Genomic DNA, 68,777 nt, shown 5'->3' with positions numbered 1-68,777 from the left:
TCCCATTTTGAAATGGGCATTTTCACTCTTACATTAACCTAAAAACTCCAAAAGCATTTCGACTTGTCAATGTTATGACAGAATATCTCATCTGGATCTACACGAAGTCTATCTAACGTAACATTTGAGAAATCGCGAGATCTCGTTCGGCTACAAATTGGGCTCAATACGACACAGTGTGCAGAAAATAAAGCAGAAACGTGGTTCAATATGCAGCATGTGACAGTGTTTTTATACAAACAGTCTTCAGCACTTTCATCCAGTGATTCCTGCGAGCGTCTGCATATTGCTTTATCAAAAGACTGTGTTCTGTTTACAAAATACCATACATTGTAGGATTATTAGATACATTTTGTCCATTCGTGGTACAAAGCTACGGTAAGTCATGTTGAAGAACAGTCTAAATCCGTTGATGAACAAGACAAGATGGAGAGCCATCTGATGAAATGAAACACTAGGTATTAGAAGAACTAAAAACAGGGAACTGATATATTGTCATGCCATAAATGTGAATGTATGATGAAGACGTGTTTCGAACGGTTCTCTTTTCTATCCATCTGGCCACGATTTCTCCAGAAGAATTAGCGTGAGATTCTCATTGGATACTGGGATGGACAAATAACGTTGGAGAACAAAATACTTTTGCTTTTCCCAGCTGTTCTTCTCTACACCGGTGTGTGTGAGTTTTGCCGTTACTCACTCGGTGCTCTTCTGAGTAAGATCTAACCTCAGACTTCTACATGTGTGTGACATCACTTCTTTTATTTTTCTTATGTGTTTCAGAGCAGAAGTATTTGGTTATCGATTGCCGTCTCAGCAACGGTGGGACAAAACACACACGTCGGTGTGTTCGGTCATTGATCTGATGTTGAATTCCAGGACATGCTCACGATTTCACATTGACTGAAAAACACAAATCAAACACGAGCACTTTGTTAATGTGCATCTGACAGGGAAAGACAGTTATTCTTTATTGTCTTAACGTTTAAGCTTCAAATGTAAGCTCCGTTCTCCACTGTTCTTTATTTCGGAAGAGGTGCACAATTTTTGCTATATTTGTATGACCCTCTGTACATATTGTTTACATGTTCGCTCTATATATATTAAGGCAGTTTGTTTTAGTCTATTCTGTAAGCTTATAGATGAAAGTCAACTCAATTTGTCAAGTCTTCTAACTTTACACACCCTAAATATCAGAGATGGACCATGCTGATAGATTTAATTTATCTTTCTTTCCGATTAATATAATGACTCTTACTATTGAACATCAAACCAGTGATGTTTCTTAACATTTCACAAAGCCCCAATTCATAACATTTTTCTGTTCTCTTTTGATTAATAGGATATAATCAGACCTTATTAAAGTCTGTCTCTAAGCCATCTGACGTTATTGTGCAAAATTGCTTTTATGAACCGATACTGATTATTGGCCGATATATAGGCTCATATCTACTAAACATATACAGTATGTGATTTAATATATGATACCCAGCTAGCAACACTGAGGAACACTTGGCTAAAGTCAATATGAAATCAAATTATAACCTTTGTATTTATTTTATAAACACACAATTCTTGTCTTAGGCCCTGTCTACCTAAACTACGGTTTCAGTGTTGTCGTGTAGAGATTCTAGGCTTCTGATTGGCCGACACGGCTTTAGGTTAGGGTTATATTGCCATCTGTTGGTTTTGCGTTTTCGTGTGGATGCCGAAAAAACGGTTTATAAAAATATGTAAAATGTGTGGACCAGGCCTTAGTGTGAAACTAGGCCACATGAGCTATTGGATAAGGTTATTGATTTAGAAAACAGTATTGACTCCGGATCCATAAAACCTGTAGTACACTTTGTCTCATTAAAATATCCTGAATTTCATCATGACATTATATGACATTTTCTTCAGTGTTTGTTAGCATAATCTCTTATGTCAATATCTGTATTTGAGTCTGTATTACTCTATAAAACACTTCCAGTTTGAATTCCTTTCTATCAAAATAACGTTTTATGTTCATTAGGGTTTTTAAATAATGTGAGATCTCTAGATGTTCATGAACTATTTCTATGTTGTCGATTTGATCATATAGTCTTTCATAGATTTAATATGCGTGTCCCCGTAAGGAATGGGGAGGGATGTCACGGTTTGCTTACTTGACAGATTCACAGCGCATGCTACAATAATGACAGCTCCTCCCACCAGTGAGACCACCGACAGCAGCTTGGCCACGCGGCCCAGACGTCTCGCTCCATCGATGTTCCCCTGCTCCAGACTGTTACGGGACTAGACGCAAAAAACACGACAGTGAGATCTGACATCTTTCACCCGGACATTTCGACGTAGACTACATAACATGTACATACCATAATGGAATAAACAAATCCCACGATGTTGATTGGCCAGACGGGGCAAAAGCACGCGATGATGGCGAGGATGAGGTAGTCTTTGGGTTTGGAGCGGTCCAAGGGGGGATTGGTGGCGATACTGGAGTGGCGTGAGATAGACGGGCGTGGGGAGAAGGCCGTGTAGGCGATGGAGCTGGACCTACTGCTCATCCGCGTGCGGCCCATTGGAGGATGGTGCGCATGGGGCAGGGAATGATGCCGGCGAGGAGGAGAGGACACGATGGGTCTGGAGGTAAAACTAGCAGCAGGGCAAGAATAAATCCCATTACCTGTCAAAAGAAAGAAAGATTTAGCCTTTTTCAGTTGACTTTTCCTTTAATAATTTATTTATTACATTTATTAAAAGAGTGAGCATTGCTCCCCACCTCACCAAGCGAATCTGATCTGACATCCAGCATGACAAGCTCTTGAAACAAACTTTAATTAAATAGCCACCAATATAATTCATTCACTAATCTCTGTCAGGCTTTTCGGCCCCTCCTGCCAGGAATCCCCTCCAGCAATTTTCATTAGGACGCGACTTTAATTTAATCAAGTGTATTTACGACGCACCCAGCGACTGTAAAAAGGCATATAAAAATTACTCCATCTTGATCTCAACCGCAAATAAACCCACCGGAGTATTTTCATGCCACAATAAACAACAGAAGCGGAGGAGAGCTGTTGTTCAGGCACTGGCCCCGTTCCTGCAGTCACCAGAGACCCTGCATTATTCACACTCATTACACTTCTCATTTCTCAGAGAAAACCACTTCTGAATAGCACATATTCAATCCCGGGTTTTAATCTGTCGTTCATTCTGTCTGAAAATATGAAAGATGTCTTTATTCCTTTCCTTTCAACAATTTGGATAAGATTGTTATAAAATTTCCAGTGCTTTCTGGGTCAGAAATGCCCCAGAAATGTCAGATGTAAGGGCTAAAAGTGTCCCTTCTGCTTTGTTATCTAATACTTGAATATTTCATAATATTCTATTCTAGGTCTGTGTAGTAATGGGTTTAAAGCCTCTGTAGCTGCCAAATCTATTTACGGTCGTTGAACTAATGTAAATTATTTTTGGTAATAATTTACTATAAAGTTATTAGTTAACATTATTTAATGCGCTAGCTAACATCACGTATGTTCAATGTAGGTTTTATGAATGTATTTATTGAAATGAACCAACACAAACATTTGTATTGGACTGACATTAAGTACATTCATGTATTTCTCATTGTTAGCTTGTGTTAGGTAATGCATTTACTAATGCTAACAAATACAAACTGACTGTAAAGTGTGACAAAAGCTTTTAATTGATAAAACTAAAATAAACTTTGACAATATTAAGACAGTATTAAGTCTCAAAAGTATTTTTTTGCGGGGTTGGCTTTTAGTATGACTGTGTTAGCTTTGAGGATATCTTTCAGCTAGTGTGTTTGACATCATTCATATTTTAAAGACATGAACATTCTAAACGTACAATCGCTTACTTCCTCAACTACGAATCAACTTATTGTTTCAGTAGATGTTGTCAAGCTGCACATTTCAAGCCGCTTCGGTGGTTTTAAATGTGAACAAAACACTTAGAACCAACTCCAAACCATGAAACAATAATAAAACAATATTTACAGCTTAATGATATTTACTGGGGGGCCGGGACCCCACATATCTTTCTGGGCTCCAAAAATATTCAGATAATTTAAATAATAATCTTACTAAATACTTATTTGTATTATCTATTAAATAATGATCTGTCCATTTAATCACAGAAAATGTACAGATTCTGCATGCAATGAAGTATGATTATATATATGCCCACCCCCAGTTTACTTCTGTACTTAAACTACTTTAAATAAATTGACGTCGTGCCCTTATAAATGGATAAATGTCGCCACTGTAACCCTTTTACGCTTCACATTCTCATCTGCACATTTTTATCTCTAGCTCTCTTCATTATCTTCCTCTCGGTTTCATTTCCTGCCGTTTTTAAAGTCATTACACTGATTACTGTATGCAAATGACTCTTGTGTTATTTGGCATAGCGGGACTTGAGACTCCTCAGTGTTGGAAACAATCCCATTCGAATCAATGTATTCTCCCAGCACAAAAACAGATAATATCGGATAATCAATAAAGTACCATTTTCTCTTTTCTCCTTGACCTCGCCCGAGCAGTGTGCCTCCTCGCCGGTCTTCTGGGGAAAAGTGAGGGGCCGCAGACACGGGAAAGAGTCCGATCCAGCTCCGGACGAGAGCATCCCGGGGGCCCCCGGCTGAAAGGTGACGGGGCCCGGGGTCTGGCTGTTCATCACTTCCCCATCTTCGGGACAAACCAGAGGGCTCAGCGATGCCTGATGGTAGTCTGTTTCCATAGAGACAACGGACGGTTCAAAGGTGACTGGTGTTGATTTTCAGACGTCTCCTGCGTGGCTAAAACAGAGAAGTAAACAAGATTTATGCTTTAAATCTCATCAGCATCCTCACATCGCCAGCCGGGGCCAGAAACATCTGCATCATCCGACTGCCAATCACATTCTTCACAATTCAGCATCACAGAGTTCTTTATCTCGCGGCCTTTCGGTGAAACGGTGATGCCGAATCATTTTTTTCGTACGTTTAATCCAATTGTTTGTTTATTATCATACATGTTTGTTTTAACCTACGTAAGGGTGATGAAACTGACCTCGATTAGTCAGACGGGCGGCTTATGTACAGGAGGGAATGAATTCACATTGCTTTCCACATATTCGTTCAAGGATGCGAGCAAAAAGGACTCTCCGCGGGTTATATGTGAACATATGGTGACATCGATCACCCTACACACTACTCGATGCAAAATAACAGAAATTCTAATGGTTTTCAATACAGAAGCCACCAGCTGTTTAAAACCATTACTAACATCATTTATGTGCAGGGACCCGTTTCAGAAAGCAGGGTAAGTGCAAACTCAGTGTTAGTTAACCCCAGAAAACGGGATACTCTGGGTTTTCAGTTTCAGAACGTGAGGTATATCAAACCCGTGACCGCGGGGTAAGTCAAGCCTGTTTCAGAAATCAAGGTATCTTATACTTAGAGTGAGTAACCATAGTAACCTACTCTGTGAACCTAACCTGGTCAGGAGCAGGTTTTATTCCACTAACCCGAGGTTTGTTACAATCTCCGCCCCTTTTAGAAGCGCGAGTGCTGTTGAAATTGCCTTCGCCGTTTGTTTTTTCAATCGTTTTCCTTAATCGCGCACAAATTTATAACACAGACATTAAATGTCCGTTTATTCAGTACCCGTAGACGAGGAAGCTGCATTCATTCAGAGAGAGTTACATTTACGTCGGTAGAGAATATATGGTGAAGCCACGTTTGGATGTTTTATCATATCCGGAGGATTCTTTATTTGAGCGAGACCGTTTTTCTTTACAGTCCATTAAATATATTCACAATCTGCTTCATCCTTACATCACAAACCTCACTCGTCGTGGCCGCGCTCTTACATCTGAGCAGATTCTCTGTATGGCTTTACGTTTCTTTACTAATGGAAGCTTTCTTTATAACACCGGGGATGCAGAACACGTTAGCAAGGCAACTGTATGCAGAGTAAGAAAAGTGTGCATCGCCCTCAAGCACTTTATATACATGTGTGTTAAGTTTCCTGTGAGAGCCATCAAAGAGGAGTTTCATAAGATTGCAGGTGAATGGTGAACGTCTTTCTGAATAAGCTGATCAAATAAATGTGCTCTTGCTGCCAACTCTAATAATTCAAATACCCTTTAGGATTTCCCAATGTGATTGGGTGCACATTTAAAAGGTCCCACTCGCCCCGTTCTGGCTTCGAACTGCCGTCGTTCAGAACGAGGGACGGGCGCTCTAACCACGAGCCTAACGACCGCAGTCCTTGTTACGTCTGTCGCTAGAGCATCTGTCGCTAGAGCATCTCTAGCTGGCATCCATTAGACATAGCTGGAGCAGGGGCAAGAATGGCCAGTTTTTTGTCTTCTACAGCCACAGTGCTCGGTTCTCATATACTCAAAACTTTCAAGGCCAGTTTATTAAATATATCAAACATTTCCCAGTCAGGCATCCTACTAGCAAGAGCATTTAAACTCACCGGACTGAAGGATGTTTTTATATTTTATTCTCAGCTGCTGCCTTGTTCTTTTTATTGCAGAAGGATTGCACCTACATGACAAAAAATCGTAGGTATATATGTTTATATATACATATATATATATATATATATATATATAGTGCCTCCAATTCGACTGGCGAGAAATAAACGGAGCGCTTTTTGTCACGTGGCGTTGCCATGGTGAATCATGTTATCTTCGCTCAATTGATGATGGCTTTATAAAGCCGCGGTGAACACGAGTAACCTAGAGTGAACTTACTCAGAGTGGATTGAACTGATTGAAACCAGCTGTTCTGAAACAGAAAACTCAGAGTAGCGGTTATCTGAGTAAATCAACTCAGAGTTCATATTTTAACTCAGTGTTGCTTGAACCTCCTTATTGAAACGGGTCCCAGGTCTGTTCCATTAGGATTTGATTCCTGTCAGTCACATCTATAAAACCCAACACCAGAGACCCACACAGACCATCAGAGTTTCCATTAAACAAAACAAATTCCCAGTATAACAAAATCTCACATTTCTATTGTTATAGCATGAATAACTAAAGAGAAAAACACAAGACCAAAATAAAAGAGCATTCATTCAAGCAGATGTGTCCCAGCCCAATGCATTTATATTATAAAGGATGCGCATCAATATAAACGTGATGTGTTGATATATAAAGGTGCGACAGAACAGGTATCCTCTCTACCTCTCAAGCTCACGAGACTCGCTTTCCGACAACACAAAGGACGCTTGCGTCTATATAATACACGTTTATTATGAATGACACTTACCGTCCCCGTGCGCGCTCAGTCCATCCGCACAACAGTAACGACGATAATAAACGCGATATTTGCATGAAAGAAAAGAAGCGCTGTTGTTTATGGGATGTGCGGAGATCCCGGGGAGCAGCGGACCGCCTCGCGGAGCGAATGATGAAGCGCTGCACGCGCAGAGGAGAGAAACATCGGAACGGGAGAAAGAAGCGAGTGATGCTGCAGTGCGCGCTCATATAAACACATCACACGATGCTCGATGACAAAAACTAAACAACACTGACACCGATACAAAAACAATACATCGCGTCACGGGAACGGATGTGATGGTTTAATGGGAATTCTATTGGTCTGCTGGTAATGTGTTGGTTCTATTGGTGGGATTGTGAGCTGGCTGATGGCAACCATTATATCCTGCCGCAAACAAAGGATTTTTAATGGTTTAAATACACATCTGATGATTCATTATGGTGGTGTTCTCAATAAAATTCAGGAACACGGGTCTCAAATATCGAGCATATGGGTTAAGCGAAAATGTCCTTGAAGCTTTCATTATACCTTTAGAATTCACAATAAGATTGGATTAAACTTGTCCGATTTCTATTGTAAAGACAAACCCCCGTGTTTGATTATGAAGAACCAATAGGATACACGAGGTCAAGTAAATAACGCCTGAAGCAAACAAACAAAAAGCACAACACTCGGATTTCATTGATGCATTTGTGGCTCTCAAATCTGGCAGGTTTCTTAAAAGATCATCTACCAATAAACAGATGAGAGCAGATGCGCAGCTGCAAGGTCAAAATAAGATCAAAGAAGCATTAGATCCGATCTTTTTATTTCAGATCTCAAAAACACACATGAAATAAAATCTGATGTAAAAAATACCAGTTCATACAACTACACAATGTAAAAACATGAGGCATGTTGGTGTGTCATCACGGCATTTATTAAGTGCCACATGACAAAAAGCAAATTACACACAATAAAAACATTTTAAGGTTAAATACTACAAGAGATTTGGTACTACAAGAGATATGTCTGCAGGAAAGGTAAAAGACAAAGGCAAAGTATAAACAGAAAGTTGGAATTAAAAACAATGTACATAAAGCGTGATAAAAACAAGCGCTGTACAAGCTCTCCTCGTCTGACAGCGTCGCACATCACTTCCCCAAACTGCTGAGAATATTGGCCTGTAGGAAGAGAGAGAAAGTAAGAGACAGAATTTGTGTGAGCCTCACAGGATGTTACACAGAATTACAGTCACATTCATGTCAGGAGCTGTAAGAGCTTGTGAGAGGAACCTCTGAAAACCTTGTTGATGCCAAACACGTGTTACAAAACACAGTAGATATATTAGTTTTCATACATACTCATCAGGGCTGTGCAATATATAGAAATATCGTGCACGTGCATACCGCAATATGCATATTGTGATGGTTTGCGATAAATGTAATTCTTTGAAAAGTTATGTATGGTCAAAGTTTTAGTTAGTGTAGCATCAATCTGGCACGTGGATGTTAGTCGGGATATGCATGCGTGCGCATGATGCAAGTCAATCAATCCGCGTCAAAGCGAAATTTGTTTTACTTATTTTTGTTTGTTTACAAAATGAATGATTTGTTTAATTCAACAGTAAAACATGGCTGTTCACTTTCAGAAGTTGTAGTGATATATTTTTCTTAAAATAATGTGAGATGTTGGTTATATAATTTCTTTAATATATTTTAATAGAATTTAAATTGATAAAAAAATATATACATCGTATAGAGTATCGAATATCGCATTATTTAGCATTTTTCCTCAATATCGCACAGCCCTAATACTCATACTGTCGACAGGTTTCTACACAAAAGCAACAAGCTCTTGCAGGAACATTCTCATGAGTTGTTTTCCACTCAAGAACATTAATGCAAGTAAACAACCCTAGCCATGTAAAACAGAAAAACAAACCTTTATGAAAGACGAGAAGCGTTTGGCTGTGATGCCTTCAATCTTTTTCAGGTCTTCCACCTATGAACAAGGACAGCGAATCATTTACGTTATCTATGAATCTTCTGAACCATCGTTCACAGGTAACTCCTCCATCCCGACAGCCTGTGTATGATATTTTACCTGTGTGAAGTCTCCGTTGAACTCCCTCCAGCCCATGATCAGCTTGGCTTTCTTATCTCCTATGAGCTGCAGACTCTTGAGCTCCTTCAGCGAGCCCGAGTTGAGCGTCTGCAGGATCTTCTTCCGGGACTTCTCCAGTAACTCTGAATCCAGACGCGTCTCCCAGTTTACATCATCCTGTCCTCCGTTCTCCTTCCCCTCACAGATCTACAAGAAACATCACAGCTTGTCACATATAAATACTAATAGCTCTCAGGATCATTCAAGAGCAAGTGTGTGCAAAAGAGGTTTAAAAGATTTCAAGTATCATAGCAGTCGAGGTATTTTCATCAGGTGACTGTTTACAATAAAAACTATGTACGAGTACGTGTATGACTAGAAAGCCACAAATACATTTCGTTCCATGTTTCATACAGGTTTAGAAGAACAATATAAATAGAATTTATGTCATTTTGGGAGGGGATGCACCAAATTATGGGCACGTATCTGCCATTAAATATCAGCATCAGCCTGAAATGAAAAATGACGGCGATAAATAAAGACGTGTTGATTGGTACTCATGTGCAATGTGACAGCTGGTGTAAAGTTCATTTTTGCATCTGACACAGGGTTGTGTTGTTAACTCACTAGGTTTTAGGTTAAGCCGGTGTTCTGACATTTTGTGCTATCATTAAGAGTATTTTTGTTCAACGACTGCAATAAACAACACATCGATATCCAAACAGTTATATATGCTCTAGCAGCAGTAATACGATAGAACAAAGTGCAAATGGATGTTATTATATTCAGTCCACAAACGTAATATATCAGAGAACTGTGAATATATTTCCCATTGTGTGACATTGGATTTCTTGTGAAAGAACACTACCGTCATTGCATGCAGACAGCGCGGTATTCCTCCAGTAAAACATCAGATCCTTCAGTCTTATATAATGTTATATAATGAGCACTCGCACACATGACTCATATTTCACAAGCACGCAAAACTTTTGTTATTTACAGCTGTTTTGTTAGTTTGTCGGCTAAAGGCTAATGCTTTAGCACAGTACTTTAATCCTGTCGTGTCCCTCCACATCAGAGAGCCATAATCAGTCAGCACAGCTTCTGCAGGTATTTTTCAATGTATATTATGAGGACAAAAGCTGATTGTTAATGGCAGATTGCTGCGTGAAGGCTTTCCATGACACCCATCACTGTAAACCAGCAGTTGTTTACACTGATGCTAAGCTACAGCTATTGGCCATTGAAACGAGGGATTTCTTTGATCATTTCGCAACGATTCTCAATAAGTCTGTATGGAAAACACTTGGAAAAGTTGTGAAATAGTTTTTGGGTTTTTTACGTTAAAGGTTTTATTAGACATTATTACTATGTGCTGTATCATTGCGGTCAAACAGTAAAACTCCCTTTACAAACTTCATGCTATTGTGTGAATTGTTTTTAAATTAAAAAGTTTTGCAGATATTAACATAAGGTAAAATAGAACAGAGAGAGATGTAAAAAGTAAACGACTTTTTTATTACAGACTAGCTAATTGGGGTAATAAATGGTTTTAGAGCACTTTTGGAAATGCAATGCTAGAAAAAAAACTTGACACCTTTTGATCGGTCTAGACTTACACTATATTGATATCGGGTAAATTGAGTTCTCCAAACAAATTGAAATACAGACATCGTGGGAATGTATACATGGGTTTCCATGCACTAATGTTAATGATTAATCAAGGATTTCTAATGAAAATGAAGTTCTTATGATATGAAAGAAAATGTAAACGGACCTCTGCTTGAGGACGTTTCTTCTTCTCCAGAGATTGTGAAGGTTTACACAACACTGCACACGGTAGAGGCCGAACCTGAGAAACTGCGAGTATGAGAGATAGAGAGAAAGACAATCATCATTCAGGAAAACAGAGAAAGACAATCATCATTCAGGAAAACATCGCTTCGAATGCTTAAACGCAATTTTTACACTATTGACTAATATATCCTGTCAATCAAAAAAGGACAGAAAAATGCAATGAAATTGTGCTCCGTATAAAGACAATGTTAAGCAACATCACCAGTTTGATGTTCAAAATTAATAGATATTATACGAATTAAAAAGATTCAAAGTTAAGAAATATGAATTTAAATGTTCAGAATAGGTCTCGGCACATATCATTCAGAATAATCGTCTACTGGTGTTAAGAGGAGAAATTTTGTATAGGTGGATGTCTAAGATAGACAGCTTCATCGGACCCTCGCGCCTGGACTGCAGCGATCTATGCACCCCCTCCACCAAAGAGCATCAACGACTACTTCTCTTGTCCCGCCCACTGGTTCGTGAATGACAGTACAGAAGTAACAAAAGTGGCGCTGAACCAGATATGAACATGCCGTTAAAAAGATCGCAAAATATTGTGCAGTGCCTGGTTGTGGAAGAACACTGATTCCGACATTAGGAATGCATGGTTAATAAAGCAATAAGCCCAAAGAAGCAGTGGGCTACAGTGCATTTTATAACAGCTAAGGGTGTTGTGGCACAACGCGGCGCGTCTAAGGCCACGTTTACACGATGAAAAAAAGTTTCACGTACACACAACAACGTTATCAAAACAATCCGCATTTACACAGATCCGCAAATTATATATCGGGGTATTTTATAACGAGAACTCGGTCAGTTCTGGTCCTTGATTCTGATTGGCTGAGCCGTTTTATTTTTAAAGACGTTCCAGCTCTAGATTTGCAGAGAGACAAAAATGAAACCTGTGTCACTATTGTTTTGTTAGAGATCGCTGGAAATGTCCTGGGGCCTGTACCATGAATGTAGCTGAACAAACTCAGGGTAGTTGGATTAGTTTTGGGTTGACAAAACCAAACCAACGTGATCAAGCTTTGTTGGTACCATGAAGCAGCTCATGGAGTTTCTTTGTCAACTCAAGCTTTGATCCTGAAGCTAAGATTAGTTTGCGCGCGCGTGCACATGAACGAGTGACGTCAGCATGGCTAAACCAATCGCATTATAAATGGATAAAGCGATTTCCACAACATGAACACAAAAATTAATTTCAGCCATGGAGTGATATGTTTCTGCTGTCTACGCAAGAGAGAAGTGTTTCAGAAACACTGCTGATTGCGTTAATGCGCAAGTTAAAAGACTATATAGTACACATATTTACTGTAGTGCTGTAGGGCAAACAGGATCCGCGGGGTCCTCGGTGGAACTACAAGGGGTCCGTGTCCTTGCGGGCAACTTTTTTATGTAAGGCATGGGTACAGAAATATTACAACAATGTTCATTGAAGCTCCCGCATATTGCAATTTTAACCTGCGTGCGGACAAAAAAACATCCATTCAGGCAGCAGAAGCAGTTAACCTTACATCTGCTTCATCATTTCCCTCCTGAGTACACATGAGAGGAGCTGCGTGCAAATAAAGTTCATTCTCATATATTTCTGAACTTCTGTACAAATTTGTTAAAGCTACAAACGGTTAATTTCACAGGCAAATGACACGCACCGCTTCTGCATTGTAAACTCTGACATCTTACGTGTTTCAAATCAATAAATGCACAGTGTACTGATGGTTCATGTCAAACAAGTTGCCCAAAAAATAACGCGGACTGGTTGGATGTTGGTCTCCTTTTAGTCTGATATGATAAAAACTAGGGCTGTAGTCAACCAAAGAAATGCTTAGTCGACCAAAGTCCTGTCCTGCGCAGCGATCAGTCGACTAAAAAAAAAAAAAAAAAAAAAAAAAAAAAAAAAAAAAAGACGCGATGTTTTGCATTTTGATTGAACAGTTATTAAACAATCGTCATAGAACATTTATAAAACAACAACGAAAAGACATCAATAATACATAAAACTATAATAATAATACAATTCTTTGAAAATTAAGTGATTTTTTTTAAATAGCCGAAATTAAAGTATTTAAAGTTGGGGATGAAACATAGGCTAAAAAAAATAGGCAACTGGTCGACCAATGAGAATGTCAGTCGACCAAGACGGCATCGACCGATTAGTCGACTAAACGACTAAAGTTGACAGCCCTAATAAAAACTAGGTTTTTTTTTCAGAAAGAAGACGGAGATCAGAATTATAAAATAGCGGTGTGTTCTGCAACACAGAGAAGCGGAAGAAAATATAAGAATAACACAATAAAACGGCCTGCTTTTACAACAGAATGCATAAACCTCTACCTTTAATAGACTAGTCTTTGCGCCATTAACCAGGGTCAGTCATTTCATTGAAGCCTTAATAAAAACTACGGTTTAGGACAAAGAAAAAGGTCCTAATACAGTGAAACTGAAAGTGTTTCTAGATGTTCTGCACCACAGACAAGAATGTAAAAAATGCAATGCAAATACATGTGATATTTATATTCCACTTTTGTTGTAAGTAAATTGAATTTCATGTGAGTGTAAGGGAAAGCCAGCAAATCTGTAAAATCTGATTTGACCTATATAGTAAACAATATTTGATTTTATATTTGTAATATATATTTTTATATTAGTATTTTTATTTTAATAAACCGTATAAAAATAACTAGCCATTCTAACACGCACTGTGAGTCAGTTACGTCACCTATATGTTTCTGTGCTCACAGCTGATTGGTCAAACTTCAGTCTGAGATCTTGAATCCAGAACATAATCTGCCCAGGAGCAGGTTAGCCGTGCAGCGTAAGATACCATGGCAACAAACACCGAAGAAAGCCGAGCTACTCTCATGGTACCTAAAACCCAGGGTTGGGACAAACTAAACTGAAACATAGCTGGCTAGCCACCTAAACCAGCTTCATGGTACAGGCCCCAGGTATGTCCTAAGGCTCCAACTAAGTTTACTACGCAAACTGCTATCCAACCATAGTGGGCGTTTACTTCCATGTCTTCAATGCGGCACGTTTGTCAAACTGGCCTCAAAACCCGGGTAGAAAATATCATACTACTTATTGATTTTGGTGTTTTCAAATGTAAAAACCACACAAACTTCATAACTAGACCTCAGACAACTGTATAAAAGAAAAAAATGGCCAGTTCAGGACACCTTTAATATTAATTGATATTTTATTGTATAGTAATTGTATTAAATGAAAGATTTGTTGAATTTAATTGTATGCTCATTTTCTGAGAAATAATCTACAGACACTGTATTGTTTGTGAATGTGTGCCGGAAGTAAAGGGCAGTCCATGGCTGCACGTATGCGCTGTAACGCATGTTAATATTGTCACTTTGATACAGACTATAAATAGACACTGTGAGCATCACAATGAAGTGTCCAATGTTTTGATTCAGATGTTGTGAAATGTTTCATATGGGTTAACAGCACTTTTCTCAAATGTGTACAATATAAGTATCACGAAGCATAAATGAAATAGATTGTTACCCTGCAGAGGCGTGACGACGGCCTGCTGTCTGCGAGGTTTGGCCGCTGTTGACTGTTTTCTGTGCAGAGGGGGCAAATCTGTTTTAAAGAGACCCTTCTCACTCACTTCAGTCTTCTTAAACATGTTGGCCTTGTTCTCCAGCTCCTGTTGTTTCTCCTTCAACATCTACAGAGAGAAAAAAATCAACTGCACGCTTCAGGCACGTCTTTACACAATCAAAACCAGAAAACGTCACTAGATCTGTGCTGAATAGGGTTGGGTATCAATGATAGATTTCAGTTCTGCAATCCGATTTCTAAGGTCAGCAACACATGCATTTTAAAACTGCAAACGGCAATTTCAGCATCTCTAACACCAGGGGTTAAATGGGGATTTATGATGTGCCGGGGCTCTGTGGGGGATTTTGAGGGGTGCGTATGCAAAGCTTATAATCTTATTAACAAACTGTAAGATAAAGGTTGAGAGAGCCCAATACAATTAAATTCTGATCAATTTATACTGGATGCCAGCAAAGCTACACGTGATAAGAATCAAATCTTTTTGTATAGACATGTGCCCTATTTATTAACATTTTATCATCATTTATTGACGTCCATCAAAGGTCGTACAATTTGATGTATGCCCTGTGTATTTCCAGTACTTTCTATCAAAACTTTATACAACATTCAGAATGATTGAGATGACCCATTAATGTGTTCATCGTTTCTGCAGTAAATGTGCGACTGAAAATTGGGTTACAGCGTTGCATATAGAGCCGCTTTTCCGAGATGCACGCGTATACACTGACAAAAAAGGTAAATTGTAACTTAAACTTCAGGTTTATACTGGGGCACGACGGAGTGACCAATTTAACACCTGCATCTCTTTTTGAAACATAAAACTGCACATATGTTTACATTACAGGTCAACTGATGTCAAACTGACATTTCTTTGAACCCAACAGCTCAGCTTTGTGAGATGTATACCTGAATCTCTTTACGAGACTTGGCCACAGTTTTGAGCAGACTGAGTCTCTCTCTCTCTGCTGAACCCATCATCATCTTCTCCAAGGCCAGAAGTCTTTCCAGAACAGAGGAATCTGGTGAACTGACACAAGCACATTTGCAATTATTCACTTTAATTCAAATTAGTGATCATCAACAAGACAACGCCACTCAATGCACAACATTATTTTTATTTTATTTAAACTATGACATTATGCACTCACACATAGCCAGACACATCAGCGGTGAATGCAATAAACAAAAACTCACTCCTATGTTAAGATTATGCTTTGTGTAAGTTAGTTCACAATTATCTTTATGATTATATGATTATTTTGAATTGTTTTTTATGTTTTTATTTTTATTGATATGTTTTTGTGAGAAAAACCTACATATGACTGCTAACAGTCAATATTGAGAGATTCGACTAAAAATGTCCTCCCTTTCAATGACCAGGGGGGCACAATGAGCCTCGAGGTTTTCGCAAGAGAGAAACATTTCCTATAAGCACCAGCTTCTTAATCATGGCCTACTGCACGAGACCAAGACCTGTGAAAGTGCTCACGTGTAAACCCGCTGGAGGACATCCCATCTTACCTTTGAGGTTGTGTGGCTGGAGACGTGGGCTGCTCGTCTTTCTTCCTCTCTTTAGACCTCTTATTCTGAGGCTCCCCTGAACCTCCAGCCTCCTGTTCATCTCGGACTCTCTTTCCAGGAACTACAAAAAAATCTGTTACTATCTAAAACCAAAAACAAATCCTAAATCTTCCACCTCACTGCCAATGGGCGTCTACATTCAGGCACGTGTCTCACCAATAGCAGGAGCCAATACAGTTTCCCTGACAAAGGGCCGATTGACGATCTGTTTGGACTTAGCAGCAAAGTTCAAAGCGGAGAAGGTGTCGAAGTAATAGCTGTACTCGGGCGCGATGTTCGTGATCATGACCGAATGGGCGGAGCCACCAAGAGAGTCCTGCAGTAGACGGGTGAGTTTACTGTCTCTGTAGGGCACGCGTCCCCCGACCCCAGCGTTCAGAGCATCCACCACTTTACTAAGGGTAAACAGGGACAGGTTGATGGCTCCGCTTTCTTTCAGACGAATGCCTTGGTTCCCTGTGCGGCGATTGTCCTCCGAGCCAGCCAGGTCAACCAGATACAGCTTTCCTGTCTGCTGTCTGTGCGGCGGCCCAGGCTGGGACTTCACTACCTGAGACCAAAGAGACGAGTACAGAAAATATACATGCATTTCATTTCAACCTTGATGCATCTCTTAAACCAGCAAATCAAGTTAAACCCAGGCTTTATACTGGAGAATTTATTTGAGCGCCAGCTACATAAAAGCGTTAATGGAGAATTTAAACCTTTATGAGGAGGACGGCGTGACTGCGGCTGGAGCGCTGGTTGAGTTTAGTGGAGGCTGTGGTGCGGTTCAGACTCGCGGGAATGAAATGTCTGTCAAAGTCGGAGAAAGATGACAGGTTGGTGTGCGTTAGCCCAGGAATCAGGATGTTTCTATCCTTGTCTTCACGGATGGGCAGATCCTGGGAACCAGGGGACAACAGGTCCAGCACCTACAAGATACACAATATCCGGTAGAAAAAAAAGTTATTCCGCAATAATAATGCAACGTTTGAAAACCCAGACGTGTAAGATGAACTCGACCAAAACAAGAATTCAAATACCTTTTCGTTGTAGATCTCCAAGTAGGACATCCCAACAGAGTATTGCCAGGAGTGCTTCTCTTTTTCCTGCCCTGCCACCAGATTGAAGACCTCCTTGACAGCTCTGGGAATAATTCCTGGCTGCTCTTGACCGCCGAGCATCGTGTGAGTCTTTCCTGTACGGAGGAATGGAATTTATTTTACATATAGACCAGTTTATTCAAAGAGAACAGCTGTGCATTTTTATCACGATGTGTTTCCTAAAGAATAAGTAAAAAGGCAATCACGCTACCCAACCTGGGGCCAAACTACTTAAAGCAAAAAAAATTGAACAAATTGATTTATAAAGGTCTTTAAACTAGCATAGTGTTGAATAAATTATGAGGGAACGGTCATTGTTGGGTCAACTGCTCCTTTAAAATGCAAATTAAGCAAAACACGTGGATGACAGAACAGTCCAAAGCGGAGGCATCACGGTCATACCTGCACCTGTGGGTCCGTAGGCAAACACACTAGCATTCTGACCATTGAGGATGTGGGGGAGGATAGGTTTTACTGAAGACACAAACACCTCCTGCTGACTCGACTGCTCACCATGAAATGCATCAAACCTACAAAAAAACAGCTATTAAACATAGTTCTGCTCTTTGATTATGATTGGTTAAGTCACATTTCAAAGCCACCTCATGGAATTATATCTGAAGAACTACACTGCTTGGAAGAATATTTTTTACCAAGATAATCATAACATTTATGCAGCCGTGTCTTTATGACACGTAAATGGAATAACTAGAAGCATTTTAAAGCTGTGTTGTTAAAAGGCCCCCTTCACCCCAAGAATGAAAATTGTGTCATTTACTCGCCTTCGAGTGTCTTTGTTTTGACGAACACGAAGATATTTGGAAAAATGTGTATAATCAGACAGATCTTGCCCCCCATGGTAGAAAAAAAAACTAAACTGTTTGCTGTCCTACATTCTTCAAAATTGTGTCTATTCTGTTCAACAGCGCAAAACAATTGATATAGTATTTTTTCCCACTATTGGGAGTCAATGGTGGCCAAGATCTATTTGGTAACCAAAGCATTCGTGCAAATATCTTTCTCTGCGTTCATCAGAACAAATACATTTAAAAGAGAATCCTCATTTGTAAAAGTCGCTTTGGACAAAAGCGTCATTTTTGGCGCGACGTTTCTCTTTAGGGGGCTTGGCTTACTGTGAAAAAGAAATAATATTTCAGCGTTTCTTCTTCCTCAAATCATTCCAAACTGGTATATGACTCTCTTCTGCAGACCACAAACAAGATATTTTGAAGAATGTTGATTATCAAACGACACTGAACCACATTGACTTCCATTGTATGGACACAAAACCAAGAGACATCTCAAAATATCCTCATTAGTGCTTCACCTAAGAGTCATTATCGGTATACAATTTTACAACAACATGTAGGTATCTCGATTGCGATCTTTAAATAAACAATGACCCCGAACATTCTAAAAAAAGTGATCTGAGGCGGTGGGATTAAGAAATGTAGGTCCGTTTACAACAGATGTATTATATATCAGCAGATCACTGGATGCACTGCAATGAGACCAGATGCATAAACCTAACAGCTAATGGCTGGAACACACTACAAGAAATCTGAACAGATTTATTACCAAAAGTCTTGTAGTGTTTCTACACCTACCAATTATTTAAGACCAATCAACTTAAAGAGGTTAATGGAGGACTAACTTAACTTGTAAGAGACTAGTTTTAGTAGTTTATGCAACCGGCCCCTGTGAACATACTATACACCCGTGAGAGGAAGAAAGACCTTAAACACATCTGACACAACTCACTGATACTGAAGGGTCTCGGTGGCGTTCCTCCAATTGATGATCTCCAGCTTCTGTGGGCCCAGACCCCTGACACACGGACCCTCTCCCTTCTCGTCCTGTTTGTCCATGTAGGGTCTCAGGCGAACCGCCACACGAACTCTGGAGGTCCGTTTAGAACCAGCAGCAGCTTCACTCACTGCAACCCGCTGCGCCATAGCTGAACCAACACGCAGACGATCATTCATCCATCAATTAATACAATAAAGCGAAAACGTCATACAGCAGAACACGAGACACTTTAGTCCCTTTACACGGATCTTCATCATACGTGCATGACGCTGACGTTCACTTTTCAAAACACTCACCTGTCGACTCGCGCAGCCGCTTCTCCAGTGTGAACTTTATCTAGTGGACACTAACGTGAGGTACTTTGATAATAAAACTTTAGATTAAATCCCCGCATCCCTGTGAGGTTCGCAACAATGGCGCCTGTCGTCTGAGCACGGTTACTTTCAAAAAACAATGGCCCGCCTCCTTTTACTCGTTTCAACGAATCGGAGCGGCCGCTGGGACCACGTGACCCCGCTCGTCTTCTTTGTGGGTTAACGGCTGAGAACACGAGCGTCGCACTGCCACACTTCGGCAGGACGGGTGTTATGCACCGTATAAATAAATACAGTTTTATAAAAGAAGATGAATGGGGAGGTTGATTGTGTTGGAACAGTGCAAATGTGCACCTCGGTTTATTTTTACAGTTCAGTCCCTTAAATCTAGAAAACACGTCAAATATACTGACATTTATTTATTATTTTGTGCCCCATACACTCACTGTTCGCCCACTCAAAGCCTCTCAAATGTGTGTACAGAATTTACAAACATTAAAGTGAAGCATAGCTTATAAAAGAGTTATTTTATTACACCAGGTAATATAAATATGCCCTTTTTATATACACTAGTTTTAAAACAACTTACAATGATTCATATAAGAGTGCTAAAATATTAATGCTTAATCTTTATGTGCAAATTCCACTTTGCAGGCACTACATTTGGGTATTGCACCCCAAAACGTTGTCCCCTAATGGCAATCTACACCTCAGCCTAGCCAATGTACAGCTACATGCTTGCAGTATTTTCTTTGTATATTTCTATGTTAAAGACACAAATAATAAGGGCAAAACTAAAATGAATCATAACACAGCTAACCTAAACACGAGAATGCGTAATGCAAATTACATATACACAAATAACAAAAGGGTTTTTAGAAGGCATTTTAGAGACGAAACATTGCAGCTTTTCCTAAATCTACATGAAGTCAAAGCTAAATATTATGATGACTGAACTGACAAAGCATGTTGTAAATTCATTTATAAAAGAAAAGTCACAAACAAACCAAGCTTACTGCGAGCTCTCCTTAGAGTCAAACGGAAGCATTTTAAGTATATTTAAACTATACAATTTAACATCATTTGAATACTTAAACAGCTCATATTAATTCCTTCATTTGGTTTGAGTGATATTAATATATTAATCATGAAAACTAAATCTCTATTTATAAAATATATTACAGGACATGCCAGGCGCAACTCTCCTTCATGGAGCTGTTACACGCGTTTGGCAACGTCTCTCACATTATGGTCAATACAAGGCAGTTTTTGACATCGTCTGTCATATGTTCATCACATGTGGAAGATTGACTCAAACTCATTGAGCACGAACTCTACGATCTGGTTCTGGAAGACCATGTACATGGTGATGTTTCCCGTCTCCAACTCAGGCTTGAGTAGCGTTGGGCCGAAGACAATGGCCACGTTCTGTACGGTCATCCTGTTCTCATCGCCATGTTGAATAACCCTGAAATACAAAAACGTTCTGTAAATATTCTGAAATATCAGACAAATATCGTGGCGTTTATACGTAAATGATCAACATACTTGCGCAAATGGCTGAAGAGCGCCTCCATCGTGTCATGGTTTTCTGGTGGCAAACACCTCACCAAATTTTTCATGTGTGAAAGTTTACTGTAATAATCACTGATTTCTGTATCAAAGCACAAGAACAGAGAATAAATGAGTCACTAGTAATAAAGAGCCATCAGAAATGCCATTTCCAGCCCCGTATGGGTTTATTTCACTACATGAATGCACATTATGGCCAAATGCAGCTGAAGGTTGATAGTCACGCGACTGAAAGCGTGAACTCACTGATGCCAGAGATGAATTCATTGAAGAGGTTATAGGGAAAAAGCGGCTCCTGAAGTTCTCTGAAGAACAGCTTCAGTGCTCCTGTGATCACATGAATATCCCAGTTACCCTCCTCCAGGTCCAGATCCTCTGCAGAGACACACATGATTCATACACACGATTCGTTGAGAGACATGATTCAAGTAAGGGACACAAGGTTCAGTAAGAGAAGCATGATGAATCAGTAACAATCACCAGATATAGCAAGAAACACTTCAGAGGGAAACTAGAACCATACGATTCTACGAGGGACAAGGTTCAACGTCACACACACGATTCCGTCTGATGCACATGATTAAGTCGCAGTGTCACGGAAACGTGTATGAAATCTAGTGGTGAGGTTGTGAATTGCAATCAATGGCTCAGTCCATCCCTCCCCCCTCCTTTTCAAAGCACTACGGTGGCTGCCACAGAACTAAGACGTTGTTGCGTTTTCGCTTCTTTGCCGAAGGAGATAACGTATTTAAGAAACGCGTTCTGTAGAGCAGTTTGTCCGTTCAGGGCTACTGTAGAAACAACATGGAGAATTCCTTGCAAGTGGACCCGTGGCGTATGTAGATATAAATAGCTCATTTTGAGATAATAAAAACATAACGTTTCAATATAAAAGGTCTTTATACACCTCTGAAGACATAGTTATGTATATTAGATTGCATTTCTGTCAAAGGATCCTTCTAAAAATGACACACTGGACATTTAAGAGTGAATCTATAATGTTTAGAGTGTTTGGTGTAGAAGAATCTTACAGCCGCTGATAACATAACAGCAAAACGTTTTAAAATGCAAAGAGTAAACACACAGAGATGATGACGTTTGAAATAAATGCTGAGGTTTACCGTGATCTGCTTTGAAACGCACTTTCTGAATGACTGCCAGATTTCCACTCACTCTGTAGAGTCCATCAATCCCCAGACCTGCCGATGATCCAGATGATTCATTTAAATTCAGTGACATCAAATATTTCTAAGTGTGTTCTGATGCAACAAACAGCATTCGCAGTTTCAGAGCGACGTACCTCTTTTCTCTACCATACGAATGCATTTTTCCACAAAGCTGGGCACCGTGGACTTTTCCTGCTGGCAGAGATTGTGCAAGTGACATCCAAAGACATTTTCTGTTGGAGAAAAGGCAGCGCGTCACATCAGGACCATTTCCGCAACATCAGCGGGTAATGAGGTGGATCTGTCTCACCTCTGATGTATCCCTTGTCTTTGACGGACTGCAGCGTGGGCCGCTTGAGAAGAAACTTCATCAGTTTGGTGCGGACCTTCTTCTGATCGGACTCAGATGTTGAGTTGGATAAAGACTGTCGATTTGCTGATACACGGAAAGAGATTTTTCAACTCAATGAAACTGTCTGCCAGCAGGGTAAGAAAAATAAACCTGCCTCTATAACTTCTGCCTGTTTATTGAGTACTTAATCCAAATAGATTTTTATTACCCAATTGGCAGGTATTTCTGTTTTTCAGAGAACAAAAGTATGTTTTTCTATTAAATCGACACTTAAAAATTTAAAAACAGTAAAATAAAATAAAAAAAAATCACATAAAATTGCATGTCTTTCATATTATTCTTGTAAATTTGCAGTATTTTACTGTAATTCGCTAATTTGTTTAACAGTAGGTTTCTTTATATTTGGGGATGCTTTTCCATTGGGGAGACTGTCAAGTATCAATCAAAATCCTCCAATTTATGCAAGTGTTCCAAGTCTTATAAAGCCACACAAGATCTGTTATGAAATGAGAGTGATGACAATAGTTTGTTATGAATATTTTCTGACACTTTACCATTGCCCTGCCCTCTTCTCTCTGAGAATCTCTCATCTCTGTCCAGACTGGAGGACTTCTCGCTGATCTCCTCTTCATCTTCAGAGTGTTGCTGATCCGAGTCCTGAGCCCACCACCATTAAAACAGACGGATGCTATTATTAAGATCTTATGGATAACTGTAAGAAGGTTCAGGCGAGAGATGTACAGTATGACTCACCAGCTGACGGATGGTGTCTACAATAACTTTATGCCAGTCGTTGATGATGCTCTCAGTGTCGTACTGGATGAGGAACTCAGCACCGCTCCGACTCTTAAGCTGAAAACACACACAGCACATCACACATCTACACCAGTCAATCTGTTTTTATCTCGATTTATTTGTGATCATCATACCTCTAAAACATTCTTCTTGCTGGATTTGTCTTTTGCTGCCCGGATGACTGTTGCTCCTTTTAAATCCACTTTGAATTCTGGGACTATTTGATTGGTCTTGCTCTATATAATAATAAACATCAGCGTTAGGAACAACATGAAGTTAAATTTGATAATGACCCGATGGATCTCAGACTCACCGATGCACCAGTCGGCATGGACTTTGGGTCCTTATGGAATGTCAGGACTCCTCCGTGAAGAACCGTCCAGGAATGAGCCCAGTTCTTTCTATAGGGGCATTGACATCATTTACAATTTTACATACAGTACATAGATGTGGCATTGGCCGCAGAATTGGGTTTGTCTGGATGAAAAGCCCAATAACCTTTACATTACATTTACAACCCACCAGAACAAATTATGACAGAAAATGCCATTTCAAAACCTCATGTACTTTCAATACATTCAATAAGGGACGTCTTCACGAGAGACAAAAAAAAAATCAATGACTATTCACAAACGAGGACGACAATCAATAACTTTCCATGTCTAACTATCGAGATTATAGGTACATGGAAATGGATACGGCATCAAATTTGACCTATCACGGCCAAAGCGATCAAAGTGATGTCTATGGTCTTGAAGGTCTTTACCTCACTTTTTTGCCATTTTCAGACACCTTCGTTTTGTTCAGGATTCCTGCTTTCTCCAAGTTTGAAACCTGAAAAAAAAGAATCAATAGAGTTTATGAGAAAACCAACCTTAAAATGCAGAAGATGTGTGTGCCAAGTGCTAAATAAAAACACAACAAAATCCTTGGCCAATAAAGCGAATTCTGTTTCAAAGTTTATTCAACTACTTAAACCCAATATTACACTGAACGCTGCCAATACAACAGTATTGGCACAGTAACCAGTTAAACATTGAAATAAGCTAAAACATATTCAACTGATGTCTATAGCTTCATTTAGTGTGTGTTTTGTATACTGTAGATGACAAGAAACAAATTCTGATTTCCATGACACAAGCATGTCACGTGAAGCAGAATCTCTTACATTCTGTGACATCTCAGGAGTGCCGGAGGATTCGCTGTCTGACACATTCTGACCACACGGTGAATGAAGCTTCTGTGAGATGAGACGGTCACATGCACAAATAACAATACGGATTTACATGAATGACAAGAGAAACATGAACTAGTGCTGAATTCACGAATGAACAGGAAACACGCACTGAGTTTGCAGACTGATGATAACTGATGATAATTCATCCATGTATAGGATGAATGCACATTTCAATGAATAACATATGAATAAATGTGAATGTCACCAGATAATGTGGAATGAATTATTAGCTAGACTTTAACGTTTAAAGGAACAGTTTATCATTTCTACATGTACATTGTTGAAGATCTTAAAAATAAGCAATACTAAAGGCATATATTTGCATCCATGTCAACAAAGCAGCTCTTGAACGCAGCGAGTCTCAGGTGTGAACTGAAGCCTATTTAGAAACAGCATCATTAAGGGCAGATATGAAGGACTGGTCTCAGGGGCTTTACTCTGTCTTACTGCTTGTGTATGTGTGAACTGAGTCAACTACAGGGGAAAGTCAAATAACTATGCGACGCTCACTTATGAGAACAGTATGAATGATGTTGTTGGTATTTGAGTACATACTTCCTCCTGGTATCCCAAGCTGTGTCTCCAGTTCTGCATTAACCCTGTTCCATCCAGATCACTCGAAGCCCCGTTTCCTATTGCATACGGCCCGGGACTAACAACGTGCTGAAAAAGAAAGAATACAATGAAAAACTGCTGTAATTGCACTATTCTATCAACATGACTCCAATAATCTGTGCTGATATTCACTACAACAGCATGAGTTTAAGTGCGCTTTAATATGATAAGTCCATCATCAAAAAGTTCATTACGTTTTAGACTAAATGAGGTCAGTAACCTTTAGGGTTGTTCAACGATTAATCATGATTAATCGCATCATATACTGTAGATTTTAATATAAAAAATGAATAAAATGACATTTAAATTACATATAAATATTATTATATACATCCAAATATGTTGTATGTGTATGTGTTTATAAATACAAAATAAATATGCACAATGCACCGAGATACAGTACATGATGTAAACACAAACTTTTATTCTGGATGCGATTAATCGTTAAACACCCCTAGTTACTTTGCATTTTTCACTCTGCCTACCAAATGAGTTACAAAGGACAAGAAAGAGACCTATGAAGGAAACGTTGACTATAACTATAAAGTTCTAAATCATATATTTAAAATTGTAATTTTGGTTAAAAAAACGTATTGAGTAAGAACGCTGATAAAATCGGTGACAAAATCAAAGCATTTTTCTTGTGATATTGAGTTATGAGTTGTCACGTCAGAGTTCACAGGAAATTTCAATTTGACTTCATGTAGCTTTAACACATGTAAAGATATGTAAAGTAACCTGCAATCTTACGTTTGAAACAGAGGTGGCAATAGAGAGGCAAAAGGCACAGATTGCAGCTTTTTTGAGTTAACGCCACAAATGCAACAATAACAATATTGTTTTACAGAGCGATGTTTTTGCATAACACATTAACTAAATGTGTTTCAAATTAAAGAACTCGAAAATGTAAATGTTTGTTAAGCATGCACGCTTAAAATAAACATAATAATCGTTGGCCAATGTGGACGCACGCTAATGTAGTACACAATTTAATCATTATAAAGTTATAACTCACCTCCGGTAAGTTCCACTGTGACTTGGTGCCGTCTCTCTGATAGTAGTAAGTACGTCCAAGATCGTCTATCGACTTGATCCACTGTCAACAAGACACTTCATTAAATGAAAGAAACAACCCTGGAGGAATACTCCTTAATAGCCGGCTCAAATAATAAATCGGCTCATATAATGAGTACAGTACATCACACCAACGTAAGGACACAGTAAGGTTCTCCTGGTCTGTACCTGTTCCTGCGTGTAGTCGCTCGTAAAGACCCAAACTCCGTCAGGGTCTATGTTGAGGGTCCAGCCCTGCAGGCTGCTGCGGTCCAGATTCGCTCTGGGGATTGAAACCTTTCTCACACTTATTGAGGAATATTCTGCCGAGAGCCGATGCGTCCCCTCCTCCGCTCCCGGAGATGCTGGGTAATCTTCTTCAGGAAGAGGAGGCTGCTTTGTCAAGAGAAGGAAAGAATAAAATGTGCAATATTAATGTAAGTTAAATGATGTCAAAATTATGTATTTTCATGTATTCTTGGAAATACGGTCAAAAAACATAAAATTACAGAAAAGAAGGCGTAATTTTACAGGGAACAACTGTCATTTTACTGTTTATCTCTGGCGTCCCAGCTGCCAGAGGTTTCTGTACAGTAAGTGATTTGTAGGTGATTTCTGAAATGTTGTTGGTATTTGAAATCGATACCCAAACAAGCACATGTTTGTTAAACACATTGTTTTAAAAGACACAGAACACACATCAAGTAAATACTAGGGGTGTCAAACGATTAATTCACGATAAATCGCATCCAGAAAAAAGTTTGTGTTTCCATAATGTATGTCTGTGCACTGCACACATCAAATTTGTTTTTATAAACACATACACATATATATTTAAGATTTTGTTATATATAAAAATAAATAAACATTGATGTATAATACATTTTTTTGGTAAATATAAATAAATACAACTTATTATTTCCTAAATACATAGACATGTGTATGTAATGTATGTGTGTTTATTAATACAAAATGAAAATGCACTCTACACAGACATACAGTATATTATGTAAACACAAACTTTTATTATGGATGCGATTAATTGTGATTAATCGTTTGACAGCCCTTGTAAATATTCACTAAATAGTTTGTTCCGATGTTGATTTCAATCTGCAGCAGAGTCTTAGAAATCACTTACTGCACCTTTAAGTCGTTTCAGCAGGGTGTCAATAAAAAAGCTTTCATGTTTACTTAAAAAGTGACAGTGTTAAGAGTTTTCTTTTTTATGCAATGCTCGTAAATATGAGTCTTCACATTACTAGATAACTAGAAAATGCATGACATTATATTTAGCACTGTACCTAATTTCTAATCATTTGTATGAGATCTGATAAGACTAATCAAAGGAAGTACTGTGGTATTTTATTGTATCTTCATACATGCACCCGTGTATGAATACAGCACCATCTTATACAATGAGCTCCAAATGTCTGAGAACAGAATTCAGAATCAGGGGCTGAATTCATGATCGTTCTTAAGACAAAATATAAGTTTGTTCTTAAGATAAATTATAGGACAGTCGCAAGAAGTGCAATTCTCAAACATTTCTTAAGAAGTTCTCAAATATTTTTTTCGTAAGAATAAAAGGTCATATAATTTGTCAATGATAACACTCGCCTGCTCGTGAAGTAACTGTATATATTCATCCATACAATAAACTTTATTCGTGTAACAGCCGCCTCACATTATTATATATATATTTGCATGTTATCTTAAATGTTACAATATTATATTTATTATAATACTTTTTGTGTGTTAAGACGCCATAATATTTGTGATCTGTTTGGAGTCACTTGAACTGTTTTTAATGATGAAAGCTAAAGTTAGGCAGTTAGAACTTATCATTATTATTTTGCTATAAAAATATTAACTTTAAAATGATATTTACGACAGCTTCGGTTACGAGAATTTGAATTCTTATTCATTTTATAAATCTTATTAAGTCATCATATATTCATCCAAAAACGATGGTGACCGACCAATGAACCTCATAGACTTCCATTGTATGAACACGAAACCCCTGAGACATTTCTCAAAATATCTCTAGAATAAAGTTATATACAGGTTCAGGATAACAAGAGAATGAATAAATGATAGAAACTAAATTTGGGGGTGAACTATCTCTATAAACATGACTGAGAAGTTTCATGAGAGCAATCGGTGAGCAGAAACTTCTTAGAATTTATACTAGTGGTCTCAGACTTTTGGACCCCCCACTGTATATAAATGAAACCATCACAGAACCATGTCTGGCATCATGTTTGAATCTGCAGGACGGTTTCATACCGGACAGTCTTTCAGAAAACTCATGTCGCCCGATGAGCCGAAATGCTCTGGGGGGTCCCAGGAGCTCTGTCCTGACACGGCGTTGTAGAAATAATGTCTGCCTGTATTCTCATCCAGCACCTTCTCCCAATCTGAGCTCCACCGCCGTGGAGAAGTGCCCATGGGAGAGCAGCCGGGTGACTGAGGGAAAGAATGCGGCGAGGGTGTCCTGTCTGACTCCATAGAGAAACTGAGCGGATATTCCCAGGTGCTCTGGCCCGTTGAAGGCTGGTAGTAATATTCTTGCCCGCTTCGGTCGTCAGTGTGGACCTCCCATCCCGCAGAGTCAAGGAGGGGGGTGTCGGGAGGGTCCGGGAGGTCCTGTAATGGGGAAGCGGGGAGGACGGATGTATCGATGGTACTGCGGCGCTGGCGAGGGAGGTTTACATACACAGCTGTGAGGGCGCTATCATCCTCCACCTGATGATTACAAATAAAAAGTGTGAGCACATCAGATGATGTCATGTTATAATACAATCAGAAAATGATGCAGTTTGTGTCACATGACAGGACATTTCAAGCTAAGTATGTTGACACATTGTTTCCAAACGTTCATATATATATTACAAATTGATAAACAATCTGTGTTTCTTTTTCTGTCCAGGTTAAATAATAAGAGCATAAAAGACAGAAAAGTAAAATCACATCTAGGTATCTGACATGACACGGACATAATATAACAAATGGATGAAATGAGGCGGTCAGACTGCCTTTCTACAGTGAAATTGACTCGATGTAAATGAGTAAATCTGTGATGTCACAAACGCTCACACAAAGACAACAAAGAACATCTGCTTTCACATCGTCCTTCCACAGTACTTCTTATGCAAACCTCCCCGCGCACGATGTCAAGCTCAGCTCAGATAGAACGCACCACGTGACCGCAAACACAAACAAAGCAAGACGCTCCCTAGCCTGGAATAGCATCCATCACTAATCTGCTGTCTGTAAAATATCTGTGTGTCAATTATAAAGGTGTGAACTACATTTTTAGAGCATCGTGACAGACACAGAACTTCCTGTGCGTTAGCTCAGGAAACAACCATAGATTTCTATTGTGTATTTTCTAACCCCTACCCTTAACCAAACCCTCATAGTAAACCTGCATTTTATTTTTTAAGCTTTTAAAGAAGAATCATTTTGTATGTTTACACACACACACACACGCACGCACGCACACACACAGTGTTTTCATGTTTAAGGGGAACTTTCTAAACACACAACGACTTTTAAACTTCACAAATCTGTATATTCTTTGGTTCCTCATGTGGCAAAAAAAATCCCATCACACACACGCATGTAATATGGATAACAAATGAAAGTTTTTATGATGGTTTATGTCTGTCCCTGTTTGTGGTTGTAGTAGTGCAGGCGTTTTCAAACTAGGGTCTGACGACCCTCAGTGAGCGACAAGAACGTGTCAAAGGGTCAGCAGAAAAGTCTAGAGAATCCCTAAAAAAAGGTCCAAATGAATAATATGATTAAAATAAGTATGAAATAAATTAGGTTAAAATACAAAACTTGATTAAAATAACCAAGTTCTTGGTAATTGACCAATTAAAAAGATTACAATTTATTCAAGGTTTTTAATAAACACAGAATGAACACATTTAACAGCAGGCTACATTACAATAGAGAGAGGATTTTGTTTATAATGTAACTTAATAGAAACTAATTTTAGATTTATAATATAAATTGGGGGTCTTCACGTGAGGATGATCACACTTAGGGGTCCGTGCCAAGACTGAAAACCCTTGCTTTAGTTAACGCTCTTAAATACTGAAAAATGTAATTTCACCGCCCACTTAACAGGGTGTGTGCGCTTGTGTTTTTCTGCTGTATGAATACACAGCATGACAAGAAGAACACAAAGCCCAGTGACGTACACAATGAACAACATCTGGATGTGTTCTTCAACAGACGGGCTCACCTGGATCCTCGCGAGAGGCCTGTGAGCCGACACGCCTCTCCTGAGAAACGTCTGCCAGCGAGAGACAGAACACAGACAAAAGACAACAGCAAACAAAGAGAAACATTGGACCGGAAATTAAACATGCACTCTCTCTGCTACATTATATCCTGCCGTGTCTATATTTAACAGAGCCCAAGTGTGCCATCTAACCACAAACGCCAACTGACACGAAACGATCATTAAAGCTCACACCAAGAACACTGTTTTCAGTCCGTGGAGAAGCGAGGGAGAAGTGAAGTCCCCAGCCTTAAATGTATGCCATCCTTTTGTGAGATAAAATTAGATGATCTGAATGCGCTGGCCAACAGAGACAGACCCACAACCTGTTTAAGACAAGTAGGCTAACTGGCACACAAAGCATAAGATGCTATTTAAAACCCATTAATACTATAATGCACTGATAAGATGCCGGTCATATCTCTTTTATAGACATCAACGAGATTAAATAGAGAACTTTGGCATAAATCTCATCTGCATCTCAGATATTTCTCTAGAGAAAGAGTCAGAAGAGAGTTTGTCAAACTGAGCTCAGATCTGTCAAGTCCACTATCGAAAATGAATGAAGATCTCAGTATGAACCGAAACTAAATATATATTATCTAAAAATAAATCTACTCAAATCCAGATTATTTAACTTCTGCAATCTACATTAAAATGTGGTTTTATTTCAAATGATACACGAACGAAACACAACAGAGAAACCCATCAAATCTGGCAACGTCTGAGCAATAACACTCTCTTCTGGGAAGTTCAGGTGCACATTCAAAATGAAAAATCTGTCATCGTGTAGTCACCTCTTGTCATTTTAAACCTGTAGGACTTTCCTTCTTCCGCAGAACACAAAAGAAGATATTTTGAAAAATGTTGGTAACAGAACAGCACTGGACCCCATTCACTTCTATTGTAACCAATGCAAGTGAAACGGTGGCTGTAAATAACATTCTTCAAAATATCTTCTTTTGTGTTCTGCAGAAGGAAGAAAGTCAAACAAGAGGCGAGGACACGATGACAGAGTTTTCATTTAGAATGTCAACTACTCCTTCAATGTGATCTGCACCTGCAGTTCCTATACTAGAAGGAACCGATCTTATCGATCCACGGATCTTAACGTCCACTGAAACGGAGCAGACAGTGAAGGGGAAAACTAAAATGTCATCAGCTGTGATAAAAGCGCCAAGCATCATTTTGCAGATGTTATTCAGACAGTCCTGAACTTCATCACACTTAGAGAGACTCTGAATCGAAGACGAGACGCTTCCTGGTCTTAAAGAATCACACCGTATGCAAAACTGAAATAGATCCCTTTCTTGCATGGATTTTAAAACGTTCCTAACGGTTTCACTGAGGTTTTAACCACCTTTCATTGCAAAAACAAAACACTAAACCGTATGTGAATTTCTTCATGAACTTTTACAAACAGCATTTAAGATCGCTTCGGCAGGGAGTGTCTGAACAGGAAGAGCTCACATCCTCCAACATCACAACATCTCACTTCGACAATCTAACAAAACACACTCCACTACCTACCCAGCGCCCCTCCGAGGGTCGTGGACGTACCTGTGTGTTCAGTAAGAGAGGCATGGCGCTCCGGGGTCGATGGCTGGACCGGATCTTCGCGTAAAAATCCACCATGTCTTTGTTCTAACTGGCCGTGCGGCTGCAGTCAAAGTCAAGTCATCTGACGGAGATCATGATGGTAAACAGACTGACCCCACGCTGAACACACACCCGCTCACTCATAAACACACACACACACACACCCCTGTGCGCGTACGCATCAGCACTGCTGCAGCTGATACTGCGACATGTGTGTGAGGTGCCGCTCGCTGCGGTTAAGTGGGAGGGGACACACACACATGCTACACGTGGAGGTCTAAAATAGGCTTCTGTCATGATATTAGTGCAGAGAGACTGCAGGTCATACATTAAAAAGTGGAATTTGATGAATTCATGTAACAGGTCAAATGTTATTGAATATACTTCACAGAAACACGAGGGCTCAACATTTCATAGTGTAGAAGTGAAAATTGTGAAGCAGTTCCTCTTTTTCACTCAAACGTACAGCGGCGAAAGTCACAGAATTTCCTGTCAGTCCCTCGTTCCGACTTTGACATCTCTGACAGGTCAACGTGATCAAGAAACCAGAGGAGACGTTATCGCTCGGTCACATCATCTGCTCTTAAATCTGATGAGAAATGAAAAGATCGTATTGTAGATCATATCGCCGCTTTTATCCGCAGACATTGTTTGCTAGAAAGTATGTTGAGATCTCTTATCAAACTGTAGACACACACGAGGGGCTGTTCGCTCACGAGAAAAGGCAAGATCATCTCCAAAAGTGTCTGTCCGACTTCCAATCTCAATTGTTTGGCCTAGACATGATGGAAAGTAAATGGAAACCTGTGCTTTCATCTGTGTGTCAGATATTTCTCCTCGGTCAGAAATCTCACGAATGTTTCAAAAGCAATCTCAACAATGACTACGTTTACATGTGCATCAAAAATGCGATTATTTCCAACAATCAAAGTAAGGACTTAAGGGATACTTCACCCAAAAATGTCTTTGTTTGGAAAGAATGCTTGTAACCAAACAGATCTTGACTCCCATTGACTCCCGTAACTCCTGTTTACATGGAAGTTTTATTAGTCTGATTATTTGATATAAAACACAGCACAAACAATGATCTCATATACAGTAGGTGTGTGTTACTGGCAATCGTTTTAATATATTCACGTCAAATATAAAACACCATTATGTGGATGTATTTTATGGTTATTCGGCGCGTGATGGATATAGAAATACAATGGAAAATGTCTCCCCAACATCGTATGTAAATGATGAGAGGTCAAGTTCTTAAGATGAAACGGAGGAACAAACTTTGTGTGAGGTTTGTGAATGTTTGGCAACGTTTAAAGCATCTTCAGGAAAGAAAGAATTACTCAACAGGACAGTAGCTTCCTACTTTAAAATATCATCAGCTTGTGCTTCGAAGGTCCTGAGCTTGACAGAAAAACACACGAGCCCTTTTTTGTTATTCAAATATCTAGCACGATGGCCTAGAGCTCCATGAGCGTTTCAGAGTTTGGGTGGAGACGTCATCGCCTGAGCAACAACACAAAATGGAAATGATGGAGAATTTAGGGAACATACAGAAATGTTATGAATGTATTAGCCCTTATTATTTTGTACTGTCCTGCATATTTGACATATTTAACAGATGTTCACATATAGGCCACAACAATACAGGAATTACTCATGCATGTACTGTAAAGCTGCTTTGGAGCAAATGCAATTGTAAAAACCACGACAAAATAAATGTGAATTATTAACAAAAATATTTTTCTTGAGCACCTACATAAGATACGTAAAATATTGCCGAGGAGGCCAAAGAACAATTTAACTGTATGTTGGAACAAAACGCAGGCACATACTGACGGCCGCAGAATTCACAGCAATAATGAATTCAGAAAGATGTGATTGAGACGATGTGCAGTTCATTAGCTAAACCTCATTACCCATCAACCAATGAAACGACAGAATGAACCGCTCGATTCACACACACACACACACAGACAGACGCACACACATATTTTCACAGAGGGGCCATTCACGGGACCCCGTCGCACCCCCCTCTGTTACATCACCACTCATGGCCTGGAATCTCAGATTACCTCATTGAATAGTAAATGTCTGGACCTGTTCCCGGTTACCCAAACCCCCCCACATCACGAATATTACAGTTAAAACTATACACATCTGAGCAATGAAGAACGAACAAATGCTCAAGTGATGTTGTGTTTTACGGTCAGGTCGCTATATAGAATGATCCTGAAGATGTGAAATAAGACATAGATACAAGTAATACATTAAGATGAGCTGAAATGATCTGGATCAATTTGATAAGAAATCATTTATTTTATTTTGTCAACTACAACATTGTTGACTTTGGATTTGAGCTCAGTTTGTTGAGATCTCATGTGAAACTCTAATGGAAACAAACGTGTGTTTTCAGTTCTTATTTCTCAGAAGAATCGTATCAGACACAAGCAAAGTTCCGTAAACTCAATACTGTCGGATTTCAAATATCTGTTATGTCACCAAATAACGTCAAGCTATAAATGATTCATAAAGATTGAATTATAAGCATTACATACTAGGGAGCGTGAGAAATTTCTGGAGACGAAAAATGCCGCTAATATTTTAAATGATGCACTTACACGCTGCAGCTCGTTCATTTTTAGTATTTGATGCCAATGGACAAACAATGTTTTCAACATTATATGTCGGACAGATTTGAGGTGTAAACAACTGGCCCATGTTAACAAACACACACTGCTATATGATGGTTGACAGGAAACACATACGAATTTTCAAGACAGTACATGTAAAGTACAGACACCGGTCACAGACAAGACACAAGTAATAAAAGAGCATCTTGCACAACAGTCACGAGGACAAGGGAACATTACACGATGCACAATCTCTGCCATAGTGTCTGTCCCACCTACACACCAAACTTTAGGGCCTCATGCTGTCAAAAAATGGTAATAACCACAATACTGATATTTGTCATGCACACAATTTTAGAAATACATCCGCAGAAAAAATGAAGAGACCATTTCAAAATTATTTTCAGCTTTTCTGAGTTTGCTATGTGTGTAGGTGTAAGGATCGTTTTTCTTTCATTCTGTGAACTACTAACAATATTTCTATCGATTTTCAGAAAAATATTGTTTCTATTTGCATTTATTAGCAGAAAATGAAGATGCTCTGTATTTTTTTAAACCTCAAACAAGTTCAGATTCACGTTTAAGCAATACAACAGTCATATTTATCTATTTATATGTATTTAGTAAAAATGTCTGTCTTTCACATTGCTGTTGGATGGCTTTATGTCACTCCTGAGGTTTGATTTTGTTGAAATTGTAACTGGACTGGAATGACCGCAATACATCCAGAACCGCTGATGAAATTCAACTTTAAACTTGTCTCTCCATTTTTCCGTGGCTGTATAAATGCCTGTTTCCGGACAGAGATGCTACACCAAACAAACGTACACATCCAACCAAGAGAAACCAAAACCTAGTCAAGAATACGTGAACGTTTACTGAACTTCCGGCCTGAATTCTGAATATATCGAAACAAGAACTGCAACACACATATTTTGCACTCACACAAGAACACAGAAGAAAAATGCTGCTCACACACTCACTTGTGTGTTTGTGTTTAACCCTTTGAACTGATCTTGGTTTGTCATTAAATTATCTTTATAAATCGAGTATGTAAGAACGAGGCTTTGCAAACTCCTCCCGACATTTACATCTTTCTGAATTAATAAGGAAGCGCTTTGTTAGTTGAAGCTTTTGTGAGCGAGCGGAGACTGAGAATGGGACGAGCGGGTTTGTTTATTGCGGTGGCGGGTCAAGAGGCACTTACTGAATTTGGATGAATGTAGATCTTTCAGGATGGTGTTATAGCAGTATAATAATCACAAAAGACATAATTCTTTAATAATGGCCGCAGGGGAATGCTATTGTTCTTGTGATCTTTATAGATCTACACAATCAATGAGACATTTCAGACAATCTGCTTTTAGAAGCTCATAGTTTAAACCAATGCTGAGACGTTCTTCTGAAACTAGAGACACATTTTTAACATAATGTTGCATGACCCGCGTGATCAGTAAGAAAGTTTGAACCAACCGTGTTTAAGTTAAATATTACTTATAATATCTAACAGATCTAGAACATTTCGACCAAGAGCAAAAGCTCTCTCTTCCCCTTTCCAGGTTAAGCTGGGATACCATTTTCAGCGCTGTTATTTCCTGTACTGTTTGCGCACCAAACTTTTCCTGTTCTTTGGAAAACGCAGTGAAGCACTGAACTTACAGCATCCATCATTGTGATTGAAAGATACTTCTGCTTAACAACAGACACGCTTGAGATACTTCAGTAGCACACATCTGTCGGATATCTTCCCTGGGGTGTATGATTGATCTCTAAACTTTTAATGGACACGAACAGTCACTCGGATTCAAACCTAAAATCTTCGCCTGAATTTCTGTTGTCGGATGAAGATCTGGGGTCTTCGGGTGCACAGCTCTGTGTGAGACTCGTGGACATAAGACGACCTACATATCCGTCCTGTAGAGCAGCGCTGCACATTGTCCCCTGTGAAACTGAAAGGCACCTCAGTCATGCCACTGCTGAAGCTGACATCCCTATGGAAACCAGAACTTCACTGGCAGACCACCAAAGTCTGGGGTGCTGTCCCACCAAATGGAGACCCACACACACACACACTGAAACCGGCACCTCTTAGTAAATCCACAGAAAATGAACCATGGATTTAGTACAGCAACCATAAGTATTATTTGTATTAAAACCATGACAATACAAACACTTTTACTATAATATGCCTATGATTCATTCTCTCAATGTTTTGCTCCAGTCCTTGGTTTTATCAGTAAACACAAACGTCTACGCACTGGTCGAACCGTACCTACCAAAGTATATCCATGTATGCCATTCATACTGTGGTGTGAAATTCCAGTGTATTCAAAGGAAACAATGATTCAAGCATAAAGCATCTCCAAAAAAACACGTCAATGGTACTCTGTGGTTTCCAAAACCATTAGCGCATTCAAAACGAGTTATTCACGGCGATCAGATAAATGCTCGAAAAAAAATCTAATCTCTAGATCAGATCGCGGTGTGGTTTAGATGACATCAAACACAATGAAAGTCAGTGTTATCCCTCAGGAGCGCAGCATCATACCTGACCACAGGTGCAGCGCTCCGTCTCCAAACGCGTTCATTCAAACACAAGTTAGAATCCAGACCTCTTCAAAACTGATGATTTCTTCTGATGGTCTTCAGACTCGGTGTGTTTGCGTTCGGACGCAGGATCCTCCCTACAGCGACTCGCACTCAGTAGTGCGCATCGACTCGCCTAACCTGTTGCGCTGGAGATCATGTAGCACCTCCCCTTTACATTCAAATAGCCTCCGCGCATCCAACACAACAAGATCTTATTCACATGCAGATCACTAGACGGACAGTGTGTTACTACAGCAGACCCTGTACAACACCTCCACAGCTTTCATTCAACACATGAACACTGCGCCTGCATCAGGGGGGTTTTATTGGTGTAATACACTGGTACAGGGGCGTCACTAGGCACTTTTTAGGGGGGCTTCAAAGTGTGGTAGTTGTTTTTTCTTCCAACAAAAATGAAGCAATTAACACCTATGAAAACATACTTTAGAAAACGATCATGATTTATTTTAATTTACTTTTTAAAATTTAAAACATATTATTGTGTATCTCGGCATTACATTGTGCAGCCATGCCCAGAAATGGTTAAATACACACATCATTGTCTGAAAGCAACAAATGGCACAGAGAGAGAAACATCATGTGGAGTTATTTTGTTTTGTAATATTAAATATTTTTTTTTGTATTAAGTAATAATGAATCATTAGTGTATCATGATACATTAGAGTAAGAGTAGAGTAAAGGGATTTGTGTTTTATTTTAAGTAATTGATTTATAGAAGTGGCAAATTGATAATTCATGTTGTTATTTTTAATAAATAGAAATAAATATAGAACAGATTAAACATATTTCCAATAGACAATTACATTAATACATGTTTTGTTTATATTCTTATACATACACTTATCGAATACAATGAAATAGTGGATAGCTATAAGGTTAGTAGTATACAAACCTACCCTAATAGTCAAATAATATTTTTTTAATCATACCCTTATTGGGGGCTGAGCCCCCCTAAAATGAAAATCCTAGAATCGCCCCTGGGTACATCCAATGGTGTAATACACTGGTAACCACTTAAAGGTGCAGTTCGTAAAAATTTTGCAAGTAAAATATCCAAAAATCACTTGGCCAGTGTTATATGTTTTGTTTAGATGAGTACGGAGTACAAATGTTTCCAACTAAATCGTGAGAAAATCGCCATTGTATACAGTCGCCTGTCAATGGCGTCATATCCCTTTGTTACTGCCCTTTACTGACGTAGAACGTAGTCTTGCGTCCAGCAGCCACTGGCTTGTTTCGAGTTGTCTCTTATTTATGGACCACAATTATACACAACACTTATAAAACGTCTCCGGTTACTTTTGTAACCTTGGTTCCCTGAGAAGGTTTTTTTACTGGCGTTATCTTATAAGACTTCAGGAAAAGTGGAAAAGAGGAGGAGTTTCATATGCGGTTCTCCGCAATGGCGAAGTGACCGCTCTCGAAAGGGAACTTTATTACTTCACCTCATCCGGTCTGATTCTTCACGTCATTGTTGTTTTGATATTTTAGATTTTCACAAACTGTACCTTTAAATTAATTTCGGAACAAAGACCATTCCCAGATAGCACAATCCATCTTGCACAATCCTGCATTTACATCTGCTATCCATAGTTTGCTCATCTGCAATACGTGCAATACAATCTGGAGACGTCTGAACGTCTGTAATACGTCTGCTCAAGATCTGGAGATCTGGAAACATCTGCTGTGTTAAAACATCTGCTAAACATCTTAGAAAGAGCAGCTTTACATCCATTCTTTACATCTTCTAGATGTCTATATGACGTCTGACAGCTGACATCTCCGAGACATATTGCAGATGAGCAAACTATGTATTGCAGATGTCTTTCAGATGTAAATGTAGACGTCAAATAGACGTACGACAGATGTATGTGTGCTATCAGGGCTGCATACCATCAGCTGTTTCATTGTCTTTTATGTAGTGTGTTTTGGGTTTTATGTCAGTAGGGTTTTTGTAGTTGTGTTTGCAAGCCTTAAATACTTCTTTCACCTTGTCTTATCAACTCATAAAGAGTAACACGGTGTCTACACCGGACGCCACACAACAAAAGGCATTAGAAATGCACTAGAACGCATTATAATATCACGTGTTGTCCACACTGGATGTGGCGTGGTGCGAAGCGACAAGCAGGCTGTCATGTCGCGCCTGTTGTAGACACGGGTGAATAAAACTAAAGTCTTCAGCAGAAAGTACGATTTACATCATTTCAAATATTAAAGGGATAGTTCACCCAAAAATGAACATCTGACATCATTTAGACCTCAGGTTGCTCCAAACCTGAATAAATGTATTTGTTTTCCGATGAACACAGAGAAAGACATTTGGAAGAATGTTAGCAATTTTCAATTCTTGGACATCCTCTACGACTATAGTTATAATACAAATAGTTCTGTTGAACACAAAATCACACATTATGAAGGATTTAGGAAAACAAACAGCTCTGGGGATCCTTTGACCACCATTTAATTCTTCCTCCTATTGTGGTCAATGATGTCCCGGAACTGAAATGACCAACATTCCTCCAAATATCTCTCTCTGTGTTCATCAGAACAAAGTCATTTATACAGGAATGAAATTACAGGAGGGTGAGAATATGGTGATCTATCACTTTAAAGTACAGTTAAAGGTGTATAAACCTAAACAGGAACACATTATTAAACTATTAAAAGCGGATGTTTCTGTATGCACATAAAGCTGATTTGCAACAATACAAAATTGTGAAACATATAGAAATAACATTTTACTGAATGGTATACTGAAAGTGTAAAAGTAAATTGAAATAACATCATACTTATATAGTGTCATCAAGTGAACATAAGTTAAGATATAAGTATACATATAGCATAAAAACTAGTAATCTTGTCCTGTGTTTTATACTTCAACGAGCACTTTCATCATCCATAAGATATCTGTAAGTTCACTTGCACTTTTAAAATAGTAGGCTAACCGTACACTTACACAAGTGCTCTAGTATATTGATATTAGTTGTATTACTATTTAAAGTACACTCAAAAACATTCTTGATTTAAGTGCACTCCATAAAGAGAACTTGACGTATGCTTTTCTTCCCTCAGAGACAATCTTAGGTTGCATGTAAACTCAAGCGTGAGATCCATGAGAATTTCTGCAACGCTCAACATGTTTTGTCTTATATATAGAAAGACGCATCATATTTGACACGAACGTCCTTTCAGTTTCACGTGTTTCCTGAGCTGATCATCTGTAAACAGCACCCTCGCGTGGCCAAAGAAAGCATTACAACTAACAGTTCAAAACACTCACGCAGTCATCATAGATAAATAACTCAATTCAAACGTGTGAATTATTATTAAGAATTATTAATGAGATCTAATGCAGAAATAACCGAGTCTTACAACAGTATCAGAATAGACAGTCTCGGCGGCAACAACGTAAACAAACGCCACGTGACCCAAACGTCACTTCCGGTAAACCTCTGCAAAGAATCAATAACTGTCGAGTAGTTTTAATTTATTCAAACGAATACACGATCAGATATTAACATGAATGAATATGGATAGAAATTAGATATTGAATAAATTGTTATATTATTAGCCACACGCAAACCGGAAGCGCGTGCGTTCTAGCAGCACGGTTTAAACCACAAGTGAAACATCGTTTTTCTTACCGTGGATTGATCGGGTGGGTTTGAGGTCGGAACCGTGACAGTCCTTGACAACTTGACAATCTCTGCCGGGTGTGGAGATTCAGGTTTTGTCAGCGTGTTGTCACACACACTGCTGTCTTTATGTGCGAGTCTCTGCAGAGCTCCAGTCACTGATGTCCGCGTGTCCACCGTGTCAACAGATGTTTCTCCATCAGCTGGAGGAGAGTGCTTGTTCTCATGCGCTACGCCTTCAACTGTGTCATAGATGTGGAGCTCAGGCTGAAGGTCCTCGTTGTCCAGGGGTCCGGACATTTTTTCGGAAACCTTTGGTTGAAAGTATTCCTTTGGGATAAAGTGTGTTGATATTCTGTGTCCGTCTTTCTCTGTGTCTCTTTTGATGGAGGCCGTGTCTCTGAGCGAGACCGGAGGGGTTCCGTCAGTGGAAACGCATCTACGAAGCTCTTCTGGAGGACCCAGTGGGGTCTGGCTGTTCTCGGCTGGAAGTTCTGTCACATACGTAGCCGGGATGAAGAAAGGCTTGGCCGTCTCATCCAGACGGACGTGCCACCAGTTTTCATTGGTCTTTGCCACGAGGATGTAGTGGTCGTTGGGTTTGATGGACACCGCGCTGCCATCGCGAGCTATGTATCTGTATTCAAAGTTCACCTGAACCTTCTGTGATACGGACATTTTGACACGCTTGTGAGAAATCTCCTGCCGGATCGATGCGGTCAGATGAGCAAAGGCTTAGAAAGAATCATGATGAGATCTGAAGGCAAAAGACAGGAAAGGTTATTGAAACACACTCAAAGATGTTGGGCCACTTAAAACATGATTTTCTTTCTTTCATCGGTCACATCGTAATGACTCATCATGTTGAGCACAAACATCAGCTCCGGTGAAGTTGACATTAAAACAAAAACCTGATGATAAATGTTGATGAAATGCTGATCGGGTGGATGTTTGCGTCCATCCCATTTACAACCCATCACATATCGGTGAAGCAGAGGAATGCAGGCGGACCAGGAGAACGGCAGGTGTGTCTTTGATAATAGACGCCGCCAACGAGACGATTCTGATTTCACAAAGCAAAGTTACACATGTGCAGAGAGAGAGAGAGACAGATGGTGAAATCACAAGATGGTGAAGTGACAATCGGTGCGCTGCGCGAGACAGGACGTGATGTAGTTTTACACAGTAACATGGCACTAACCCCAAACCCACAGAGAAGAAGAAGAAACCATGAAATAGAGGAAACACCAAGTCGTGAAAGAGGAAAACGCCTTAAATCTGTTTATCTGTTACTAAACACTCATGTCACGTCCTCTAAAGCAGTTCACTGAAATATCTGAATACATCACAGATTCGTTCATCATCTCGAAACGGCCAAACTTGAACAGAGATGATGTACTCACCAACACCCGGGGACGACGAGACATCAGCGTTTGTTGTGTCCGATTACAAAATCTCTCATAATAAGATTAGCTTGAAACGCAGTGGTTGCCCCAGAGATGAATCAGAATATGACAGAGATCAAGACGACGTTCATCGACACCAGACGGAAAATGTGAGGAGCGATAAATCAAGATAACACTACCGGTGTTGTGAACGGAAAACACTCACCAAGTAGCTTCCTGCCAGTTGGAGGATGACAGAATCAGATTGACATGACGGACGGACATAAATCCAGATCTCAGTCATACACATTACGTTTCCCTTGATAAAACTGAAACTTGTTCAAACGTATAACCGATTTGATTATTTAATACTTTCAAGCACTCTCATGAATAGAGTTTTATAACTATATATACAGTATATATATCAAAAGTCTGTGGTACGTGTACAGTAGCTCTGTCTCTACTGTACATGTTTTTGAATGCTGTGGATCCTGATCATCATTTTCCTGGAAGTCTCTAATGACAAGAAAATCTGCAGAAAATGATCTACCGCGTATCTTTAGTGCTAGAAATGTTTATAATAAACAGCATGCCATGAAGCGCTCATCTAAGACCTTTCAAGTATTCAAGTACTGTATTCTTGAGAAATGAAAGAAGAAACTTACCGCAGCTGAACAGCGACCTGTAAACTGGAAAATGTAATCCTTTACATTACAGCAAACGTCATCATGATGTCTGTCTGTCTGTCATAATCCAGCCGGTTCATATGTAGTGTTGTTGTGTTAACGTAACAAAAATGTGCCCAGATTTGTGTTGCCGGACAGGTTTGAGGAGGCACGTCGAGGGGGTGTGTCTTGATGCTAAACCATGTGCTAAACTACAAAACAACAAACCTATGTGTCTTCCCAGTAAAGCCTCATTAGGGTGAAAACCGTCAAAAAGAGGAACAAGAACGAAATAGAGAAACATTCGAAAAAAAGAACACACGAAACACGGAGAGATGAGTTGACACTGAACACAAACTCTTTGTCACATGACCGTTTCGAGTCATTCTGTCTACAAATGTCAGACCAAGGGTGTTGTCTAGAACGCACAGGCTTCAGGGAAACATTTCAAGGTCATTCTTCTCCTCAGTTGAAGTGCTTTTGACCGTTGGGCTGATAACATGAGCCCGGTCGACAGCAAATCTCACTCTGTACAAAGATCATCATCATACTATCGTGATAAATGCATACGAAACCTTTCAAGGTCATATTTGTTCAATTGAATGCTTCCTTTCAATTCCAATGATACTTATAAACAGACGACTTTTGTCATCAGCGGAATTAAAACACTTATAAGTGATTGCAGTTAGTTGTTTTGTGTGGATTCACCGCACAAGTTGTAGAGAAGATGAAAGGCGGGCAGACAAGAGCGAAACAGGAAGAACCGGTTGAGGAGAAACTCATGATTTGGTTCACAATGGAACGCTGACAAATAAATATCAAGAATACCGCAGATGCTCTAAACAATCGTTCAGTCAGACAGATGCGTCGTCCATTGACAAATAACTATTACTTGAGATAGAAATAATACAGATCCGTATTCAAGAGAAGTAATATTCAGTATTACAGTGTACAGTATAAGAGCATCATCATCTATCTAAAGAAAACTCTGACCTGTAGTTAGGTGACAGAAGGACATTTTGTAAGAAGTCAGCAGTTGAGTTTGTCCTTATTTTCTACAACCGTGACTTGAAACAATGGAGCATTTTTTGAGTGTACAGCATACTGTAGTACACACTTCCCATTACTGCCTGTCATACTACAGTAGGAAGATAAAAATTATGCAACACAATGAAATGCCACAGACAATTACTTTTGGTCTTCTTACGAAATCATTTTAAGTTCTAGGTTCTCAAAAGAATACCATACATATTTCTTTTTTAGATTTAAATAACAGGAAAGCGTGCAAGTATAAAAGTTCAAAGTGCTATAACGTGTGCTACATCCGAAAATGACATTTCCATAACCCTTTACATTAAGGTAGCCTTTATGAAGCTTTCGTAAATGTGTTCATTTATGATTAATAAATAATTTACGAAAGCAGTTATGAAAGTGTACATAGAAAGGCGTCGATCAGTAAAGCAAGCCGGTCTGTAAAAACATCAACAGCTTCTATGCAAAACAAGTGACAATAAACAAAACAAGTTTAGAAAAGATTTAATCTTCATTCACAGAGATGAACGTCAGACGTTATGCTTCATTCCAGAGAAATATTAATGCACATACGCTATTAAAAAACAGTTACATTGTGCTCCAATGAAACGGCAAATTAAAAGGTTTAAAAATGCATTTATAAAGGCATATGTTTAATAATCATTCCATTGCCGTATTAATGCATTCAGTTTGCTTTGTAAACGTGAAATACTTCCTATAAAACTTGGCATACGACGTTAAGATAAAAAATATTACTATAAAAAAAGTTAAAGATCTTCAGCATTCAGTTCCCCAACAGGATTATAAATATGTGTCCCTGCCAGAAAATCACTCTCAGTGTGTGCAGGTGAATGTTTGGCTCTGATGTACAGATCAGTGCGTAAATAAGTGCGCTTGAAAAGTCCAATAAGAGGTTTTAGTGTGAAACACTGATCAAATGCTTTCTGGTTGACCGTAGATAAATATTACCGTACTGTACACGTTTACCACGGTACAGCTGGAGATGAACACTGTACACACGGCCGCTACAGGAAAGCATTAAAGTTTTGTCGAACACTAAAAACGTACTCGAGTATCAAAACTGCATAAGATATTAAGGCTTGTTGTAAGGAAGATTTTAGGTTTAAGCCTCAAACCAAAAGCAACATTTTTACAATAAGGTAAGAAAATAAACTATGCTAGATTCTCTGCAAATATTACAGTCTTATTATATTAATATTCAAACATCCTTAAAACAAGAAAATAAACTGACGAAGAAAGAGTTGTTTGCATTGTAAGAAAGTTAATCCTCCAAATCTCTGTCCAGGTATTTCTGTATTCTCACACAGCGAGGACAGGCGGGACATTGAGCCTTACAGGAGGAGTGGAAGACCGTCTTACACACACCACATCTGAGACCGAGAGAGAGAGAGAGAGAGAGAGAGAGAGAGAGAAAATTTGCCCATCAGCTCCAGGTTCACATGGTCAGAAAAAGGACGTAAACAACACTGGACCCCATTGCCTTCAATTATAAGGACACGAAACCACTGACACATTTCTCAAAATATCTAAAAGAAAAGTCAAATACATGTTTGAATGCCATGAGTGTACGAGACTCATTTTTTGTTGTCTCAATCGCTTCCTTTGTTTGTAAGTGGCTTTGGGTAAAAGCGTCTGCTAAATGACTAAATGTAAATGTAGGACGTGATGTTGGAGTACGTACCTGGACGTGCTGTCAAACTGAAAGGGGAAGATGATGTCATGTGTATTGCAGATTTGACAAATGAAGCCCCTCTGGGTGCAAAGGTCACAGTGGTGCACATGCTTAGAAGTGACCTGAATCAGAGACTGCAGGTAAGATTCATAATGTCCATCCGCTATCTGTCAGAGAGAGAGAGATTGAGATTGATCTGGCAAACAGCTGATTTCTTTTAGTATATGTAATACTTTTGTCAATAGATAATGATGATTAATCGCACACTAATCGTGATTAACAGTAAACATGAAGAATACTTATAGAGCGATATCGGCTTTATAACAAACAACACTGATGTAGATACCTGCTGCAGGTCCAGCACACTGTACACATCACTGTTCTCCAGTAAATACGTCCTCTGCTGAAGTCTGCGAACATACAGATTCCCGTCACATAACAACTTTAAACACCAGATAACGTGTACAGAAATACACAACAAACACACACACAAACACACACAGAGCCACACCTGGGCTGGATTTGTTTGCTGATGTCACTGCGGCAGATGAGGAGGTAGTCGCCTACGAAACGCAGCTGCTGTCTGAGCTTCTGCACTTTTGACATATCATCTGCGTGATCAAACAGGTGAGGATTCAAAGCGTGCATGTTGAGGAGCGGTTCGTGCTCGATTTGAGCCATCAAGCGCAGGGCTCGTCTTGACACCTGAACACACACACACACACACATTTTTTACACATGGACTGAGACATCTGTCAGCAACGTCTAGTACACAACCATCTCATAAGGCTCTTAAACGGATTTGGATTTCTCTATGATGGCCGTATGTGCTTCTCGGATCCTGTTCGATTCCGTAAGGACAGAAAGTATAATACTTTTGTGTTACGTCTTATAGTATAGTGAAATACACAACCTTTGGGTGAAATACACTACACTGGACTTTTCTCACAGTCTTCCATTTGCTTAGATGTTCTAGTTAGTACACGTTCCTGAAGAAATCACTCACCAAACGTGCTGTCAGGTCCCAGTTGTGCACCATGCGGGAGGGGATGATGCTGACGTCTCCATGGTGACAGGTCTCACAGTAATGATGACCTGAGAACTCGCAGAGTCTAGCTCTGTCTTTAGAAACGCCGATCTGTCGAGAGCAGCCTACAAAAATATGAACAACACAATCTCGAGTGAGAGAGCACAGACACAAACATCACATTAGTCATTTCGTGGCCACTTGATATAAGGTGTGACCAAAAATCTGTTATTTACAGAATTTTCACTTTGCTAACGTATGTTGTTTCTTGGAGAATCTACTGAAATGCAATATAATTTACATATATTGTGCATTAAGACCTTGCATAATAAAAATTATAATGAGCTATTACTATCTACAGACAACCTCACCACTAGATGCCACTAATTGACCTTTCAATGTGGAAAAAATATATTTTGAAAACATGTGGCAAGTTGACTGGCACAATTTGTATTTAAAAATAGCTGCGATAAAATGTATATTTATCTTGCATGGTCAAGCTGTTTGAAATCCTTAATATGGAAATGAATTCATATGAACATATCTTAAATGTTGGCTTGGGGAAAACTGTATTGCCTCAGAGAATATATATATATATTTCAAGTGGTGTAACGATAAATATTTTTTTGTAATGCAACAAAACTCTCGACTGCGGCGGTATGAACGCAGAGTTACTCCGTTTCAAAGCGAAGATTTGCATTGAATTTTTTTTTATAACATCAAGACACAAACAATAAGCTCTCATACCTGCACATTTGTAATTCTGCGCATCTAATCCTGTCTCTTTGGGGACTATGGACAGGTGAGACAGCAGCTTTCCTTCACCTTGGAGTCTGTGTTGAACCAGCTTGTGAACATTCTCCCCCTGGACTCTTCCGGACGATGAGTCGCCCCCGTCATCCTCAGTCTCCAGATACAGGTCGAGAGCTCCTCTGATCAGGTTCCTCCATCCTCGCGCTTCCTCGCCACTCTCCGCCCTCAACGTCATAGTCTCCTGTGCGGTCAGAACCTTAAAAAATGCAGGGCTGCCGAGAGAAACATCCGGAACCACGTCCCGGATGGTCCCTATGGAGTATGAGAAGATTGCCGTCTTGGTGGTTTCCTGGACGCTGTAACCCCTGAGTGCCTCCAGGGATAGAGAGAGCACAAGAGACCTCCAACCTTTCTCCTCCACGTTCTGATAGACCACCGCCTCCTTTATAGCGTCCATCTCCGGGTCTGTGTGACGGGTCCAATCTAACTTAGGAGGATCTGCGATGGCACGCTCCGGGCTCGAGGGAGCTGAAGACGGCGAGGGGACTTCACGGTCGTCGGCTAGCACCTCCCACGCCTCATCTTTCACGAAGGGGCGTAGTTTGCCGATGGCCTCCACGATGCGGTCCACCCAGTCTTCGGCCTCGCCTCGGGACGGGGCCCGCAGGTATAGTCTCTTGCCATGGAAGGTGAGCCGGAAACGTCCCTCGGTACCTGAGGAGAGGTGGACGTCCTCGCAGCGCAGCAGGGACAGGTTTTCGTAGCAGACGCGCTCCTCTGCGTTTATGTAAAGTCGTAACTCGAACGGCGAGAGCTCGCAGTAATAATCCCACCACATGCCCACAGCACTGCGTCTCTCCAGCTGACCCAGCTTCAGAAGACCCTTGAACGGGTTAGGGAGACCTTAAAGAAACAGACAGAGTTACACATGCTCACATGGTCAGCAGGCAAAACTACTTTTAAAGCAAGAGTTCACCCAACCTCCTGTCATTCAAAACCTGAAAAACAATGGAAGATATTTTGAGAAATGTCTTTGCGGTTTTGTGTTCGTACAATGGAAACAAAGTTTTTCAAAATATCTTCTTTTGTGTCATACAGGTTAAATAAAATGACATGGGTAAATGGTGACAGAATTTTCCAGAGCTATCCATTTAAGACAACTCGAGAAAACCCGTCAAGGTGCAGTTTGTAAAATCTGACGCTAGAGGGCTCACATTCAAAACAACGGGAACTGTCATCTTCAACTTCACCACAAATAATCAATCAGACGTGAATGAGAAATCACGTTTATGGATGATGTTGCGTTTGATGACTTTATTTCATTATAATGAATTAGCATTCATTAAACGTTATTCATCAAATTAATGCATTACTATTTAGTCAGATGATATAAAAACGATTACTGCTTGTTCAGTAACAATAAAACTAACCTTGTCGATCGATATAATCGAGGGCAAGAGCTGGAGACCCTTTTATTAGGGAGATGTAAGATCTGGAGAAAGCCTAATGGCGCACACGAATCACATGAGGCACCTCAGCTAATCATATAACAGCATCTAGTGTGCTTTCCTGCATTCAAGGGCGCAGGCCTTCCATCAAGTGTCTTTGGCAACGTGGATATGACGCCATTGACAGGCGACTACCAGACAGGATCCGTGTCACTGGTTAAAATGGCAATTTTCTCACGATTTACAAATAGTTGGAAGATATTGCAAGTACTCAACTGGTATATACAAATAACTCCGGCCTAGTGGTTTTTAGATATTTTACTGCACAAAAGTTACAAACTGCACCTTAAATGTCATGTCAGCTTCTATGGCTGTTCATGGCGAGAGACATAATAATTATAAAAACTAAAATATGTATGAGAACCTGCTAATGCAAAAGCAATACAAAACATGTATACAGCTATATTGCATTTTACCATTTTGTCTGCGATGAACTACACTAGGTGGTGACTGGACGCTGTCTGGTTCAGGCGTGGTCTTCATCTGCCCGTTCATTTGTGTGGCGTCAACACTGATATGTCCTTCAGAGTTCCTTGTTTCGGGTTTATAAAAATCGTCCTCTGAAATCCAAGACGTGTATTTCTGAAAGACAAAGAACAGTCTATTAATCAGAAAACAGTTCTGACTCTAAAGTCAACTTACTTGTAAAGAACTCGAACTTGGAAGACGACAGATTTTCTCCCAAATTTTCATTCTCGTTTATTTAAAGGGATAGTACACCCAAAAAAGATATTTTGTCATGAATTGCCCTCTACTTGCTTCAAACCGGTATTTTTTTCTTTGGTCTGTCGAACACAAGAAAATATATTCGGAAGAACGTTAGCAACTGATAGTTCTGGGACACCATTGACAATCATAGTAGACAACATGTAAATGGGAGTCAAAAGTGCTCCAGAATGTCTTTTTTGTTAAACAATACCATCTACTATCATTTTTCTACTATTGTAGTCAATGATGTCAGTTGCTAACATTTTTCCTAATATTTTTCTGTGTCCAACAGAACAAAGAAATGTAAACAGGTTTAGAACAACTCGAAGGTGAGTAATTCATGACAGAAACGATATATATTCGTCTATATACTTCTCATACGTTGTACAGTACCGAGTATATTTCTAGATTCAGTCAACTAATGAAGCGTTCTTTAAAGGCATAGTTCCCCTGTGTTCCACAGACAAAATAATGTTTGGTTGAGGGTGAAAAAAATATGACAGAATTGTTCTGGGGGGATGAACTATCCCTTTAAATTTTGAGAACACGAATCCTTAAAAACACTCACACAGGAGTCTGTGGATGTTCTTCTGGTGGTGGAACGTCTGAGTATTGTGTGTCTGGCATGTTCCACTGGACTCTCTGAAGAAGGAGCTTGAACTTTGAGGTCAGAGGTCTCTGGAGGAGGACGATGAGCATCCTGAAGGTCTGAGGTCTTCTCTGAGGTCTTTGTGAGAGGAGAAACTCTAAAAGGACCACAGGAGGAGGCTAAGATCTTGCTCTTTTTCTCTCTTTCGGATGACTCGTTGGCTGCGTTTCTAACTTTAAGTCTTGTGGTTTCGACTAGAGTCTCAGATGCTGCTGTTGTAGTCTTTGAGATCTCTTCTGATTTATCTTCAGAGGAAAGTTCAGGCGCATCAATGAAACGTGGGCCGGTTTGGTGTGCAGCCGGAGGCGGGTTGATGTCTGCGTCCGTACCCGTGGTACCTCCGGTCAGGTCATCGGGAGCAGATACGAAGTCATCAAAGTCCTGCTTTATCACGTCCTGACCAGACGAGCTGCTCTCTCTGAGACAAACATATGACATTATTACAACAGATAATTCACCAACAAATATCATAAGATTACATTTAGCATATCACTAATAAAACTATCCACGTCATCGTGTCATATATAATTGTAAAACTGAGATGACTCTACTCACTCTGAAAGTGAATTCTTCCCCTGTGCAACGTCAGCATCACAGTTCCAGCCTTCTCTCTCAGGACTCTTGGGTTCATGACCCTGCAGGAGACTATCGGAGCTCAGGCTGGTGGACAGCTGTGATGAACCCGACGTGTCCAGGCTCACGTTCCACGAGGTCGGAGGTGTACTCGCCTCACAGCTTTCAGCTTGCTCTTTCCTTGGCTCCTTGTGGACCACTTCCTGAGCCCAATCTGAGCCTCCGGACCCTCCGGAGGACTGAGAGACCGTATCCAAAGATTCCTTGCGCTTGGGGCACAGCTGGTCCTCCTCAGCGGGAGCAGGGCAGCAAAGCCCGGCGAGGACCAACGGCGTGTTTGTCCACTCGTTCAGCACTGCCGATTTGTAGGACAGCTGGAAGGTCAGCGAGGACAAACCCTGAAGGAGGGTGAGCAGAACCTCGCGGTCCTCTGGGTCCAGGAGAAGAGCTCCGGGCTGGTAGTGGGATCCCAGGTTAGAGCCCTCACGGAGCAGAGACGTCAGGTAACACTCCAGAAGGCCGTCGTTCAGTGCCAGGCGAACCCACGCTCTACAGCGCCCAACGTCTGAGTTGATGAAGCTCAGGCGCTCTAGTTCTTGAATAACATCTCTGTAAGTAAACAAAGATTTAGATGTGACTTTCATGACTGTTTTAGAGCTCAGACTCTTTTGATGTTGACTGTGAATGATAGCACAGATGAGTCACAATAACCTTGGTAGACCTTGGCTTAACTCTCTAAACTTGACAATATTACGACGATAAATATATTCAAGAGCTATATTCTTACAATATGGTTTTAGTTCTATTAATGTCATATAACTTGAGCAAGCAAGTGACCTGCATCAACAAAATAATAATGTGATGTTGTAATTTACTAGATATTATTCACTAGGTTCCCTTTTTCTTATTTGTATGCACATTGTGGAAAGCGCGATATAAATCAAATTGAATTGAAAATGTTACTAGAGCAACCAAAGCTAGGAACGCCTTCTGACGACCTCGTTGCAAGAGACTTGCGACACTCTGAACGCAGAGTTAAACCTGGTCTAAGGTTGACACCTGTTTCTTTGAGGTTCCAGAAACCCTCAATCTCTCACTAAAGGGCCTTTATGGACCCGACTAAGTGTCACTTGACCAATGACCACAGAGCCACATGATTCAACTAATCCTGCCACAATCCTCACACAGTTTCCACTCCATGACTCCCAACCGCTGTCAAATTGCTCATCCGGAAAGATCTTTGGATTTACTTGTTTTAGGGGTGAATTCATTTTGTGCAGAAGTTAAATACACACATAGTTAACACCAGAAACCTTGAACTACTCATTCAAATTTTAAAGACAGATGTGAAGCAGATGTGAAGAAATGACCCGATTAACATTCTCAGCCTCTCAGTATGAGCCACAGATACATTGTTCTCAGTTTAAAACCCTTAAAAACACCACCTTTCACAATCTTTTCAGCTCTATTTGTAGCTCTAGCTCAATGTATAAAGGCTTGGACGACCCACCTGTGGGTGACAGTTTTAAGCAGGCTCCAGAAAACAGGCTGAGGAACGGCTCCTCGTGACCCTCCCTTGCGCCCAAGACCTCCTCCATCCGAGCGGATGAACTTGCTCTTGATACCGTGGATGAAGACGGCTTCCAAAGCACAACACAGGAGGTTTGCCTCCTGATCCTCACTGGTGACCACGGTGTCTGTAGTAACATACCGCTTCTGCAGGACCTTCAATGTTTGTGCAATGTTTTCCTTGATCCACTGAGGAGGAAAGAGAGAGGTAAAGGGATATTTAGAGTCAAATGTCCTCATGTTTCACTCACTCTCAAGGCATCCTGACTGAATCTTCTTGAAGAATAATGCAGTCGGAGTTATAATACAACTTATCATTTTACTTCCAAGCGGTAGAATGGGCGTCCAAAAAGTGCATCCATCAACACGGCTCCGTGGTCTTAAAGGTCTTCTGAAGCGAATCGATGCGTTTGTTTGAGAGAAATATCCATATTGAGTTAATAATTAACGTTAATGTCTAGCTTCCGTTATCCCTAGACTGCGCGTGAACCTGAGGCTTGTGTATACGGCAAATTATGGTAATGAAAGCTCCCGCGCAAAAGAGACGGCATCCTATTGGAAGGTGGAAAATGCTGCGTTCATCAGCGGAACTTACAGACTATGTCATTTGTCGGAAAAACAAGCCTCAGGTTGATCGGAAGATGTTTGTTAAGACCACTGAGCCGTGTCGAGCAGTTCTTTGATCGATGGATGCACTTTTTGGAGCTTCAAAAAAATCTACGTTCATTCACTTCCATTCTGCCGCTTGGAAGTCAAAGGATACGTGGTATTATAACTCCTTATATTGCATTATTCTTCAAGAAGAAAGTCATATTCAGTCTGGATGCGGTTGAGGGTGAGTACAACATGGGGAAATATAGTTTATATCCCTTAACAGTGCTCAATACATTGATCTCAACACCTTTTTGGACAGAAATTGATGAGCTCTGACAAACAAAGCTAGTTAAAAAAATAACTAAACTTCTGTATCAAAGCTGTCATTTATATCACGTGTCCGCTGCGCACTGGAAGTTTGAGGTAAGAGAAATTGGGTCACAGGAACAATGTCAAAAGTAAGGCAGTTAAAAGTTAAGAAAATATCAAAAACAACACAATAAAAAAGCTCAAGATTGTGCTCTGATGGCTCTCGAGGATCTGAGGCAAAGAGCGCAGAACACGCACGTCAACACCGACTGTCTTCAGCCATGTGATTGTGAGCCAAACCTTCAGACCGTCACCTGACATCAGCTGACTGACCACAAAAAGCTGTCAGACCACAAAAAGCTGTCAATCAAAGCTCTGGAAATTCACCATGGCAACTATAAGGAGTCAAGGTCAGTTAAATGATTTGTGCTTAGAAGTTGTCTTTCCAGGGTATGGCTTAATGCCAAGACAGCATGTCAATACGCTTTTCTGACACTTCAGTTACAGTAGATGCTGAGAGCAAATATGGAAATGAAATAATAAGGAAAAAGCCACAAGGAAAGCGTCACTTCTCTCATTAAGGCGATTAAAGCTGTTCTTTTTATTCACGTACAACAATACGGCACGTAACCAGAGGTTTCTCAGACTCACATGCACGCGGCACGCTAAAAGGGCCATACGACAAACAGTAAAGGGACAGATCACCCAAAAATGAACATTCTGTCATCATTCACCCTCAGATTGTTCAAAATCTGTAAATCTGTCATTTCTATACATTTCTTTGTTCTGATGAACACAGAGAAAGACATTTGGAAGAATGTCAGTCACCAAACAGATCTCGACACCCATTAACTCCCACAGCAGGGACATTAAACACCGCGGGAGTCAGTTTGGGAGTCTGACACTCTTCCAAATAGCTTCCTTTGTGTTTAACAGAACAAAGACAGGTATACCCGTTTTGAACAATGAGGGTGAATAAAAAAATCATTTTTAGGTTCAAGTTTAAAACAGAACGCACAAAGACAAAATGCACTCGTCTCTATGGGTGGCTAGAGGAAGTTACAAAATAAGTTCATAAATTGAAATACAAAACACATTTGTCTTGATTTGAAATAACGTGCACCGTACGGGCAGACAAACACAAAGTGCGTGTCAACTTGTATAAGTGCCACCTGTCGCCATCAAAGTGTGTCTACCTGCCGAAACCTCCGCCAGCTAATGTAACAGGAGGTCAACTAACCTTAAACACGAGGAAGTTACAAACCTGCTTAACGTCTTTGGTCTGTGGGCTGCTGTCGGTTGTTTGGGTGGCCAGCATGGCTCGAGTCCGGATCAGTGCCGCTCGACGAGCTGCAAAACAAATCCGCACATAATACAAAAGTAAGGAAGGTTTGTTTAAACATGAAGCTTATTGGCAATCTCCGTTGACAGAATAGTGGAAGTGACACAGATCACGTTTCCTCTGCGGCTATAGATGTGACAACAGATTTCAGTCACAGTCCATAATAATAAAACACCAGTCGCTCGCAATCAGTTAGTGAAGAAAACATCTGACAAAAACAACGTGTTCATTCCATACAGCATAAACGCGCGTGTGTGTTATTTGTATCATCTACACTTGAACATTTGGTTCTGTACCCTGTTACGCAACATCGTGTTGTGTCTTTAGTTTCTTGTACAAACTACAAGCATGAGACCGTCTGTCTGTCTGTCTGTCTGTCTGTCTGCTCTTCACACATCCCACAACACATCGCTGGAAAGCTTTAGCATACAGTCGCGCACTCACCATGTTTGTCGGTGGCTTTTGAAATCTCTGCTCCTGCTGACGGGAACAAACATGAGTCGCTGTCACGTTCGGTCACTGTTTCAGATCAGCTGAGGCGAAAAGCATGACGGGAAGTGAGCGCACGGTTCCTGTTTACGAACACGGCATTGCGTGAGTCTTGCGCAGCCTTGAGCGTGCAGAAGCCTAAAGCGAGACAGATTCGGAAGGGACTAGAATTTGATAGTCTTCTTTAATTAACTCTGCATATAGGAATTTATTGTGTGTCTGATATTTGACCTGTGTTTTGACTTCCATAACCTTTTATGTTTTACTTATAGTCAATGTTTTCTTGTACAGCTGCTTTGTAACAATGAAAATTGTAAAAAGCGCTATAAATAAAGCTGACTTGACTTGACTTGACTTGACTAATGTTCCTGTTTACAAACGTTGGATTTTAAGATCGTGACCCTGCATAGTGAATGAATGAAGGTTTATTCAGTTACTGAAATATATGTACAGAAAATTCATTACAAATACATTTACATTTAGTCATTTAGCAGACGCTTTTATCCAAAGCGACTTACAGATGAGGAAACATTGGAAGCAATTATAACAACATAGACAACAAAATACATAAGTGCATCAAACTAGTCCATTAAAGCCTAGCACAGTATAAAAAGCTAAGAATAGTGAGGTTAGTAATTTTTTTTTTGAAAGAAGCTAAGGGAAAAGAATTAGGAAAAATCAATCAGCGACATGTTGACGGAAGACACAAACAAAGTACATTACAAATAAGAACAAAGACGGTAACCGAACAGGTGTAGGCTGAAGCCGTGGCTTATTGAGCCTTCCCTGTTTACAAAACAACATCTACCCATCAAAGTTAAGCATAAACAATACCTGCATAAATATATAGGTACATACACACCTTATCATAAATATGATATGACACACGTTTGGATTGTTTAAAGGGACCTGTGTTTTCTATTCATCTTAAATTATTTTGTATTATTATTTATGTTAAAAAATGTAGGTTTATAACGTGTAAATTGTTTAAGAGAAAGACACAGAACAGTTGATACTGTAAACTGAAATCGAAGATCGGTGGCCACTTGACCAACATTTTATGCGCAACTCTAGCGCAGCGTTGACAGGCTGTTACAGAGAAAAAAGTGTGTTGTTTTATCTTCTTTTAATGTTGAAAGTGAGTCTGCTGAAAGCTTGGTATCCGCTTTAGAAGCGCATTTAACTAAACAGGATGTACAGTGTAACTAATTGTAACGATAATGTACCTCTTAAGTACACATCTATAGGAAATAATACGCAAAGTTTGGGTTATAAAGAAGAAATTCAAACATACTGTAGGTGTATTTTAAGGGGTAACTATTTTAATGACGTGGTGTGCATGACTTTACAACAATAGCCTGAACATTGTTATCACAATGTTCCCATAAATACGCTTTCTTGTGTATTATTTAAGGTAGGAGTTCTTATTTATTTATGATAGCAAACAAGGGGAAATGATGCGCATGACTTTCATCTTAGTTGATTGATTGTAGGATTAATAGTCACAAATCATAGTTTTGTATTATGAGTTATGAGTTCGATTCATGAGTTGTAATTTTTAAAAAGCGCAAAATCAATGTTGCTATTTTGATAATAGCATATGCAGCTCACTTATCATTTATATTTTACCCCTTTATTCCCCAAACATTGTTCCCCTTTACCTACATATATATATACTGAAGAGGTAAAGGAATTGCGGTACATTGGGCGCCGTAATCTAAAACGTTACCGAAATGTTTTTATTTATTTCTCATCCGTTTCCAACAATAGCAACATTCCTGAAAATAATTTCCTGAAATAATAAATGTTTCTTGAATGCATAAATAAAACAAACACAAAATGAATGAATCAAATCAAAAGTACAACAACAACAAAAACACGCATTACTCACGCATACTCCATTTCTCATTTACATATGAAAGCGTCTCCGATGATGAAACGTTAACGAAACAAATCTGACGTCACTGCATTACGATGACGCGCGCTTTCGATTTCACTTCCTCAAAGTTCCAGGTTTGGAGTTTCCGCTCACACGTTCCATTGTCACGCACACACGTATTATTACTATTAAAAGTATTATAAGCCAAATTAAACTCGTACCCACTGTTATTGAATATGACATTATTTTGATGTATTAGTATTATACACGTTATATCTGGACTGTTACGCTCACTGTAGAAAGCGGCATAATCGACATTTTCTAACAATATAAATAACATTATATTGCGCAAGTCACCTGTAGCCCAGCTGAAACAAAAACAATACAAATAAAATGCAAATAGTTTCCATTATAAAACCGTCAGCTGTTTAGACCATTAAAGCCATTACAAAATCGGGTCTTTTCTGGTATAATTGAATGGTGGTCCTCATCGACCAGACAACATCTCACCATTGAACCCAACACATAGTCGGTATAGACCCACACAGACCATTATAGTTCAGATTAAAACTGTAGCTATTTCCATATTACCAAGCATTGCATCCATTAGAATGTGTTTTTAGTGCATCGCATCAATAATGGAATAGCCTATTATGGCATATAGGGTTTAAAAACGAAGTATACACTACATCACTACAGCTACAGTAGTATATTTGTAAAAATAGTAAGATCAATGTACACGTAAATTCCAGCACTTTAAGTGTATTGCGTAATCGCGCCACACCTCACTCAGGTGTAACGCGTGCTTTCAGGTCACTGACTAGAAAGTGAAAATCCAGGTGTAATTCCCATATGCTCTCTTAAAAACAACGGACATCATGGAGAAGCTCATTCAGCATCACACATCTCAAGAGAATATCAGAATCTGTAGACTGAGTGGAATAAGTCGTGGATCTTTCTGTCTGTGGATAATAATTCATCATGAGGATGTTTGTTCGTCCATCACTGCTGTGCCTGGTGCTGTCAGTCTGCACCATCCGACCTGTGCCGGGTTGCAGGTGGATTAAACACAAATTCCAACATCACCACAGAGTATCTTTGGATCTGATTGAAAAGATGGTGAGCCTTCCATTTGTTTACAATAAAGAAAACCTCAATTATTTGTGTTAATGTTTGGAAGTTCCCAGATGAAAATGTTACTGCTCAGAAACAGTTTCTCAGGAGATCTGGTCTTAATTAAGTCTCAGATGTTTCTCCAACAATTTCTCAGGGGAAATACAATAAAACCACATGAGACGATTGTGCTGATTTCGATAAGAAATGTTTAAATTCATGTCGAGATCTTTCGTATCATTGACTTTGATTGCAGATGTGGCAAGTCTTGTTGGGTTTAGTTTAAAACACACAGGGGCAGTTTCCTAAACCCAGTCCCAGACTCATTTAACTGTATATATTGGACTAACTAAATGTTGGTTCATCTCGGAGCGTTTAGGTCTGAAATTGTTTGTTAATTCTATTGTTGAATTCAATTGTTTTCTCGTTACTCTCTAGGGAGAGAAAATCCCAGAGGGCCATAAAAACAAATCCTTCAACCCCATTCCATATGAACTGATCAACAGCTACAGGGCAGTAGAGGTCAGTACAAGATGAATGAGTGAATCCTGATCAATTCCTTGGATTGTGGATCCATATTGATCATTTTTTGTCTCCTCAGGGTGAGAAACAGATTCTGTTTGTTATTCAGAGTTTGATGGAGATCACGGCCCTCTTTGAGGACGCTGAATCTGCACCGTGGGATAAAAACACAATGGAGAATTTCTCGAACATCATCCATGAGCAGATTAACGGCCTCCAATTATGCGTGAGTAAAATGTGTGACTGAGAAATAAATGAGCGAGTCATGAGACATTTTTCACAGTCAAAGTGTGTTCTTTTTATTTGAACCGTAGCAGTCCGTAACAGAAAATCTAGAAAGCAGTACACACATTTGCATATGTATGTACATGAGCAATAATAACACGAAGAACTCGTTGGTTTCTCTTTCTTACTGCAGGGCGCTTTCAAAACGAAGAGGAATAAAAAGCTACATCTATATTTTAGAAGACTGAGGCAAATGACAGAGTTGAAGACGGTAAGAATCATGAATGTCAGTAATAAATGACGAATGTTATCCCAGAGCTGTATGTGAACTCATGTAAATGATGTTGTTTTGTCTCTGTCAGGAGGATGCAGGCTGGGAGATCATCAGAGCTCGAGTCATAAGCCTCATGAAACAGCTGGAATTTTTCTCCTTCTACACTCACGTTTAACTGAAGCCTACAAAGAAAAACCTAAAAAACATTTCTGTCAGTCAGGCTCTTCCGTTTATGGATTTCATCAAAAATACATATATTTATTGTTTACTTGTGTTTATTGTCCTGTTTGCTAAATTATTTATTGAAATTATTGATTATTAATGTATTTTTATTTATGCCTATTTATTTTTCTTTTATATACAAATGTCTCAAATATGAATATTTTGTCATATGAATAATGGATTTATTAATGCTGGCATTCAATAAAAACATATCGTTTCAATATCTTCTGTAAATGTCTTTAGTATCACTCACACTTTTTACATTAACAGATTGATGACATGCTCATCCGTTTAAACACTGGCCATGGTCTGCCTCGGTTTATTTCTCTTTATTACATCACTGCTTCCCCATCGCAGGGCAATGCATCATTTTAACTTCATAACTTTTAGTAAAGTCTCGAATTGAATGCAAATAAATCTGTAACGTCAGATTGTCTGTCGAATGACACGATACACTGACACAATACAGCAAGAGAGATAAACATGTGGATTTTTGGGGTGAAAAAACGAATGAACAATGTGAAATTCACCTTTAAAATGAATCCTTTTTACTGCAATAAAACAGGGCACGAATAATTATAAAGCGTCGAAAATGATAAACCTACTTGTTTCAAAGTAGATAGAAATGTATTTGTGAAATCACATTTGCATTTACATTTAGTTATTACCAGGTTTGTGTTTATAAAAAAGAGCTTTCCATATATGAAGGCCTTACATTTATGAAATGTGATAAAGAAAATAAATAATTGGAATTGTTTAAAAGATATGGTTTTGTTTAAGCGCTTACGGTGTATTTATCTTCTGTTTTTCACATTTAGTTTTCTTGGGTTTCTTAAGCTTCTCCAGATTGTTTGTATCTCAGTTGTATCATATTCTAAGTATGCAATGACTTATAATTGTACAACTTTTCTTAATATTGGCCTGCAAGGCTATTGTTCAAATGCATAATAAAATCTTTATTCATTGTGTACAATTTATGTCTACAGACATACTACTTCATAGATAATCTAACCAAACAAGCCAAATACATTTCTCTAAAACACCAGAAGATGGCGCTACGTCCATACATACAATCTACTGTGACGTCATCAGTTTTCAGATTTGAGCTACTTTTTTAACTTACTTAATACTTTGTTTAAACGAATAAAAATGACCATTGGGATTATTAATATCACTTCATGAATATAACAATATTCCTTATTAAAAAGATCACACATTAAAATAATTTATTGTGTTTAGTCAATTTGTAAACATGTTCAGATTTGTGGTTGTTGAAATAATTAGTTTGAGTTTTCAGGAGTCATCATTCTCTTTTTTTTCTGTTTATAGTACTTGTTTTATTTACAGAACTTAAACATTTCTAAAAGACATTTGTTCATTAATGAATACATTATTGGGTAATGGTGTTAAGTCTATTTATATTATAGTGATAAGGATGAAATTGAATAATCACAATATGTGACAATTACTTGTTGAATGAAACAAAAAAATCATAATAATCCTTACACAATGAGGACAAGAGACATGGGATTTTTCTTTTATTACAACATGAAATAAAAATTAAACCATTAAATTATAGGAATAGTTCACCCAAAAATGACATTTAAGCCATAATATACTCACCCACATGAAATCCGTATGACTTCCTTTTAAATAGCATGATGGATAGAGCTCCATTTTCAAAGATTAAAAAAACACCCATTAAGGATTCTACGATCAATCCTCCATCATAAGAGTAATCCACACATCTCCAGAGTTAATAAATGCCTCATGAATCATGACACAAAACAATACATTTGGGATCAAAAACTATGAATATATTGAGTGAATTAAGTCACGTTTAGATGTAAACATGATTATCACTGTCCTCACTCAAAACATCAGCACCGAAGCTCCTCTTTTGAATCTCATTGGTTCTTGTGGTTACAAGTGACATCATTTAAAAAATAAAGCCAATTCTAATTTATAAAACTACAATAAAACTCTGCTGGCCACACACAAAATGTCTGCACACAGGCTACAAATAATTCAATTCAATTTTATTTATAAAGAGCTTTTCACAATGTGCATTGTTCCAAAGCAGCTTTACATGGGAAAATAAGAAAAACACAGATCATGGTGTTTATATAACAAGTTAAATTATTCTAGTAAATAATATCTAATGTCAGCATCTCCTGGTGGTTTATTTAGAATATTTTGCATTAAGTGAATGCTTGGCTGAAAAGATGCGTCTTTAATCTAGATTTAAATTTGGCGAGTGTGTCTGATCTTCTAATAGTGTCGTGAAGGTTATTCCAGAGTTTAGGTGCTACATATGAGAAAGCTCGACCCCCTTTGGTGGATTTAGTTATTCTAGGTATTATCAAAAGTCCTGAGTTTTGAGATCTTAGAGAGCGTGATGGGTTGTAGTGTGATAGAAGCTCTGTTAGGTAGGTAGGGGCTAAACCCTTTAAGGCTTTATAAGGGATTAAAAGAACTTTAAAGTCAATACGATACTTAATGTGTAGCTAGTGAAGGGTTGATAACATTGGGGTTATGTGATGGTATTTTCTGAACTAACTGTAGTTTGTTTATTGATGATGCAGGACAAACACTAGGTAGCGCATTACAGTAGTCAAGTCTTGAGGTCATAAATGCATGAATAAGCTTCTCCGCGTCAGCAACACACAGAATATTTCATAATTTGGCAACATTTCTTAGGTGGAAAAAGGCTGTTTTTGTGACATTTGAGATGTGGTTTCCAAAAAGGTTGCAGTCTAATATAACGCTTAGATCTTTTACAGAATTAGTTGGAGTAACAGTACATCCTTCAACTTGCAGTTTATAATCAGAAATATTCGGTTTACGTGTCTTTGGTCTGATAAGTAATATTTCTGTTTCATAAAAAAGAAATTACAGGTCATCTAATGATTTATATCTTCAATGCACTCTGCCAGCTGGGAGGAATCATCTGGTCTTGATGAGATATATAGCTGAGTATCATCTGCATAGCAATGGAAGCTGATTCCATGTCTTTTAATAATGTTTCCGAGGGGCAGCATGTATATGGAGAACAGCACGGGTCCCAGAACTGATCCCTGAGGTAATCCATAATTTACTTGCGTTAGATTGGATGATTCCCCATTTAAATGGACAAATTGATGTCTGTCTGATAAGTAAGATCTGAACCATTGTAGTGCCTGTCCCGGTCTAAAACCTGACTGAAAAGTTTTGTGTTTGTCACTATTTTGTAAGAAAGAGCACAACTGAGTGCACACTACTTTTTCTAGTATTTTTGACAGGTATGGGAGATTTGAAATCGTCTATAATTTCCTAGTTCGTTGGGGTCCAAGTTTGGTTTCTTGATTAAAGGCTAAATGACGGCCATCTTAAAGGGTCCTGGGACATGGCCTAGATTAATTGACGAGTTGATAATGTTATAAATGGGCTCAATTGCAACAGGTAGTAACTCTTTTAATAATTTAGTTGGTATGGGGTCTAGTAAGTAAGTTGTAGGTTTAGATGTTACAATAAGTTTAATTAAATCCTCCTGTTTTATAGGTGAAAAACACTGGAGCCTTTCTTTTGGGGCGATGGTTGGTGTCATGATTCTGCCACATCATGTCATGTTTCTCTTGGTTTAGTGGCAGGATCATGGCAGAGTCTCATGTTTTGTGTGGAGAGAGGCAGTTATGGCCTTCCATAGACTCTCTCCGGTCTCGTCTCTGTTACAGTCCTCTCGTTTCCTCGTTAATGATTGTTAATTAGTTCATGCCCCGCACCTGACACATCTTGATTATTCCCTTATTTAATGCCCTTGTGTCTTCTGTCTTGTGCTGGATCATTTTTATTTGTGTGGTGAGTTCCTGTTCAGTGTAGTTCAGTCTAGTCCAGTTATATGTATCAAGTGTTGTCTAGTTTAGTTAGTTTATCCCTTTTTCTGTTTCTATGTGATGTTTACACCGTGTTTGTTATGTTACCCCCCTGTGGGTTTTTGTTTTGTCTTATTATTAAATATCTGTTTACCCCATACCCGCTGTCTGCACCTGGGTCCTCTGTCCGTGTCTCACCTTCCCGTGATCATGACAGGTTGGTGGTTGAGTTTTTACTATTTTGTCTCGTATGTTTTAGATTTTCTCTGTAATGACTTTCATGAATCCATTGCTATCAAGGTGCAGCGGAATAGCCAGGTCATGTGGTGTCTGTTTATTTGTTAATTTAGCGACTGTGCTAAATAAAAACCTTGGATTGTTTTTGTTGGTTTCTATGAGGTTACGGAGGTGCTCAGTCTTTGCTGCTTTTAGTGCCTTTTTACAACAGTTTTCACTCTCTTTCCACACAATTTTAAAGACTTCTAATTGCGATTTTATCCATTTGTGCTAAAGTTTACGTGTTTGCCTTTTAAGGGCGCGAGTGGTGCTATTGTACCATGGTGCAATATTTTTTGACTTCATAGGTGCGACAGCTTCTAATGTATTAGAAAATAGAAAATAGTGCCCGATTTGCTGGTCATGTCATCGAGCGATTCTTTATTTATTGGTGTGGTTATTAACGGAGTCAGATCTGGCAAGCTCTTTGCGAAGCTATCTTTAGTAGCGGAGGTTATTGTTCTACCCTGTACATAAGTTAAACAGCTGATTCCTTCAGTGCTCAGTGTACCTGTTATAAGATAGTGATCGGTGACATCGTCTCTTTGAGGCATAATATCTATATTGGTTAGATCGGCTCCGTGAGATATAATCAGGTCTAGTGTATGATTAAATCGATGAGTGGGTACTTTAATGTGTTGTATTACCCCAAAAGATTGTTGTAGTTCTGTAAACGCCAGTGCTAATGCATCGTTAGCGCTATCTACATGGATATTAAAATCTCCGACAATTAGTATTTTATCAACGTTAACCAATAGGTCTGATAGGAAGTCTGCAAACTCTTTCAGAAAATCAGTGTAGGGACCAGGGGGTCTATACACCGTAGGCAATGTATAAGAAAGCAATGTTTTTTAACTTTTGTTAGGAATAATTATGTTCAAAGCAAGCACTTCAAATGATTTAAATTTATGCTCTTTTCTCTGAGTTACAGTAAGAAAGTCTCTAAAGATTGTTGCGACACGCGTTTGGTGTGAACACTATGACATTGTGTCTGCTGCGGCTGGTGTCTCTGTGTGCACTGGAACTTTCTGTAAATTACGTCACGTGAGGTATCGGTCTTTGGTATCGGGGAATTTTTAAGTACGAGTACATGAGCTTTGTATCGTGCATCCCTATTTATTACATTGTCTTCAGGTTTAATCACGATCAGATTTTTTTCCCTGCTTTTACCAAAATTATTATTTTGTAGTGTTATCCGGGGAACGATACGGTCTCTATATATTTGGAAGCAGAAACATTAATAACAGTTCAGTGGGAGGAACACAGACTATGGTTGAAGTTTTTGAATGTCTTACCGGTGGGAGACATAGTCAAACGGTGCGTAGCGCCTTCGAGATGTTGTCGGACAGGACATCCGCTCTGATGCTGCTGGGGTAAAGGCTGCCGGGGCGGAAGAGCCTAGGTCGCTCCCAGAACAGATCAAAATTATTAACAAAGAGCAGCTTGTGTTCAATACACCATGACATCAACCATTGATTAAGCGAAAATAGTCTACTGAACTTTTCATTCCCTCGTCGGTAGGTAGAAAGCGGCCCTGATACGATGATCCTTGCCGCGGGTGATGCGTTGCGTACCGCCTCGATCAGACTCCCTAAAAATCCTCTTCAGGATCTCTGACTGCCACATCCTACAGCTCCGACATTAGCGGGTCGCAGGTACCTGCGTAGAGACATAAAGAACACGAGCGCCTGGAAAACACAGTGCTCACAAAACACAGAGTTGAGACTTACAAATAAAGAGTAAAAGAATGAGTGGACAGAGACATCACCCCTTCACACACACACTTCAGAGTAATAAACAGCACAGGTGAAGAAACACACTTTCATCACAATCAAAGAGAGAATAAATCTTTCTGCTAAAATCCGCCAGCTATTGAACAAATACACAACATGTTACAGACTTTTAAGTTCATGCATAAATGTGTATTATTTATCACGGCTGTAAAGCCCTTTTACATTTGAGCAATTTCATGTAATATAGCACTGATATATTTTTAACATATAACTTACTCAAACATATCCATATGGGGTCAGATTTGTTTCATTATTCTGAATAAATAAACTACGAGTCCCGACTGCCTAGTCAACGGGATTTTCCACTCCTGTCCGTGCACGCTGTTATCAAGTCGAAAAACGTTTAAATACAGAATATATGAAACAATACGGACAATGTACATATATAAACACAAGCAATCATTACATAGTATAAAGAAGAGGCCATTATCATTTAGTTTATCATACATTTTAGATCGCCACTAGTCGCCATGTTAGCTCCCTGAATCTTAGTGCAGAGCAAAAGGTGATTGGCTTAAGTTAGAACGTGGCTTATTGGACAACAAAAGCGGAAGTTAACCGATTGGCTTGCGTAGATAGTGGGCCGGGTCCACCTATTTGTGGATTGTGCGCACGGTTTGACGTTAGAAATGTTTCAAGATCCACAAATACACAGAGAGCCATCCACAAATGTGAAGAAAGCGATCTACAAATACATATAATTAAAATACATTTGTAAATAATTTTTATTTGAAAATCTCATTGTATTTATTTGTGAATTGCATTTATTTTTGTGGAACGTCTAATATATATTTATGGATCGCTTTTTTTTGTGCATATGTGGATTAAAAAAAATGTTTGTGAAACCGTCTATATTTATTTGCGAATCGTAGTTTATTTATTCAGAATAATGAAACAAATCTGACCCCATATATCCAAGACTCAACTGACCAGAGTGAATACGTTTAGGATCACAAACCTGTAAAAAGACTTGATTCGTAAATATTGATTGTCAATTACTGAATTTTATTTATGGTAAAAAACTAGCTGTGTAAAGTAGAGGTCGACGATCGACAAAAAACGATTAATCGGCCCCGATAATTATCTGCAAAAATCCCTACCGATAGTTTTTGCTGGTTGCGTTTAATCCAGACACAGCAGGGAAAGCATCACTGTGATATGAAATGAGAGTTCAGAGTAGAACAGCGACCTCTTGAGGCAGAAATAAAAATAAAACTGACAGCCTGTGGAGACACAGGAGAATACACTAAACACAGAGCGGAAAAGCCTGCATACATACAGATTTTAAAGTTTGACAATAATAAAGTTTACATGCGCACCAATAATGCGATTATTTCCAATAATCAGAGTAAGTAATAAATTGCAATAACCTGTTTGCTCCTCTTTACATGACAGTTGTATTAGTCTCAGCACAAATGGTCTCAGATACAGTAGGTGTCTGTTAGTGGCTATTTAGTATTTTTGCGTCAAATGCAAAACAACATTATCTGGACAGAATTGTGTTCTCCTTATATGAATTGTTAAGATAAAGAAACAAGTAATAATTTAGACGTAAAAGCTGTGCTTTAAATACATTTTAAACGAGTGTTGAAAGAGAGTTTATGTATAAGCAATTAAATCAATAATCATTATAACTTGTTTTTCTATATCAAACTAGACAGATTGTTAAGGCTGTGGCAGATAGCTTTGGTATTATATTTAATTTGATTACATTCATGTTTAAGTTGAGATTTACAAGAAATATGATTTTGTTTAAAGTGTTTGCAAACCAAATCTTATTGTACTTTTGTTCATATAGCAGAAACCTTTAAAAGAAAAGTGCACAATACACTACTTTTGAATTCGGTAGTGAATTTATATTTAATGCGAATAATCACAGAAGCCATGCGATAAATAATACATAAAAAAATGTATTGATCGCTCCGATTTCATTAACTTGATGCAAATAATTTATTTTGTATTTTGTCAATGTAGAAAACTGTTATGAGTCTGCCTTCATGTCATGTCTATTCTTGGTCTTGAAGCGGATTCATGACGAAGTCTTATGTTTTATGTGAGAGAGAGATGTTGGCCCTATCGGCCTTCAATACTCTCTCTCCGGTGTGTGTCTTTGTTCCCGCCATCTCGTTTCCTCGTTAACCTTCCCTGAGTGTTTCATTACCCGCACCTGCTCCTTGTTAATTATCCTTTGTCTGTCTCCCTTTAAAACATCCCTGTGCCCTGTGCCCTGTGCCCTGTGCCCTGTGCCCTGTGCCCTGTGCCCTGTGCCCTGTGCCCTGTGCCCTGTGCCCTGTGCCCTGTGCCCTGTGCCCTGTGCCCTGTGCCCTGTGCCCTGTGCCCTGTGCCCTGTGCCCTGTGCCCTGTGCCCTGTGCCCTGTGCCCTGTGCCCTGTGCCCTGTGCCCTGTGCCCTGTGCCCTGTGCCCTGTGCCCTGTGCCCTGGTAATATCTTTGAGCTATTCAAAGAGCCTGAGTCAAAGTGAGTTTTGTTATTGGTTTGTCTAGTGTTGTTTAAATCCTTGTTAGTTTAGTTAAGTCCTCCTCCCCCCAGTTCTTGTATATCCTTTTACCCCATTGTGGGCTTTTGTTTTGTTCATTATATCCCTTGTTAACCCCTTCATCCCTGTGTCTGCCTGCATTTGGGTTCTCCCCTGAGATCTCTCCCCGAGATCCTGACAGAAAACACCTAAACCATACAGTTCAGTTTAATACTTCTCAATGTAGTTAATATGTAGGTGTTCTATTTAAAGGAACATTACAGTTTCATGGTTCAGGTGATAATGTTTATGTTGTAAAATAATAAACTTCTTGCTATTTTACTAAGTGTTATGTTTTGATTCAGAATTAATCGTTATCCGCAGGAACTGTGCCCACCTTAGTTATCATTAGAGGTTAACCGAAATTGTATTTTGCTCATAGTGTAAAACGCCTTACCATCACATGGATCTGCAGTGACTAGTGTTGCACGATGCTCTTTGAATTCAAAAAGAAGACATTGAGTGATAAATCAGATAATTATGTAAACCTCTGAAACACGAGCACCATTCAAAAGCATAGAGAGAAAACAAGCTCTTTCCTAAAAGTTAAGAGAAAACAAAGCATACTTTTTGTGCAATCAATCGCCTGTCGGTTGAATTTGTGACGAAACATTTTGCAGTGTTTACATTTCGTTTATTATCGC

The 68,777-nt window shown here is 39.3% G+C and overlaps 5 protein-coding genes across 16 annotated transcripts; 1 reads left to right on the top strand and 4 right to left on the bottom strand.

The window, feature by feature from the left end:
- Window positions 1-262: 262 nt before the first annotated feature.
- On the bottom strand, window positions 263-4,749 carry prrt2 (proline-rich transmembrane protein 2; the record flags this gene model as incomplete). The annotated part of the gene is made up of 4 exons (XM_079477109.1): window positions 263-903; window positions 2,148-2,277; window positions 2,358-2,668; window positions 4,518-4,749. 4 exons carry the CDS (start codon window positions 4,747-4,749, stop codon window positions 887-889), a joined length of 690 nt encoding a protein of 229 aa, XP_079333235.1. The 3' UTR covers window positions 263-886.
- A 3,300-nt stretch (window positions 4,750-8,049) lies between these two features.
- On the bottom strand, window positions 8,050-19,841 carry kif22 (kinesin family member 22). The gene is made up of 13 exons (XM_079477307.1): window positions 19,566-19,841; window positions 19,222-19,417; window positions 17,863-17,990; window positions 17,401-17,555; window positions 17,080-17,289; window positions 16,532-16,925; window positions 16,316-16,436; window positions 15,701-15,821; window positions 14,735-14,900; window positions 11,148-11,230; window positions 9,371-9,577; window positions 9,209-9,268; window positions 8,050-8,448 (listed from the first exon to the last, which is right to left on the bottom strand). Exons 2-13 carry the CDS (start codon window positions 19,413-19,415, stop codon window positions 8,419-8,421), a joined length of 1,869 nt encoding a protein of 622 aa, XP_079333433.1. The 5' UTR covers window positions 19,416-19,417; window positions 19,566-19,841; the 3' UTR covers window positions 8,050-8,418.
- Window positions 19,842-20,608: 767 nt separating this feature from the next.
- On the bottom strand, window positions 20,609-43,335 carry arhgap27 (Rho GTPase activating protein 27). Of its 11 annotated transcripts, none has more exons than XM_079476868.1 (19): window positions 43,198-43,335; window positions 42,551-42,769; window positions 41,157-41,904; window positions 28,660-29,118; window positions 26,563-26,766; window positions 26,336-26,416; window positions 25,261-25,368; window positions 24,637-24,708; window positions 24,235-24,302; window positions 23,782-23,869; window positions 23,603-23,704; window positions 23,427-23,525; window positions 23,228-23,330; window positions 22,632-22,757; window positions 22,456-22,554; window positions 22,277-22,354; window positions 21,402-21,530; window positions 21,132-21,237; window positions 20,609-21,051 (listed from the first exon to the last, which is right to left on the bottom strand). In XM_079476868.1, exons 3-19 carry the CDS (start codon window positions 41,823-41,825, stop codon window positions 20,877-20,879), a joined length of 2,766 nt encoding a protein of 921 aa, XP_079332994.1. In that variant the 5' UTR covers window positions 41,826-41,904; window positions 42,551-42,769; window positions 43,198-43,335; the 3' UTR covers window positions 20,609-20,876. The 11 variants fall into 11 exon arrangements, with proteins under 11 accessions (XP_079332994.1, XP_079332995.1, XP_079332990.1 ...); XM_079476869.1 differs by having other exon boundaries at window positions 42,733-42,769; window positions 43,198-43,332; XM_079476864.1 differs by lacking the exon at window positions 42,551-42,769 and having other exon boundaries at window positions 26,563-26,769.
- Window positions 43,336-44,717: 1,382 nt separating this feature from the next.
- On the bottom strand, window positions 44,718-55,517 carry plekhm1 (pleckstrin homology domain containing, family M (with RUN domain) member 1). Of its 2 annotated transcripts, none has more exons than XM_079476303.1 (12): window positions 55,399-55,517; window positions 54,877-54,962; window positions 52,651-52,898; window positions 51,123-51,749; window positions 50,487-50,985; window positions 49,627-49,792; window positions 47,697-48,605; window positions 46,929-47,074; window positions 46,434-46,627; window positions 46,269-46,332; window positions 45,932-46,089; window positions 44,718-45,620 (listed from the first exon to the last, which is right to left on the bottom strand). In XM_079476303.1, the coding sequence occupies exons 2-12, from the start codon at window positions 54,928-54,930 to the stop codon at window positions 45,512-45,514; spliced, it is 3,174 nt and encodes a 1,057-aa protein (XP_079332429.1). In that variant the 5' UTR covers window positions 54,931-54,962; window positions 55,399-55,517; the 3' UTR covers window positions 44,718-45,511. The 2 variants fall into 2 exon arrangements, with proteins under 2 accessions (XP_079332429.1, XP_079332430.1); XM_079476304.1 differs by lacking the exon at window positions 55,399-55,517 and adding an exon at window positions 55,251-55,392.
- Window positions 55,518-58,303: 2,786 nt separating this feature from the next.
- ifnphi4 (interferon phi 4) lies at window positions 58,304-59,631 on the top strand (the record flags this gene model as incomplete). Its single annotated transcript, XM_079477300.1, has 5 exons — window positions 58,304-58,441; window positions 58,874-58,957; window positions 59,037-59,183; window positions 59,376-59,453; window positions 59,545-59,631. 5 exons carry the CDS (start codon window positions 58,304-58,306, stop codon window positions 59,629-59,631), a joined length of 534 nt encoding a protein of 177 aa, XP_079333426.1.
- Between the last annotated feature and the right edge of the window lie 9,146 nt (window positions 59,632-68,777).

Source organism: Barbatula barbatula (assembly GCF_947034865.1).
Source record: "Barbatula barbatula genome assembly, chromosome: 16".
Taxonomy (NCBI): domain Eukaryota; kingdom Metazoa; phylum Chordata; class Actinopteri; order Cypriniformes; family Nemacheilidae; genus Barbatula; species Barbatula barbatula.
The sequence above is the reverse complement of the archived record's forward strand: the minus strand, read 5'-3'. Positions and strand labels throughout refer to the sequence as shown.

Excerpts from the sequence above, each read along its gene's own strand:
- plekhm1 (XM_079476303.1), bottom strand. The coding sequence starts at position 54,930 with ATGCTGGCCACCCAAACAACCGACAGCAGCCCACAGACCAAAGACGTT. Across the intron at positions 48,606-49,626 it reads AGTTCATCGCAGACAAAATG|GTCTCCCTAACCCGTTCAAG; the intron begins GTAAAATGCAAT and ends TGTTTCTTTAAG. Across the intron at positions 45,621-45,931 it reads CAGTTTGACAGCACGTCCAG|ATGTGGTGTGTGTAAGACGG; the intron begins GTACGTACTCCA and ends TCTCGGTCTCAG.
- kif22 (XM_079477307.1), bottom strand. The coding sequence starts at position 19,415 with ATGGCGCAGCGGGTTGCAGTGAGTGAAGCTGCTGCTGGTTCTAAACGG. Across the intron at positions 16,437-16,531 it reads TGTATTGGCTCCTGCTATTG|TTCCTGGAAAGAGAGTCCGA; the intron begins GTGAGACACGTG and ends ATTTTTTTGTAG. Across the intron at positions 9,269-9,370 it reads TCAACGGAGACTTCACACAG|GTGGAAGACCTGAAAAAGAT; the intron begins GTAAAATATCAT and ends CCTTGTTCATAG.
- arhgap27 (XM_079476864.1), bottom strand. The coding sequence starts at position 41,825 with ATGTCCGTATCACAGAAGGTTCAGGTGAACTTTGAATACAGATACATA. Across the intron at positions 22,758-23,227 it reads GAGAAGAGGGCAGGGCAATG|CAAATCGACAGTCTTTATCC; the intron begins GTAAAGTGTCAG and ends TCCGTGTATCAG. Across the intron at positions 21,238-21,401 it reads TGAATTCATCTCTGGCATCA|AAATCAGTGATTATTACAGT; the intron begins GTGAGTTCACGC and ends GCTTTGATACAG.